The sequence below is a fragment of the Alligator mississippiensis genome, chromosome 5, assembly GCF_030867095.1.
Source record: "Alligator mississippiensis isolate rAllMis1 chromosome 5, rAllMis1, whole genome shotgun sequence".
NCBI lineage: Eukaryota > Metazoa > Chordata > Crocodylia > Alligatoridae > Alligator > Alligator mississippiensis.
Window position 1 is genome coordinate 186,818,456 of NC_081828.1, and position 72,089 is coordinate 186,890,544.

Sequence of the window (72,089 nt, forward strand, 5' to 3'; positions counted from 1 at the left end):
CTTGGTGTGTTGGACAGCCAGTCCTCTGCCTCTCCTTGCTGAGATGTACAGAACGGGAAACAGCAGCAGCCTTGCAGAGGCTGCTCTCCCTCCTGAGCTGTTACCTATAATGCAGAGAGCAAAGTCAGGGAAGAAGAGGAACCTTAAACCCCTCGCTCCCTTTTTGTGTGCATGCACCATGCACTAATTAACCACAGTGTGCATTTTATTGTTCATTTTATTGCTTGCTTTCCCTTCATTTTGAAATTACTCCAAATTACCTTGCTTCTCTCAACTCCTAGAAAGAAAATTATGGAACCTCCTTGTTTCTCACTAGTCCAGTCCATCGAACTAGTTAAAAATAAATTCTTTAAGCTCGCATATTCAGCAGACCTGAAAAGCTGCAACTTCAGCAATCGTTGATGGAAGCTGCTGGCACACTATCTCTGAAAACCAGGGCTTTACTGACTTGGGTGTTGAAAATCCCAGATTCGTCCTCTGTTTTGATTTGCTGTCATTGACATGGCTAACCACCAACTCTTCACTAATTGTTCATTCTGTTTTGAGGTTTCAAACTAGAAATTGGCCTGATTGACATCATCAAGTCTTGCTATCTAGTCATTGCAAAGGTAATGCAACAGAATTTGATACTGAACTTGGGCTAAGTTGAGGGTCCAGTCATTCATTCACCAAGCAACAACCTTTAATAGGGGCAATGCGTAAGGGGTGCATGTGGGTGCATGTGCACCCCCTGAGCATGGCAGTGCACCCCCTACAAAAAGGCAGTGCTTGTGGGTGGTCTGCAATCCCCGCTAGCCACTCTCACCGCTGCCAGCGGCGTCTGCGGGTGGTCACTGACCCCTGATCAGCGCTCGCCAATGCCCCACCCACACACTCCAACCCCTCGCCGCCAACAGCACTGGCAGCATCTGTGGGAGCGCCCTGCTTACCACTGCTGCTCTCCCGCCACTCCTGCTGCTGCTGCCATGCTTCCGCTGCTGCCGTGCCCCACCAGCCACCGGGGGCACACGTTCATGACCTTTAATATTGTATTTACTCAAATCCAAGGTAAAGGTTTTTCATAGAATCATAGAAGTAGGGTCGGAAGGGACCTTGTAGATCTTCAAGTCCGACCCCCTGCCTGGGCAGGCGGAAAACTGGGCTCAAATGACCCCAGCCAGGTAGACATCAAGCCTCTTCTTAAAGACCCCCAGGGTAGGAGCCAGCACCACTTCCCTTGGAAGTTGGTTCCAGATCCTAGCTGCCCTAACTGTGAAGTCGTTCTTATGGATGTCTAATCTAAACCTACTCTCCAACAACTTGTGGCCGTTATTCCTTGTTATCCCAGGGGGTGCTAGGGGAAACAAGGTCTCCCCCAAACCCTTCTGGTCCCCCCTAGTGAGTTTATAGATGGTCACCAGGTCCCCCCTCAGCCTTCTCTTGTGAAGGCTGAACAGGTTCAGGTCCCATAGCCTCTCATTGTAGGGCCTGCCCTGCTGTCCCCGGATCATGTGGGTGGCCCTCCTCTGGACCCTTTCATTGTTGTCCACATCCATCTTGAAGTGGGGTGCCCAGAACTGGACACAGTACTCCAGCTGTGGCCTGACCAGTGTCGCGTAGAGGAGGAGGATCACCTCCTTGCACCTACTTGAGATGCACCTGTGGATGCACGATAAGGTCCAGTTAGCCCTGCCGACCGTGACCTCGCATTGTCGGCCCATGTTCATCTTGGAGTCAATAACGACTCCAAGATCTCTTTCTACCACTGTGCTCTCAAGAAGGGAGTTTCCCATCTTATAAGTGTGCTGCTGGTTACTATGGCCCAAGTGCAGCACCCTGCACTTGTCAGTATTGAAACGCATCCTGTTTTTGTTAGCCCACCCTTGCAACCTATCCAGGTCTTTCTGCAGTCTTTCCCTCCCTACTAGCGTGCCCCCCATACCCCAAATTTTGGTATCATCAGCAAATTTAAACAGGTTGCTTTTCACCTCATCATCCAAATCGCTGATAAAGAAATTGAACAGTGCGGGCCGAAGGACCGAGCCCTGGGGGACTCTGCTGCCCACTTCCTCCCAGGTCAAATATGGCCCGTCCACCACCACCCTCTGAGTATGACCCTTCAGCCAATTTGCAATCCATCTGACTGTGTAGGCATCAATGCCACAGTCACCTAGTTTTTTAATGAGGATGGGGTGGTCGACAGTGTCAAAGGCCTTGCTGAAGTCCAGAAAGACTACATCCATGGCGACACCTGCATCCAATGCTTTTGTGACCTGATCGTAAAAGGCAATCAGGTTGGTCTGACATGACCTGCCCCTAATGAAACTGTGTTGGTTGCCCTTGAGCATCATCCCCGATGCCGGCGCATCACAGATGTGCTCCTTGATGATCTTCTCAAAGAGTTTCCCCAGGATTGAGGTAAGACTGATGGGTCTATAGTTGCCCGGGTCCTCCCTCCTCCCTTTTTTAAAGATGGGGACCACATTGGCTATCTTCCAATCATCTGGCACCTGGCCCGAGCACCACGAACGCTCGTAAAGCCATGCCAAGGGCCCTGCAATAACCCCTGCTAGCTCTCTCAACACCCTGGGGAGGAGAGCATCTGGACCTGCTGCTTTGAACATGTCCAGCCCCTCCAGAAGCACTCTAACCCGGTTCTCCTCAACCTTAGGTCTGGAGGCATTCCCCTTGAGTCCATCTTGAATCACGGTGTGGGAGTCCCGATCCCTGCACAAGAAAACGGAGGTGAAGAATTTGTTAAAGAGGTCTGCTTTCTCCTCTGGCGCAACCTCTAGATTGCTCAGCGTATCTTGCAGGGGCCTCACGTTTCCTGGTGCCTTCTTCATCCTCCCTATATATTTGAAAAAGGACTTTTTATTATTTTTGATCTTGGACACTAGTCCTAGCTCTATGTCCACCTTAGCTTTCCTAACATCCCTGCTACAGGCCTGAGCAGTGGAGGTATACTCCTCTTTGAGATAGCTCCCTCCCCTTCCACCGGGTGTACGCCGCCTTTTTGGCAACCAGGCATTCCCGGACATCCTTGGTGAGCCACGGGGGCTTTTGGGCACTCTTGCCCCCCTTGCTTCTTGTTGGGATTGTCACCCCTTGGGCCCTGAGTATCATCTCCTTAAGGAACGACCACTCATCTTGGGCACTGAGTTCCCTGCTCTCGAGAACCCCAGTGCCTCTCCCACCAATCTCCTCAACTCCTTGAAGTTGGCCCTCTTGAAGTCTAGGGCTACCGCCTTGCTGCAGGCCCTTGACACCCTGTGCTGGATGATGAATTCCAGCAAGCAATGATCGCTGTCACCCAGGTGGTCAAGGACCTGGAGCCCCCTTACCAGATCATTACCTGTGGCCAGGACCAGGTCCAACAGGGCATTTCCTCTGGTGGGACTGTGCAGCTCCTGGGTTAAGTGGAGGTCCTGTATCTCGGCCAGGAACCTCCTGGAACGGTCCGACCTGGCTGACTGCTCCTCCCAGCAGATGTCCAGGTAATTTAGATCACTCATGACAACTACATCCCTTGCCTTAAGTGCCTCTGCAAGCTGGCCAAAAAATTCCCGGTCCAGCTCCTCCCCTTGGTTAGGGGGTCTGTAGTAGACCCCCACCGTTAAATCCCTCTCCCCACAACCCCCTTGTATCTTGACCCAGAGCACTTCAGCTTGCCTCCGACCCCATTTTGCTGGCAGAGGATGTGTATTTTCCTCATCTTAGATTTGATACTTGCCCTAGACAGGCAGTGGATTAGTTCTGGATTTAGTCCTGGGCTCAGAGCCAAAGCTGGAGCTGAGCCACTGCCTGCCCTGCCTTACTTCAGTCCTGGGGAAACTCTTTGAGAAGATCATCAAGGAGCACATCTGTGACTGGCCAGCAGCAGAGATGATGCTCAAGTGCAACCAGCACGGTTTCATTAGGGGCAGGTCCTGTCAGAGCAACCTGATTGCCTTCTATGATCAGGTCACAAAAGCATTGGATGCAGGTGTAGCGGTGGATGTAATCTTTCTGGACTTCACCAAGCCCTTTGACACTGTCTCCCATCCCATTCTCATCGAAAAACTAGGTGACTGTGGCATTGAAGCCTACACAGTCAGATGGATTGCAAATTGGCTGAAGGGTCGTACTCAGAAGGTAGTGGTGGATGGGTCTTTTTCGGCCTGGACGGAAGTGGGCAGTGGAGTCCCCCAGGGCTCGGTCCTTGGACCCACACTCTTCAATTTCTTTATTAGTGACTTGGACGACGGGGTAAAAAGCAGTCTGTTTAAATTTGCTGATGATACCAAGATTTGGGGTGAGGTGGGCACAGTAGTAGGGAAGGACAGATTACAGCAGGACCTAGACAGGTTACAGGGGTGGGCTAACAAAAATAGGATGTCATAGATTCATAGATGTTAGGGTCGGAAGGGACCTCAATAGATCATCGAGTCCGACCCCCTGCATAAGCAGGAAAGAGTGCTGGGTCTAGATGACCCCAGCTAGATGCTCATCTAACCTCCTCTTGAAGACCCCCAGGGTAGGGGAGAGCACCACCTCCTTTGGGAGCCCGTTCCAGACCCTGGCCACTCGAACTGTGAAGAAGTTCTTCCTAATGTCCAATCTAAATCTGCTCTCTGCTAGCTTGTGGCCATTATTTCTTGTAACCCCCGGGGGTGCCTTGGTGAATAAATACTCACCAATTCCCTTCTGTGCCCCCGTGATGAACTTATAGGCAGCCACAAGGTCGCCTCTCAACCTTCTCTTGCGGAGGCTGAAAAGATCCAGTTTCTCTAGTCTCTCCTCATAGGGCTTGGTCTGCAGGCCCTTAACCATATGAGTGGCCCTTCTCTGGACTCTCTCCAGGTTATCCGCATCCCTCTTGAATTGCGGCGCCCAGAATTGCAAGCAGTACTCCAACTGCGGTCTGACCAGCACCCGATAGAGGGGAAGTATCACCTCCTTGGACCTATTCGTCATGCATGGACCTATTCGTCATGCATGTGTTTCAATACTGACAAGTGCAGGGTGCTGCACTTGGGCAGTAGTAACCAGCAGCACACTTATAAGATGGGAAACTCCCTTCTTCAGAGCCCAGTGGTAGAAAGAGATCTTGGAGTTATTATTGACTCCAAGATGAAGGCTAACAGAAACCTGGTGGGATTCGTCCCACAACTGGGCGGTACATATTAAGGGTTATAGGCTGTACAGAAAGGACAGGGTGGGGAAGAAAGGGGGAGGGGTTGCGCTCTATGTCAATGAGCAATATACATCGACCCTCATCAAGACGGAATTGAAGGATGAGGAAGTAGAAGGATTGCGGGTTAGGTTACATGGGGGGCAAGGAGAAAGGGATTTGGTGGTAGGGGTCTGCTACAGACCCCCACATCAAGGGGAGGAACTAGATTTGGGGCTCCTGAGGCAGCTCTCGGAGACCATAAAACCTAAAGAGGCGGTAGTCATGGGGGACCTAAACTACCCAGACATCTGCTGGGAGACGCAGACGGCAAAGTCCCACTGTTCACGCAGGTTCCTATCGTGTGTACAGGACCTCCACCTGACACAGGAGGTACACGGTCCCACTAGAGGGAATGCCTTACTGGATCTGGTACTGGCAACGGGGGATGACATGGTAGGGGACCTACAGATCGGTAGCCATCTGGGGGACAGTGATCACCTAATAATAGAATTCTTCATAAGACGTCGAGTGGGTAAGGTAACTAGTAGGGTGAAAGTGCTAGACTTTAGGAAAGCTGATTTCAATGAACTCAGGAGATTAGTCAAGGACGCACTGCAGAGTAGGAGTTTTGAAGTGATGGGAGCCCAAGAAGGGTGGCTGTGCCTTAAGGAAATGATCCTTCGGGCACAAAGTGAGACGATCCCGATGCGAGGAAAAAGAGGGAAAGGGGCCAGGAGGCTTCTTTGGCTGACCAGAGAAATCCAGGGCAGCCTAAGGGCCATAAAGGGAGCACATAAAAAGTGGAAACAGGGAGAGATCACCAAAGATGAATATACCTCCTCTGCTTGCGCTTGTAGGGAGGCAGTTAGACAGGCCAAAGCTACCATGGAGCTGAGGATGGCAACCCAAGTAAAAGACAACAAGAAATTGTTCTTTCGATATATAGGGAGTAAAAGGAAGGCCCAGGGAGGAATAGGACCCCTGCTAAATGGGCAGAAGCAATTGGTGACGGACAGGGGGGACAAGGCTGAACTCCTCAACGAGTTCTTTGCCTCAGTGTTCCTAAGTGAGGGGCACAACAAGTCTCTCACTGGGGTTGTAGAGAGGCAGCAGCAAGGCACCAGACTACCATGCGTAGACCCTGAGATGGTGCAGAGTCTCTTGGAAGAATTGGATGCCTTTAAGTCGGCAGGCCCGGATGAGCTCCATCTGAGGGTACTGAAGGCACTGGCCGACATCATTGCACAGCCACTGGTGGGAATATTTGAACGCTCGTGGCGCACGGGCAAAGTCCTGGAGGACTGGAAAAGGGCCAATGTGGTCCCCATTTTCAAGAAGGGGAGGAAGGAGGACCCAGGCAACTATAGGCCAGTCAGTCTCACCTCCATCCTTGGCAAAGTCTTTGAAAAAATTATCAAGGCTCACATATGCGAGAGCCCGGCAGGACAAATTATGCTGAGGGGAAACCAGCATGGGTTCATAGCAGGCAGATCGTGCCTGACCAATCTAGTCTCTTTTTATGACCAGGTTATGAAATGCCTGGACACAGGAGGAGGGGTGGATGTCGTATACTTAGACTTCAGGAAGGCCTTCGATACGGTATCCCACCCCATACTGGTGAACAAGTTAAGAGGCTGTGACTTGGATGACTACACAGTCCAGTGGGTGGCGAATTGGCTGGAGGGTCGCACCCAGAGAGTCGTGGTGGATGGATCGGTTTCGACCTGGAAGGGTGTGGGCAGTGGGGTCCCGCAGGGCTCGGTCCTTGGACCAATACTCTTTAATGTCTTCATCAGCGACTTGGACGAGGGAGTGAAGTGTACTCTGTCCAAGTTTGCAGATGACACAAAGCTATGGGGAGAAGTGGACATGCCGGAGGGCAGGGAACAGCTGCAAGCAGACCTGGACAGGTTGGACAAGTGGGCAGAAAACAACAGGATGCAGTTCAACAAGGAGAAATGCAAAGTGCTGCACCGAGGGAGGAAAAATGTCCAGCACACCTACTGCCTAGGAAATGACCTGCTGGGTGGCACGAAAGCAGAAAGGGATCTTGGAGTCCTAGTGGACTCCAAGATGAACATGAGTCGGCAGTGTGATGAAGCCATCAGAAAAGCCAATGGCACTTTATTGTGCATCGGCAGATGCATGACGAATAGATCCAAAGAGGTGATACTTCCCCTCTATCAGGCACTGGTCAGACCACAGTTGGAGTACTGTGTGCAATTCTGGGCACCGCACTTCAAGAGGGATGCGGATAACCTGGAGAGGGTCCAGAGAAGGGCCACTCGTATAGTTAAGCGCCTGCAGACCAAGCCCTACGAGGAGAGACTAGAGAAACTGGACCTTTTCAGCCTCCGCAAGAGAAGGTTGAGAGGCGACTTTGTGGCTGCCTATAAGTTCATCACGGGGGCACAGAAGGGAATTGGTGAGTATTTATTCACCAAGGCGCTCCCGGGGGTTACAAGAAATAATGGGCACAAGCTAGCAGAGAGCAGATTTAGACTGGACATTAGGAAGAACTTCTTCACAGTTCGAGTGGCCAAGGTCTGGAACGGGCTCCCAAGGGAGGTGGTGCTCTCCCCTACCCTGGGGGTCTTCAAGAGGAGGTTAGATATGTATCTAGCTGGGGTCATCTAGACCCAGCACTCTTTCCTGCCTATGCAGGGGGTCGGATTCGATGATCTATTGAGGTCCCTTCTGACCCTAACATCTATGAAAATTTGAATCTATGAACATGGGCCAACAATGCGAGGTCACGATCAGTAGGGCTAACTGTACCTTGTTGTGCATCCACAGATGCATCTCAAGCAGGGCCCAAGACGTGATCCTCCCCCTCTATGCGACACTGGTCAGGCCGCAGCTGGAGTGCTGTGTTCAGTTCTGGGCACTGCACTTCAGGAGGGATATGGACAGCATTGAGAGGGTCCAGAGTATGGCCACCCATGTGATCTGGGGACAGCAGGGCAGACCTTACGAAGAGAGGCTATGGGACCTTAACCTGTTCAGCCTCCACAAGAGACGGCTGAGGGGGGACCTGGTGGCCATCTATAAACTCACCAGGGGGGACCAGCGGGGTTTGGGAGAGACCCTATTCCCCTTAGCGCCCCCCCCGGGGTAACAAGGAATAACGGCCCCAAATTGTTAGAGAGTAGGTTTATACTAGACATCTGAAGGCACTACTTCACAGTCAGGGCAGCTAGGATTTGGAACCAACTTCCAAGGGAAGTGGTGATGGCTCCTATCCTGGGGGTCTTTAAGAGGTGGTTTGATGCCTACCTGGCTGGGGTCATTTGAGCCCAGTTTTCTCTCCTGCCCAGGGCAGGGGGTCAGACTTGATGATCTACAAGGTCCCTTCCAACCCTACTTCTATGAATCTATGGGCTAGAGTGGTTCCCGCAGCTAGTAAACAAACATATGGCAGGGAAACCTTGGGGAAGACTACTGTGGGGAGGCAGGGTTCGAATTTCACTTTGACTGTTGCGGGGAGTATGCAAAATAAATTAAACCAATTCATTGATTAACAAGTCCACCTAAGTGAAGGAGCAATCTGATCAGAGACCGCCCCCCCACCCCCGCGGTTATGATTTTCAAATCTTACAGGGGGTGCTTTCATCTCTCCTGGGGGATCAGCCCCCGAGCTTCCCCATAATTTGCACCCTGGGTGGAGATACATGAAGGAGACCTGCAGTGTGAGGCTTGCAGGGAGTGCAGAGGTGACCAAGCAACCTACCCGCCCTGTCAGTTACCCCTCCCCTCCTGCTGTTTACCTCTGGCTCTAGCTCCAGCTCCAGCCCCAACATGGACAGGTTTAGAGCTGCCATCACTGCTTTTCCCTGGCTGGGCAGGGGCTGGAGCCAGGGTTGGGGCTTCTGCCATTGCTGACCCTCTTGTAGCCAGAGCTGCCAACCAGAAAGTAAGCAGCAGGGGGACAGACATAGATACATGGGGACATGAGGTGGGGGTCTGGTCCCTTGCTCCTGCAACTGCTTTTGATGATGAATTTAAGATGATCCCCCAATAATTAATTTTTGTACATTGAAAATTATAACAAATTTATAATTTTCATATATAGAATCTAATTACTAGGGGGTCCTTTAAAATTCAAAGTTATCTTGCATTGAGTTAAATATGGTAATTGCAGGCTATAGATAACATGAATTTTTCCACATTCAAATAAGCGGCTGTAGTTCAAACTGTAATTGTTGTCACTGAATTTAACTACATTCACACCTCAGCTGGTAGCTAAATCCTCTTCTCTTCAACTTCCATGGAGTCTTTAACATATAATAAAGCTTCCCATCATCTTACACCTATCTTGACTGGCTTGCCAGCACCATGTATTCACACTGTTCAAACTATAAGAACAGGTCTTGCAATTTTCATGAGAAAGGGGGGAGATTGTTTAAACTGCAGCTGGAAAAATGATGTCAATCTCATAGTCCCATGGGATTTCATACTCAGTGCGTTTTATAGCAAGTATTCTCTGTTTACCAGAACAGAAAAAAAGCAACTATTCCTTAGCTGTCAGTCTTGGAAATCAGAGTGGATTGATTTAAATTGGCAAGGAGAGAATCTTGATTTAAATAATCGATTGTAATTTTGATCTGCATCTGTACTTTTTAAGAGTGGCCATAGCTGTGACGGTCCAGGCATATGAGAGAAACAAGACTTGTGAGGTAAGGAAACATTCTTCATTACACCAAGTTGTATCTTTGGAGGGGTAACAGAGAAGCTTTCAGGCTTCAAGCAGTGGGACTAAGAAAGAAGTAGTCATGGTCCAAGCTGACTGTCAAGCCAGAAGAAGGCAGGGCAGTGTGACCCCTTATTGACTAACTTATTCAGAGAAGCATGAGCTTTTGTAGGCTACAACCCACTTCATCAGATCAAGCTAGAACAATACAGTCACACTAAACTGTATGTTCAGATTAGACCACCTGAAAGAGAAGTGGATGGTTACCACTTGTGGAGTGAAAAGAAGTAAAAAGAAATATGGAGAGCTAATTTGCAGTAAGCATCAAACTAGAATTTCTGCTAAGTCTATGGTTTTTGGTGTCCAGTAAACCTATGGATTTGTATCCTCAGATTCCCAAGGAGTTGTATAGTCTTTCTTTGAGGAGAAGAACAGTGAGGTCAGAGATTGAATGGCTGTTTTGTGAAAAAATGTTCCCTCACAAATAATAACAGTTTCTGTCCTTTTAACATTTCTCTTTGTGAGTACATTCTGCAGTATAGTCTTTCTATGGTTTCACTTACATAGTTTCCATAATGAAGTGTATCACATATTAAGACAGTCAAGTGTAGGCACCATAGGGCGTCTATACACATGCTCTGTGGGGGTGGGGGTGGGGTGATTTAATTAGAGTGGCTCTCAAGAGTTGTTCGAATTAAAATGCTCGCAGTATCTCATGTATTCAGTGCTCTGTATTTCAAAATGGCGGTGGGGATGCTGTAACTAAAGCTTGTTCAACGTGCTTTAGTTAAAGTGCTCCCAACACCATTTTGAAATGTGGGGACTCTGAATACACAAGACGCTGCAGCCTGCTGGAGCATTCTGATTAGAACGATTCATGAGTCTGCTCCAAAACAGTCTGATCAGAGCGTGTCGCAGCACCTGTAAAAGTGCCCATAGATTCTGGTTCCACTGTGAGGAATATTGATCATGGTGATGGTGATGGACTTGTGTTTTATATTTTTTATTCCTTTGTACTTTTGTACCATTTTCCTTTAAACCAAAGATGCTGATTTGTAATTAAACCTGATCTTAACTAAATTTGGAAGTACTTTTTGCCATCAAAAAGATGCACTCTTTACAGATTTATTTCAGGAGTTATGTAGCTTAATTTACATTTACTTAGATTCTTATTTTTATTGTATTAGAAAATAGTGAATGACTAGATTTTTATGATTTTTGTCAAGCTGCATTTGAGTGAAATTCAAGTAAAATTCAAAGAAGCCAGTATTTTAATTTATTATCAGTTAAATCAGTATTTTAATTTATTATCAGTTAAACATTAAGTGGTTTAGACATGGTGAACCTCTCTTACTTTATTTCTTCTTGGGCCTTCTGGTAGACAATGAAAACAGGTAGTGTCTCCAAATTTTCAGTTTCTTACCCATTCTTCTGCTTCTTGCCAGTTGACTCCCTAAACTACTTGAATCTTTGTTGTTAACTTGTTACCATAATGTTCTTGGTTTTTCATGATTTCTTTTTCCTATCAGATACCTGTTTAATGTTTTCTTTGGAAACCTGCTGTGCTTCCATTCTTGCTGTGTGTGTGAACAATGTTAACAAACTTTTTCTGTAGTAATCTATTTACTGGTCCATCCAGTTTTCCCCTTGCCCCTATATATTTCTAGATTTATAATCTTGTTTATTAGCTTACCTCTTATTTTTACAGACACTGAGGGCAGAATCCTATGTCACTCTACACACCTAAATGGCACATACACAGCACCAGAACTGTAGATTTTGGTGCTTACCCACAGTTTTGGATTCTTTTTCACCATGTGGTGAAATAGCATCATCCTGTGCATGTACCTGCCGATAGTAAAATGGAGAAAGAAGGCTCACCCACCTTTTCACCCAGGTTAGAGCAATTGCACAAGTTGCAAGCAACTAAGGTTTCAGCTTCCCCCCATCACTCAGCAGGCGTTTGAACCTGCCTGTACATTCTACTTTTCAGCAAAATGCTCTAACTACTAGACCATAGCTTAAGTAATATTCAGTTTCTTTTTCTGCCAATTGACCACTGCACCCTGCATTTAATATTAATTAGTTAAAAAGCAATTAGGAGGTTTCTGTCCCAAGCTAGAATGTAAGGTTCTTCTTCCTTTAAGGGCAGCAGCCACCATCCCATTGAGCTACACACTCTCTGGCTTGTTCTCTTCCTTCAGCCCCTGTACACGTTCCTCTCTAGAATATCGAGTAGGCAGCTGTGTTTGTGCCTGGCTACAGTTTTGGAGTTTGCCTAGCCTTAAACGCATACCTGGGTGAGTGCAAGGCACTGTATACCTGCCTGACCAGAGTGCAGCTGTACTGGCCATGATCTGGGGTGTGTACACACTGCACCCAAAAATTAATCATGAACTGTGCAAATGACAAAAAAAAAAAAGATTAAGCAGCTGCATATTTGATATTTAGATGCAAAAAATAAAATATAATTGAGCCCTAATAGTCAAAAGTATGTAGGGGTATATGTCAGTAGACATATTTCTGATCCATATATCAGTGTCAATATTACAAAAGTGTTTTATAGCTTCATCTTCAAATGTATTAACAGGTTTTTGTCACTCTAGATGTTAACCCCTTCAATTTTGGGTAGTTTTCCTTATTTTTACTTTTATTTTTGCCCCTCTGATTTTTTTCAGCTGGTACAAAACTGCAAAGGTAACTGCATTCTTCAACATTCTCTCTTTGTTCCTGACTATTCATGATCATTCCTGTTGTCAGTACCTTGGTCTTTTTGTTGAAAGTTTGTCTCCTTTATGCCAACTGTTTTGTATTTTTGTCTTAATGCTGTTTATGGAAACAGGGGGCTATGTCATTCATAAAATCTAGGTCTTCAAGTTTCCTATTATCAGTCCAGGAAATGTCAGTTTCCCCCTTCCACTGTTCTTTTCATGAACTCATCACTAGTCATCTGCAAAGTAAGGGCCATAGAACACAATCTTGCTTGACTCCTGTCACTGTCTTAAATCATCCTGTTGTTTTTAACATTTTATACATTCTCTTCCATCATAAACATTTACTATTCTTCTAACTGTCATTTCAATAGAAAGCCATTACCTTCCATGAGCTACCTCTATCAAGACTATCAAAATTTTTTCCAAAATCAATCAAGGTAATGACTATTGGCATTTTGCACTCAAGTACAATTTCTAGGATTTTTTTGCAGTACAAATATTTGCTGAGTATTCAGTCTTCCTTAGGGCTGCGTGAAGCTTTGGTCCCTGATTCAATTCGACAGAGTTTCAGCTCAATTTGGTGGCCAAATCTCCGAATCCAAATTGAATCACAGGACCCTTTAATCTCTCCGAATCGAATTGGAACCCTCCGAATCAATTTGGAGAGATTCAGAAAGATTTGGAGATTTGGACATAGAGACAGTTTTGATTGTTTTGTCTATATACCTCTAGGTAGCAGGGCTCGTGAATTCTGTGAGGCTGGGGCGCGTGGAGTGTTCCACAGAAGCACAAGGGGTTCCTCAGCATGCTCGGCAGCAGGCCCAGATGTGGACCAGAAGCACTTCTAGTCCGCTTCCAGGTCCACCGGGGAGCACGCTGGGAGGCTCCCTGTGCCCCCCCGGGTCAGCAATTGGTGCCTTCTGGGTCTGGGTGGGAACCCAGGGTCCCCCTGTGGCCGATGGCTAAGCCGGGGGGGGCCCCGGCACACTCCCTGGCAGACCCAGAAGTGGATTGGAAGTACTTCCGGTCCACTTCCGGGTTCACTGCTAAGCACATGGAGGGCCTCCCTGCACTCCTGTGGGATGCTCTGTGTGCCCCAGCATCGCAGCGATCACGAGCCATGCCTGCTACCTCATTGTGTGTAGAAAAAAAAATGGTAAAGCTGTGTCTATGTCCAAATCTCTGATTCTCTGAATCAGTATCGAATCTTTAGATTCAGATTCGGCTGAATTGAATAAGGGACAGTGATCCGAATCAACAAATCAAATCACTGTCCCTGATTCAGGCTGAATCCAAATCCGAATTGAATAGGGCTCACTTCGCATACACCTAGTCTCCCTTCCCTAAAACCTACCTGTTCTTCTCTTAGTTGCTTGTCTATGTCACAACCCAAAGTTGTGATTTTTGTTTTGTGTGTGCTTCGGCACTGCTAAATTATTTTCCTGCTAAATTGCAGCTTCTTTGCACGGTGGAGTTTTCTGCTGCAGAAGAGAACCCCGGTGCAATGGAGAATTTCCCTCCAATTTGTAGCTTTCTTTGCATGGTGCATTTCTTTTGCATCTAAGAAATGCTCGGTGCAAAGAGTTCCCGCCATTTGTATTCAAATTCGAACCACATTATTGGTTCACGTGAAATTATGCATACGTGGCAGCTAGCGATTGGCTTGCTAGCCGTATAAAGAGCTTGGGTAGTTTCCGCCCAAATTGGAGAGAAATCGGAGTGAGAGAGAAACCTTCGCCTTGTGTGAAGATCTCTAAGCGCTGCAGATCCTTACGGACCCAACGTATTTCTTAAAAGGCAACAGGGGCCTGACCAGCCTCTGGCCTCTCTCCATCGCCGATAGATTCCTAGACGTATCCCTCCCTGCACGAGAAACAGACGAACCCACGGAGCTTCAACAACTCCGTGGGAGAGAGCAAACTTGTCGTAGTCCTCTAACGATGATTTAAGCGGAGCTGTACCTGGAAAACTGTCCAGCCTACACCACGACCACCTTTGGTGTAAGTAAACAATCTTTAAATCAACCACTACGCGTCCGTGACTAATTCTAGCTCGCCCCAGTCTTCTCCGACCCCACGTGCCCGGGCTGCTGGCCACGGCCCGCGTGCACAAAAGGGCCCGGATCGCTCCCGGCCCGCACAGTCTACTTCTGATTTCACCCACAATAATATCATATTTCTGTAACTTTTTCTGGTACTAACAGTAATATTGCTGCACCTGTTGTTACAATCTGTCAGATCTCTTTTTTTGGCAGTTTGACAATTAAGCCTTGAATTTTTTGTAAATCAATACAAGTTAGGTACCTAATCAACTTAGGCACCCTTGAAAATCCCCAGAGGCACCTATCTACATTTTAAGTTGCCTAAATACATTTGAAAATCTGCCCCTACATCCATCAGGGCTTTATAATTAGTAGATCACCTCCTCTCTCATCTGGTTTTATCAGTGAATTAAGAAAGAAAATAAGTTTTCTGCTTTTTAATTTCCCAGTTTCTCAACTTTGCATGAATTACTGCAAATGAAACATTATTTTCTCTGCTTCTATAAGCTAAAATGAAACAAAAAAAATAAAGCAAATTTTTTTTCTGTTCAACATAAGCTAAAAGTACTGAGATTTGGAAAAATGTAAAGCATTCTCACAATTATAAAGACTGAAAATAATATAAATACTAAAATTAATACACAACATTGTGGCCAATGAGAAGACCTTAAAAGTTAATGTTGGTTTTACCTCATTCAGTTCATAAGAAAAAAAGCAGTGCTATCTGTTGCCTCTTACTGATGTGATATTATTTTGTTTAAATGAGTTTAATAGATTATAGTAAACATAGCCCATTGTATAGGTTGTCATAATTTAAAATAAATAAGTTTAATTTTAAAAAATAAAATAAAATAATTTATATATTAATGCAAATAATACTCGTAAATAATAAATTGTGTATGTCTTTTAATTCATTTTTTTACCCTTGTGCCTCCAAATCAATTCGGAAAAGATTTGGCCGATTCGGAGATTTGGCCATAGACTAAACAGGCAGCAGTCCTCACCACGCTGGACACAGCTGCCTCCAGCTGATGAGTCTGTTGTGGTTGGGGGAGGGAAGAGGTGTGGAGGAGGGAGGGATTGGGGCTGGGACAAGCTGCCCAGCCAGGGTGGAGGTCATGGGACTCGGGGAGGAAGGCAGGGGGGCATGGGATGCATTCGTGGTAGAGCTGGGAGCAAGAGCTATGCCCTGCTGCTGCTTGGCCAGCCGGGGGGGAGCAATGCAGGCGTGGCTCGCTCCTGGCAGAAGGGGGCAAGCGGCAGCAGGGCACAGCTCCTGCTTCCAGCACTGCTGCGCCTGCATCCCACCCCCCCTACCCTGCCCCAGCTGGGCAAACAGTGGCAGGGCAGAGCCCCCGCTCCCAGCACTGGTGTGGGTGCAGCAGTGCTCGGAGCAGGGGCTATACCCTGCTGCCACTTGCCCCCTTCCGCCTGGAGTGAGCCATACCTGCATCCTGACCCCTCCCTTCCCCCCCCCAGCTTTGCCACTTTGCACAGGCCTAGTAGACATGGCCTCTGAGAGTGGAAAGGTGGCTGTGCTCTCTTCAGATCTTTCCAGGCTCATTACATGCAGCATGCCAAAGAAAACAGCAGAAATGATCAAATTATTAATGGTAGATACCTTCCATGACATTAATTCCTGCATTATATATGATACTTGTGAAAGACTATGTCTTTTTATTGCTTATTAGTATTTCAATAGCACTTGGAGGTCCCAGGGAAGACCAGGGTTCCCTTGAGCTGGGTGTTGTACAAATGTAAATGTGTCAGTCCTTGTCCAGTCAACTTACACCCTGTCCTGCCAATGCCTTAAGCTTAAGGCATACATCAGTTTTCAAAACATATTCATGTACACAAATCTGAATTGAATGAAATGGCTTTAAAGCCAAAGGTGGACCTCATTGAAGTCAATGGCAAAACTCCCACTGACTTTAGTAAGGCACCCAGCAGCCTTGGTGGGAAAGTGTGTGCATTCTGTGAATGCTAACCTATTTCAGATTGAAATTCACTTCAGTCCTGCTTACTGATACCACAGGGGTTTGGCCAGAAATGTTAAGTGTTTTAGCCAATGCAAGTTGAAAAGGTCATGCAATCATTAGCTAAGTTTTATATCCCACTGACCTCATTGCCATGCCTCAATCTGCCTGGGTCTGTCGCCCCCAGTAATCTTGTGTTTAGTTCTTTATCAAACATGTTACTTAACAATCAACTTTGACAAGGTAATGTGAGTTCTGAGCTTCTGGAGGGGTGTTGATGAAATATATACATAACCAAGACAAATTATTCTATACCTGTGCAGTCCTAGTGTTTGTGTTAACACAGAGTGTGATAAGAAGATTTTAATTAATTTGTTCAAGATATGCAACTTAAATTCTTCATTTCTAATATCTGATTTTTTTAACTCTAACAGTTAAGAATACCCCAACCTAAACTGAGCACCTCATTTTGATTAATCTTTATAAATGTTTTAATTTTTATGTTTTACAACATGTTAAATGCCTATTAACCATAATGTTATAGATTGATTATTCTTATACCACAGACTACCATACATTTATATGTAGACACAGATAAATTAAGACACTTATACAACAGTAGGTTAAAGGCAGAGACTGCACCTTTATTTAAAACTGGAATAACCACCAAAACTATCCAGCAGGCTAGTTCTACTGACGATCCACCTGTCATCAGTGGTCCTGGTGTATTGTAAACCTGAGGGTGGGTATGAAGACTATGTCCCTTTTACCCTCTCAGGCCTGTCAAGGAGGCTCTGACTGGAAGCTGTGGTCCTTCACCACCTCTGTGTTGGAGGTAGGAGAGCTATAATAAGGGGAATCACCAGACTGTATCAGACACAAAGGCACATACTGTCACCTTGTAAGGCTGTGCCCAGGACCTACATCCAAACAGCTAGAACTGGAACTGCCAGAGTTGTGCCAATTGTGTACAGTAGCGATAGCCTATTTCCCTGAGTAGACAAGCCCTACATTTCTGATAAATAAAACTATTTATTTTTTCTCTTAACCAGTTAAGTACTTATTCACTGCAGTGTTTCTTACCAAATGTCCAAAATAGTTAAATCAAAATACTGTCCACGAATTGGAAAGGAAAGTAGTAGGGTTTGGCTGGCCCAAACTTGAAGATGACTTTTGTGCTTATTACATTTTGGGTGGGGATGATGATGCTTTTGCAAACTTATAATATTTCACAAAATAAATCAAATGAAGGGAGGCCATAATGGCCTCAATAGCATGACAAGAAAAAAGAATTGTTACAGCTACACTTCAGTGCACAGTGAAATAGCTAACAGTTTGTTAAATAACCCAGAAGTGGCTTAAATAGGCATATGATCAGTTATGTGGCTGCCAAACCATTGCAGAAACCAATTAAAATTTACCAAAAAGAATTTCAATGAAAACTGATGAATCTATCAAAACTTAATCAGATTTATGGAAAAAAGCAAACATCTCATTGAGAGATTATATAACCAGCAAATTTCTTTGTAAACATTCTACAAAGGAAGGCTGGTGAATGTAGAACTGTATTATTTTGCACATTGCCAATTTTTTAAACACTTAATAGTCCTTCTGTACTATTTCAGGTCAATTACTTCAGAGGAATTAAATTAGTTAGTTTTAAATGAAAAGACATGGAGTCATAAAACACATTTTAACTTTTGTTAATTTTTTCATTCTCAGTCCTGCATGAAGCATTTGTAAGGGGACTTGTGCTTAAATTTAGAGGATGCAACAGTCAGTCTTAAAATCTTATTTTATAAGATAGACTAGAAATGTTGACAAATATAATGATTGCCTTTGGTTTGTTTAGTGCTGTCAAGAGAAGTTACTTTTCTATAGTCCTGATGCATGATATTGCTATGTAGTTTTCTGTTTTTGAAGTAATGATTTTGATTCTGGGGAAGAAGTGACACAAATAATGAGATATACATGAGGACAAATCTGAAATATCATCAAAACCCCCAAGCAAATAAAAGGCAAGGTGCATCTAAGATGGACTTTTTAGCAACAGTAAAAAGATATACCCCTTTAAGAGCAAAAAACCACAGATCCTACAAGTTTTTATTAAAATAAATCAAGAGATTTGCTTCAAATATTGCTGATTGACCTACTCTGGCACTATCAGGATAAATATTTTTGAAGTGAACCCCTTACTCATCAATATTGTGTCAGACTGGTGGGTTGTTTGTTCTTCCACACAACTCTTCTGTTCCACAAACTGTAACTTGAATTTTGAAGCTATAGTTCACAAGCTTTCACTGTGTACCCATGTTTTTATGCAGCATGTATTTTGTGTAACTGATTAATATACTGAATATGCATTGGAATAATAATACTGCATGTAGGAATTTTTCCCCATTTCAGGCAGAAACAAAATATGGAAACAGATGAGAAGTTAAGAATTAGCTTTTCTTGCTCCCTCTGCTTGTGCCTATTTTGGTGAAAGGCCAACCTGAGGCCATACTAAGACAATTTCTGCCCCATCGCTCTATCAAACTAGCAACCCAATGACTAATTTCCTATTCCTCTATTGTCTTCTTTCAGAATTGAAAACAAGTAAAAACTTTACTCCTCAAAGAGTGTGTCTACACATCGCCATACAGCAACATAGGTACAGTGCCGTGTTGTGCTGTACTGTTACTGTACTATTCTGTGCTGTACTATGTAAGGGTGGTTAATGCGCCATGCACATGGTACACAGTTAGATTTTACTGCTATGCCGTAATGATGCTCTATACTGGGAGAACGAGCCGCTACGGCTACATAGCTGCTGATCATGTGTAGACCCATGTGATTGCTACATCACTGTATGGCAACATGTAGATGCACCCCAAAATAGCAAAGCTATTTTCCTCATACAGGAGATGCAATTATTTTCATATTGAATAGTAAGGCTGAGGCCAGGCAGGGGATGGGGCTGGGCAGGGTAGCCATGGGGGCTTCTCCCACAGCTCCCCGTACCCGGAGAGAGGCAAGCATAGCTGGAGAACCTGTGGGAAAAGCCTCCTGACACTTTAAAAAAAAGAAAAAGTCCCACACTCACCGGCTGCTGCAGTGGCAATTGGGGTCTCTGGAGGCTCATGGCAGAGCTCCCCATGCGGTGCAGGGCAGTGGAGGACAGCAGGGATCACCCCTCCTCCCGCCTGGCACCTGCATGGCAGCTGTCACATTGTGAGGGTGCAGCATGGCTCGGCAGTGTGCTGCGGACTGTCTGGGAGCTGGGGAGGCTCCAGCAGTCAGCCAGAGCCCAGCAGCGCTCAGCCCCAGCAGCCCCAGTTCTCAGACAGCGTGCAGCACCCTGCTGAACTACACTGCATCCATGCCATGGGGCAGCTGCCACGGAGGTTCCAGGCAGGGGGCCGATCCTCGCTGCACCGTGCTGCATGGGGGGATCTGCCATGAGCCCTCATAGGGCCTGATCACCATGGCTACAGCCAGTGACTGCAGGACTTTCCTTTTTTTTTTTTTTTTTTTTTTTAAGTGCTGGGAGGCTGGGGCCGAGTGGGGGATGGGGCTGGGCAGGGCAGCCATGGGGGCTGTTCCTGCCTCTGCCCCGCTGAGGGAAGCTGTGGGAGAAGCCCCGTGGGATTGGAAGGGACCTCAGGGACAGATTGCAGACACTGGCCAGCTACAGATGTCAATATCAGAGCAGTCCTTTCCCCCTCCCTCTTCTGAGTTTCTGTTTCCCTACAAGCCCACCTCCAAAACATTCCAAAACATCTGAAACATTTCTGAAACGTTTTGGATGGTTTTGTTTCATTTCGGATATGTTTCAGAGCCTTCCATTTCATTTCGGATTCAGTGTTTCAGGCACCAAAACGGGCCAAAACATCTCTGAAACAAAATGGCTGCCAAAGTTTTGCACAGCTGTAATTAGAATATTCTATTTTCCTTTAAAGTGCCTCTTTTTAAGTACTGAAAATCCCTTTAAGGTTTTTTTTCAATTGCAAACTGTATTAATCTAACATATGTATCCTACTGGTTATTTTAAAATTTCATGTGTATTGTTATTGGGCCATATTAACCATTATCAGAATTGTTTGTGAAAAATTAATTCCTTCAAAGAAAGAATGCCAATAAGCACAGTTCCTGATGGCATCAAAATGTGCTGACTTGGATTTACCAAGCAAGGTTTTGTTTAGTCAGAGGCTATGTAGCAATACTAATTGCAAAGGCTAGTTTCGAGCCACAGGTCCATCCACACAAGTTGCAGATCTTTCCACAGGGGAAAGTAGGCCATAGACCAGGATTTCTTTCCTTTTACTTCCTCTGCACTCTCTTCTCTGTTTCGAGGGCAAGTCTTGAAGTGGGCTTCTGCTTGATTGAGGTTGCGATGTCATTAGAGTGGGTTAGCAGCCAGCTCCTCCCAGCTCTTGATGTCAGTATCTATTTTCTTGAGGTCTGCCTTTAATGTGTCCTTGGAGTGTGTTGTCTGGCCACTGTGAAATTGCAGGCTGGAAATAAACTGGGAGTAGAGCACTTGTTTTGCAGGGCAGGAGTTGGGCATCTGCTAACACTGTCCAGACCAACAACGTTGGTGCTGGAGGACCACTGTTGCCAGGTTTGGCCTTTTCAAGAGCCCAAGACAAGCTGCAGATGTATGGCTAAGCAGAAGGCCCCAAAGCCTGTTTCTGAGTGACCATAACATGGACCTTTGCAGATGTGACAACTAGCCTGGTCAGCAAAATAAAGGAAGCCATAAACATGTCTAAACCAGTAATGAGATACAATTAGACAAAGCACAAGGCCTGAAAGGAGACTTTATAAGTGAAAACCATACATTAAATAATTCAAATATACTATATCATAGCTTTAGCTTAAAATATTAGTAGTAGTGATTGATGTAACCAAATGTATCAGGTCCTAGTTTGCTATAATAGATATATTTTTGTTAAGATACTTAGATAAGTTGTAAAAACAAAACAGCCTAGTCATGGAATAAACTAAGGTAAAGAAGAAACAGGGCAATGTTCAACAGTATTCCACAATGGGGAAGGAAAGGAGATAAGAAATCCTTCCTTTTACTTTCCCAAGGATATAAAACCCAACTAATAGATACCATCCAAGTCCACAAGAGATCGGGTTTAGTCCAGTCCCCAAAGACTCAGCGAAACAAAAACATTTAAATAAAACCAATCAGAGAATATTTGTTAGAATATTTAGAACCAGCCACCTATAAATGTGAGGTGTAGACTGGAGGGATATTTGGAAAACTCAGCAAATTCAAGTAGACCTGCTGCCAATCTGCGTACCTCCCTCCTCCAACCTCTTGAGTCTCCCCAGTTGGTTTAGATGAGAATATATGTTGTGCTGTCATGGGTAGCTGACAGACTTTGGGACACATGTTTGTTTTTATATTTTGAAGTGCAAGCAAATAAAAGGTTGGGCTATACATTTCTGCCTCTTTTATCAGTAGCCAACCTGCAAGGCTACCCATGTTCTGGGTAACATCACCGACTCAATGTTGGTAGTATTGGCTTCGGTAAAGATGCAGCGACATTCCCAGTTGATGCAAAGGATTTTCTGAAGGTATTATTGGAGATACCTCTTGAGGCTTTTAAGATGATGATGGTAGGTCGCTGTGTGGTGGGGATGCCGCCACGAAAGCAGACTTACTGTCGCCACAAGAATGACGGGAGAAGTGGCAGCAACAAAATGCCACCACGGATCAAAGGAGCCTTCTGATGTGAGCCTGGATGTGCTTTATAAATGCACTCTGCCAGAGATTCACTGGCTGGCACTCCGGAAAAGAGTTAAAAATCACCATGACCGACATCTGGGGAGGACCAGAAGTGGATCCTCCAGGCAGCCCAGAGAGGTATGGAAAGACTGTGTGCCATGGCAGGGGCAACTGGTGGGAACCTAGAGAGTTCAGCTACTGAACCAAAACTGGATCAGAGGAGCCAGGATACTTACTTTCCCAACAGCTGTGAATCCTGGATGGCGAGGGTAGAGACTGGGATGGCAGTGAGCCTGTGGAGGAAAAAGAAATAGAAAAGCGGTGAATTCTGTGAGTACCCTTGGGGAATGGTGCCTGAGGTAAGGTACCACACTCCAGAGAGGCAGAAGAGGTGATTTGGGCAAACTTTGAAGACTAAGAAGGAATAAGGTCTCTTGAAAGACACTGTATATGAACTTTAACTTTGTCTGTTGATAAACTGAAAGTCAAACTTGGCTGAGCCTTAACATTTTCTTGGTTGGCGTTCCACAGGGTGTAGGGGAGGCGCAGCCCTGGGACCAAGGCAGGCTCATGAGGACCGAGAGGGAACCAAGAGAGACAGGATTTAAGAACTTTCTCCCATTAATAAGTTTCTAACAAAGTCATGGTAGGTGAGACTCCTTGGGTACCTTAAGCACTCCCGCTGGCAGGCAAGTTGTCGACTCACAAGGGGACAGGAGTGCCTGACCAGTTTGAGAGGTCTATATGCTCGAACGAGTGCCACAGTAAATTACATTCTGTAACCAGGTTCATGCTCCAGGGATAGGTGGCGTGTCCCTGGTGGCCACGCAACTGGTTCCCTGCTCAATTTCCCCCTGCTCCAGCTCTAGGGTGACTTCCCCTTCTCACTCACCCACCATGCCTTTGATGTAATATTTTGGATGGAAGAGAAGCTTCCTAATGGGTCCTAGACAGCCCCAGTTTCTCTAACACCCAGCAGGTCCCTCCTGGACTCTTCTAGTCTCAATCCTGCTCTTGCTGAGTGAGCATCTATGGCCTATCCATGCTGCAGGGGACTTGTAAGTCTTAAGGGCTAATTACATGGCTCTGACTTTCCCATATACCATGTCCATGCCTCACAGGTATCACTGTACCATCACTCTGGTGGAACACTAGTCCTCCAAGAGCACCAGGCCACCTCAGGCCTTTACTCCCTTGTTGGGACTTTGGCCTTCCCTGCTTCCACCATTTTACTTCAGCCAGTCCTGTAATCAAGGTCCAGTGTTCTGGATCTGGCTTCTGGGCTCCAACCCTAGTCTTGCACTATTGGGCTGTGGCTTAGCTCCTCTTGGGCTTCAGGCCCCTGGCCCTGGTTCTTACCCTTGTTAGGCACTAGTTCTGCCCTTCACAGGCTTCAGGCTCCTGGCCCTGTCTGGTCCTTCTCAAGCACTGAGCCTGCTTTGGATCTTGCTGGGCCCCAGTCCCTGTCTCCACACTTCCTGGGCACTGGGCCCCTGGTCCCTGTCTTCACCCTTCCTGGGCACTGGGAAGGGGTTTGTTTTATCTTCATTGACTTTGAAAATGGCTGGTATATACAACCGTAAATTGAAAGGAAAATAATCCATGAGAAAGTCCCCAAAATAAAATTTGGTATACATTGAAAAATAGTGAGTACCATGGATCTCGATGTTTTTATCTTTAGCATATCTTCACCCCAGGGTACTCAAGGAGCTGGCGAGCATCATAGCCCGGCCTCTAGCACGGATCTTTGAAAACTCTTGGCGCTCTGGTGTAGTGCCCGAAGACTGGAAGAAGGCCAATGTGGTGCCTATCTTCAAGAAAGGGAGGAAAGTGGATCCGGCTAACTATAGGCCCATTAGCCTGACTTCTATCCCGAGGAAGATCTTAGAAAAGTTTATCAAAGAGGCCATCCTTAATGGACTGGCCGACACCAACATCTTAAGGGATAGCCAGCACGGGTTTGTTGCGGGTAAGTCTTGCTTGACCAATCTCATTTCCTTCTATGACCAGGTGACCTATCACCTGGACAAGGGAGAAGAGATTGATGTCATATATCTTGACTTCAAAAAAGCCTTCGATCTGGTTTCCCATGATCACCTCTTGGAGAAACTGGCCAATTGTCGCCTTGGGTCCTCCACGATTCACTGGCTGGAAAATTGGCTCCGTGGTAGGACCCAGAGGATAGTAATTGATGGAAGTCACTCATCATGGTGTCCTGTGACCAGTGGGGTCCCCCAAGGCTCTGTCCTTGGACCCATACTGTTCAACATCTTCATTAATTATGTGGACACTGGAGTCAGAAGCAGACTGGCCAAGTTCGCCGATGACACCAAACTTTGGGGCAAAGCATCCACACCAGAAGACAGGCGGGTGATCCAGGCTGACCTGGACAGGCTCAGCAAGTGGGCGGACGAGAATCTGATGGTGTTCAACGCCGATAAATGCAAGGTTCTCCTCCTTCGGAAGAAAAACCCGTAGCATTCTTATAGGCTTGGCAGTGCTATGTTGGCTAGCACTAAGGAAGAAAGAGACTTGGGGGTCATCATTGACCACAAGATGAACATGAGCCTGCAATGCGATGCTGCGGCTAGTAAAGCGACCGAAACGCTGGCTTGCATCCATAGATGCTTCTCAAGCAAATCCCGGGACGTCATTCTCCCCTTGTACTCGGCCTTGGTGAGGCCGCAGCTGGAGTACTGCGTCCAGTTTTGGGCTCCACAATTCAAAAAGGATGTGGAGAAGCTTGAGAGAGTCCAGAGAAGAGCCACGCGCATGATCAGAGGTCAGGGAAGCAGAACCTACGATGACAGGCTGAGAGCCCTGGGGCTCTTTAGCCTGGAAAAGCGCAGGCTCAGGGGTGATCTGATGGCCACCTATAAGTTTATTGGGGTGACCACCAGTATCTGGGGGAACGTTTGTTCACCAGAGCGCCCAAGGGATGACGACTAGGTCAAATGGTCATAAACTACTACAAGACCGTTTCAGGCTGGACACAAGGAAGAATTTCTCTACTGTCCGAGCCCCCAAGGTCTGGAACATCCTGCCACCGGAGGTGGTTCAAGCGCCTACATTGAACACCTTCAAGAGCAAACTGGATGCTTATCTTGCTGGGATCCTATGACCCCAGCTGACTTCCTGCCCTTGGGCAGGGGGCTGGACTCGATGATCTTCCGAGGTCCCTTCCAGCCCTAATGTCTATGAAATCTATGAAATATCTTATTAAATAACCAGTTTTAATTCTTGTGAGGCTGTCTTTCCCATCATCCAGTTTATCATCATTAGGATGTTTGAGATTTTGCTGATGCTTCTTAATTACTTACACCTATCAAGGTTTTTGTCCTTTATTCTTTTCCTTGGATGCACAATGATCTTCTTTTCCTTAAGTAATGACTGATAGAGAATGACTCCTGTATCTGTAATTTCAAACAGAATCCTAGTAAGATATTTTTCACAAGATATGAAATGGGAACCTCCAGCCACTGACCACTCTTAGTTTGCTACATCCCTCACAAAAACAGGCAAAGATTTTTTTCTTAAATAAAAATATGCCATAATTTGATTGTATGCACCTGTCATAGCCAAACAAATAATATTGGGGCTATCACTCCAGAAATATACTCTTTAATCCACCCCACATGAGCATTTCACCCAGCAGCTCAATTTAATCTGTCTAGCTTGATAGACTAGCTAGGTACATATATGAGGACATGCTGCACACTATCTCAATCTCTCAAACACTTATTTATTTTTACAGCATCTTTGGATGGAAGGGTGGTATTATCCTTATTTTGCAGATAGGTGATTTAGTTCATTAATTTATTACAATATAATAATTAAAGTTGTCCAGAAGTTGGTTTTCTTGCCTCTAAAATCTGCCAAAAAGTCATTAGATTTGGAGAAAAGTTTTGTAAAAAAATGGAAGCAATTCATAACATTTAGTAAAGAAAAATACAATGCAACACAGTAACATAAAGCAAAGAAAAAACAAAAACTGCCCCTTCCAAAAACATGTCACCCCCTAGCAGAGAGAGAAAATAATCTATTTACTTAATAGGTTATCTTATAGATAAAAGCATCTGAATTGGAGTTCTCAATATTTTTCAATATCACATTTTAGTAGACATTTTCTTTAGGATCATCTTCCCTTCCATTTATATGTTCATAGACCACCTTCTTCCTCAATTATTGAAAAAGGTGTCTGTAAAACTAAGGGTATTCAACAAGTATTGGAAGCCAAATATTAGATTTACTTTTCCACTCTGAACTTTACAGTACCTATACATAATTTTTAGGCATCCAGCCAAGTGCTGGAATTCATAACCCTGAGGCACCTGGCTTCCTCTCTACTCATACAGCGCATGATATGACTTCAGTGCCTTGAAATAGGAGTCACAGAAGCCAGCATTAATGAGTATGAGAACTAGACAGCAGGAACTTTGGAAAAATTGTTGTATTTTTAGCCTCTCAAGGACTTAGGCTTCTGACTCGGATCAGTGACAAACACCTATTGCAAATCCGCACAAACCCTGTTCTGGAATTGCCCACTTGAACCTTTCTTTCAACATCAAAAAGAAATCCGTCCTCTCAAAATGGAGCCATTGGCAGTACTCCTGCCTCCATTTATCCAATAGCCAAGTAGTTGGATGAAGACGACCCAGATTCAAATCTCTTCCCTGTCAAAGGGCATTTGAATCCCACAACTTCCATCTCCTGAGTGCCCTAATCACCAGGGCATTCTGGAAGGAGCTCATTTAATCCCTTTGTTAGGGGCATGGGGTTCATTCTCTTTTACTTTCTTACTGGTCCAGTGATTATTTAAACAAGACAGAATGAGAGAGTACCCAATTCTGGCTACATGGTCACCCCAGTTGGATGGTGGACCTGTTTTGAAGGTCTCTCCTGATAGTAGCTCTTGCTCATATTGGAGACAGAGGTCTCAGACCATAGAGGATGCTCCTGTAGCAGCATCACCACAGTTTCTGGGTTTGGCAAGTGCTAGGGTGGGCAGACATGCTTAGGATCATACCTTTCTGGACATGCTGGGGATATGGTATAGACATAACCTGCAAGGAGTTTCCCTGAGATTGACTGGTTACAGCTGTGTGTGAGAGAAACAGAACTCAGGAGGACCAATCATAAATATTGGCCTGGAAGAAACCACGAGATGGAGGTTTTCTAGGCATAGTACTTACCAGAAAGGTACACTTGGGCTGTAGAGCAAAGCTGCTGCTGGTTGCTGTGTGATTGTACTGTCATCAAGGAATGAGGCTTTTGTGGACATCCTTTGTAAATAAATAAGATAGCATCAAAGAAACACCTAATACAATCAATTTCTCCTCTGAATAGAAACTAGAAATACTAACAGCTAGGGTCAAAAGGGCAACAGCAAGTCACCTCAGTTCTTCCTAGTCTCTAATTGTTCCATGTTTGCTTGCTTTCAGTTGTACCCCACTGATATAAAGAGTTTATTATTATCTTATGTTGAACCAGCATAATGAACTTTCCAGTCACAGCATTCTCAGCTAACTTATTGATTTAATTATTTCTGGACAGCTTAGAGGAAACTTACTAGTGAAACAAGAAGAGACAGCATTCACTTAAATTGCTAGTGTCCAAACTGTAGCCAGGGATCACTTGTAAGCCCTGAGGCTTTAGGCCATGGCCCTCAGGGATGACTGTGTTAAGAACATTTCTATCTGGAGAGGAGTTCTCTGAACCATGTCCTGCCATTTGTAAATGGAAATGTGTGAAGAAGCCCCATAACAACACCACCTTCACAACAGCCCCAGGTACAGTTCTGCTGCTAGCCTGGGTGCCCTGCGCAGCAGTTGTCCTCTCCCTGTTGCATATTTTCAGCACTGAGCCTGCTTGATTATATGCCACATAGTGGAGGAAGATGGAGAGATTAGCTCTGGCTAGTCTCTCCAGTGCCTGTCTCCCAAACGATTTGTGGAAGTCCCAGGGAGAGAGAGAGAGAAACTTGACTGGCTGAGCCCAAGCACATGGGAGCACCTAACAGCTCCCTGGGGATAACTAAAAAGGCTCTCTCCTCATACTGCAACTCAGGTCAACCCAACAGGGGGGTGAGGAGTGGAGAAACTGGGAACCAGCTACTAATTACACCTTCCTGATTCTCAAACCTCAAGTTACCTGCAGGGAGACTTGGCTTCCTGAGCCACTGCACTAGAAATAGGGGAGCAGGAAGTACAGGAGTCAGTGCTATCAGCCTTATGTCCACTGGGAACTCCCCAGCCAAGGGACTTACTGGACAGAGAATCTGCTTCTGCATATTGATTATGGTCTCTTGACCTTTCTGAAATATGTTCAGGGCTCAGCTTGAAAAGGTCAGACACTATGAACTTCAGTAATTTACAAGCTTTTATCATCTGAGTACATATTTTCAGCTTGTGTTATTCAGCTCATCACTTGGATGATGAGAAACACATGAACTTTCAATGCTACATGTACTTCTGCCTACATCCCATCAAATCTTTGTCATCCATGTGATGAACCCCACCCTTCCCAGCATAGATGCTCTCTTGTTGGATGCTACTGCATTAATAATATACCAGAGCATACAAAATGCTCATTTATGATGCAGCTGCTCACCACGTCTATATAGAAGTGAGAGTGCTTCCTGTGGAATCTAAGTGGCAGACAGGCTGCAAACATGTAGCATTTTTCTTAACCATATTAGCCACGCATCACCTCAAAGCTAGTAGCACAAATGAAAACTGTTGCCATCTGTTTCTTCATCCCACCCAATACGCTGCCACAACTAAACAAACTATACAGTTGCTCTGCACCAACATAAATGAGCCACAGTGCTTGAAGGACCAGATCAAGTAAGCTTTTGTTCAAAAAAAATAAAAACTAGAACAACCCAATCTCTGACTAATTAGGTCCTAGTACTTGATTTTTCAGAGAGGTTAAATAGCCTCAGCTCCCATTGATTTTTGGGGGCTTATCTCCCCAGAAAATGAGGTCAGTTGTTACTGCAGACATGTCAGTTTTGTTCAGTCTCATCTTGAGCAATCACGATATTTATGTCACAATGACAAGACTATTACATTAAAGGAAAATATACATATCTGCAAGAACAACCATTTCCAAGAGAATTTTAGGTTCAGGTTAGTGTGACTTCTATTTCCCTAAAGTAATTGGTAAGTTCATTTTTTGCTTCATTTAAAGCTGATGAATAGGAAGTAGAACATTTTCACTATAAAGAATAAAACTGCTTTTTCAAGATGATTTTCATACAATCGTAAATCTGCTGTCTAAGAACTTATCTCATTGAACAAGCTGCAAATTAATAAGCTATGGCACACTCTCAAAAGTGATACTCATAGAAATAGTGTGGAAGTTTATTTTTCATAATAGAGAAGTTCTTGATTCAGGTGGGTTCTAGATTGGAGAAAAGATATATACGTATTTGCCTACAAGCCCAAATATAAAATATATGGTCTAGAACGTGAATACACTTTGATAACGTGATCATAGAAGAGACAGTATGGTTAAAATAATAGGTAATGATATTCAGTGCCTTCTATTTTACAAATTTTCTGCTGGTTCAAAATCAGTTCAGACAGGTAGTGTCAAAAGAGTTTGCCATCTGACAATTGTGGTAATACATATGAAATAAATTGCTGCTCTCAATCATGTTATAGGATGCTGTCCACCACAGAAAAAATACCAGCACCTGTACTGTTAACTGGTACTCTCCATAAAATCAGAAAAGGTTTATGCTGAAGACAGTGTGCAGTAAATAATGTTTCCCAGGGAAGAATTGGTAGTGGATGGCAATGTGGGCAGCAGTGACCACACTATGATTGAGTTCAGGATCCTGAGGAAAGAAAGGAAGGACAGCTGCAGAGTAAGGACCCTGGACTTCAGAAAAACAGATTTTGACTCATTCAGGGAATTAATGGGCAAGATCTCTTGAGAGGCCCACCTGAGGGGGAAAGGAGTCCAGGAGAGCTGGTTGTATTCTAAAGAAACCTCACGGAGGGTGCAGGAACAAATCATCCTGATATACAGGAAGACTAGCAAGTACAGCATAATAAGATTAAGCAGTCACCTCCAAGAGGCCACGTGGGTGGAAAGCAGCCAGGAGCTGGAGCCAGAGCCCCACATGCTGGGGCAGGAGCCACCCAGCTGAAGTTTCCTCCCTTCCCAGAGTGGCACAGCAGGGACAGGAGCAGGAGAAGGAGTAGCTGCTGGAGGTAGGGGAGCTGAGCAGCACCCAGGGAGCTGCAGCCACACTAGGACCAGCCTGGTCAGTAAGCTCTGTGCGCTGGGGCCAGGCTGGCGGGTGGAAGCAGCCAGGGCTCGGTCCCATGCAGAGCACAATGGAAGCAGCCGTGGACCACGCTGTCTGGGTGAGCTCTCCCTGCTCTCTGCCTAGGGAATGAACCTGCACACAGGGGTGTGCAGGGAGCAGATAATGGCTCTGCCCCAGCCCTACAAAACTGGAGCTCTACCCTTGCCCCAGCCCCATCCCTGTCCCCATGCTGTCTCCACCCCAGGATCCTGCAATCTGCATGTAGACCAGCCAGGAGATGCAAGGGCAGGGCTCCCAGCTGGGGAGGTGGGGAGCTATGTCCAGGGCCAGGGCTGGGATCTTGGGGTGGTCACAGCATGGGGCTAGGGTCTAGAGCAGAGCTGTGATCTGCTCCCTGCACACCCCTGCCTGTGGAACCTACATCCATCACAGGGGAGTGTGGGCAGCAGATCATGGCTCTGACCCAGGCCCTGGTCATAGATTCATAGATTCATAGATGCTAGGGTCAGAAGGGACCTCAATAGATTTCATAGATTTCATAGACATTAGGGCTGGAAGGGACCTCAGAAGATCATCGAGTCCAGCCCCCCGCCCAAAGGGCAGGACGTCAGCTGGGGTCATAGGATCCCAGCAAGATAAGCATCCAGTTTCATCTTGAAGGTGTTCAATGAAGGCGCTTGAATGACCTCTGGTGGCAGGCTGTTCCAGGCCTTGGGGGCTCGGACAGTAAAGAAATTCTTCCTTATGTCCAGCCTGAAACGATCTTGTAGTAGTTTGTGACCATTCGTCCTCGTCATCCCTTGGGGCGCTCTGGTGAACAAACGTTCCCCTAGATACTGGTGGTCACCCCTGATAAACTTGTAGGTGGCCATCAGATCACCCCTGAGCCTGCGCTTTTCCAGGCTAAAGAGCCCCAGGGCTCTCAGCCTGTCATCGTAGGGTCTGCTTCCCTGACCTCTGAGCATGCGTGTGGCTCTTCTCTGGACTCTCTCAAGCTTCTCCACATCCTTTTTGAATTGTGGAGCCCAAAACTGGACGCAGTACTCCAGCTGCGGCCTCACTAAGGCCGAGTACAAGGGGAGAATGACGTCCCGGGATTTGCTTGAGAAGCATCTATGGATGCAAGCCAGCGTTTCGGTCGCTTTACTAGCCGCAGCATCGCATTGCAGGCTCATGTTCATCTTGTGGTCAATGATGACCCCCAAGTCTCTTTCTTCCATAGTGCTAACCAACATAGCACTGCCGAGCCTATAAGGATGCTGCGGGTTTTTTTTCCCAAGGTGGAGAACCTTGCATTTATCGGCGTTGAACACCATCAGATTCTCATCCGCCCACTTGCTGAGCCTGTCCAGGTCAGCCTGGATCATCTGCCTGTCTTCTGGTGTGGATGCTTTGCCCCAAAGTTTGGTGTCATCGGCGAACTTGGCCAGTCTGCTTCTGACTCCAGAGTCCACATCATTAATGAAGATGTTGAACAGTATGGGTCCAAGGACAGAGCCCTGAGGGACCCCACTGGTCACAGGACACCACGATGAGTGACTTCCATCAATTACTACCCTCTGGGTCCGACCCCGGAGCCAATTTTCCAGCCAGTGGATTGTGGAGGACCCAAGGCGACAATTGGCCAGTTTCTCCAAGAGACGATCATGGGACACCAGATCGAAGGCTTTTTTGAAGTCAAGATATATGACATCAATCTCTTCTCCCTTGTCCAGGTGATAGGTCACCTGGTCGTAGAAGGAAATGAGATTGGTCAAGCAAGACCTACCCGCAACAAACCCGTGCTGGCTATCCCTTAAGATGTTGGTGTTGGCCAGTCCATTAAGGATGGCCTCCTTAATAAACTTTTCTAAGATCTTCCCCGGGATAGAAGTCAGGCTGATGGGCCTATAGTTAGCCGGATCCACTTTCCTCCCTTTCTTGAAGATAGGCACCACGTTGGCCTTCTTTCAGTCTTCGGGCACTACACCAGAGCGCCAAGAGTTTTCAAAGATCCGCTCTAGAGGCTGGGCTATGATGCTCGCCAGCTCCTTGAGTACCCTGGGGTGAAGATTGTCAGGGCCGGCTGACTTGAAGGTATCCAGCTTCTCAAGATGTTCCTTCACAAAGTCAGCATTAATGGAGGGCAGGGGATCACCCTCACCCGGACTTCCCGGCCCTGTAGCGGGCACGGGCGTCCCATGGGGCTGATCCTGGGCGTCAGTTGTCAGTTGCCCCATCTGGTTCAGCAGGGGTCCAACGTTGCCCCTGCTTTTCCTCCGGCTCCCCACATATCTGAAAAAGGACTTTTTATTGTCCTTGATGCTCAAAGCTAGCTGGAGTTCAGTTGCAGCCTTGGCTTTCCTGGTCTGCTCCCTACAGGACCGGACCAGTGCAGAATAATCCTCCTTGAAGGTGACTCCCATCCTCCATCCTTTGTAGGCTTTTCTTTTTAGCCTCAGGAGGTCTGCTAGGTCCCTGGAGAGCCAGGGGGGCTGCTGTGCCCTCTTGCTGCCTTTCCTCCGAGATGGAATAGACTTAGTTTGTGCATTGAGGATCGCTCCCTTGAGGAGCAACCACTCTTCTTGAACTCCCCTCTCCCTGTGGTCACAGTCCCTTAGGGCCTCACTGACAAGCCTCCTGAGCTTGTCAAAGTCGGCTTTCCTGAAGTCAAGGACTTGCATGTTGCTGACTGACTTGCCAGCTTTTCGGCGGATGGTGAAGGTGATCAGCTCGTGGTCGCTGTCACCCAGCTTCCCATCGATCACTAGGTCGCCGACTAGGTCCTCCCCAGTAGCCAGCACCAGGTCGAGCAGCGCTTTGCCTCTCGTTGGCCCATAGACTTCTTGAGTCAGGTAGAGGTCATCCACGCACGAGAGGAAGCTCTGCGACCGCTCAGATTTTGCTGAGCGATCCTCCCACGAGATGTTCGGGTAATTGAAGTCACCCATGACAACCATGGTCCTGGAGCAAGCTGTCTCAGCCAGTTCCTGGGCAAACTCCTGGTCTAGCTCAGGACTTTGGGTGGGAGGTCTGTAATAGACTCCCACCATTGTGTCCCCTGTGCCGTGTTCCCCACGGATTTTAACCCAGAGGGTCTCCAGCCGTCCACCCTGGTCGCCAATATCGGCTTGCAGGGACGCGTAGCTTTCCTTAACATAGAGAGCTACACCCCCGCCCCTTTTCTCTACATGATCCCTCCTGTACAGGGTATAGCCATCTATCCCCGTGGTCCAGTCATGGGTGGAGTCCCACCAGGTCTCCGTGATCCCTATGACATCATAATTGTTTGCACTGAGCAGGAGGATGAGCTCCTCCTGCTTATTCCCCAAGCTCCTGGCATTTGTGTACAGGCAGGCAAGTGCCCCCTGGGGGGCTCCTTCCTTGCCCACAGATTTTACCAGGGCTGGGGCTGGGGTGGGCTTCCTTGAGTCATCGAGTCTGACCCCCTGCATAGGCAGGAAAGAGTGCTGGGTCTACATGACCCCAGCTAGATGCATATCCAACCTCCTCTTGAAGACCCCCAGGGTAGGGGAGAGCACCACCTCCCTTGGGAGCCCATTCCAGACCTTTGCCACTCTAACTGTGAAGAAGCTCTTCCTAATGTCCAGCCTAAATCTGCTCTCTGCTAGCTTGTGGCCATTATTTCTTGTAACCCCCGGGGGCGCCTTGCTGAATAAAAACTCACCAATTCCCTTCTGTGCCCCCGTGATGAACTTATAGGCAGCCACAAAGTCGCCTCTCAACCTTCTCTTGCGGAGGCTGAAAAGGTCCAGTTTCTCTAGTCTCTCCTCATAGGGCTTGGTCTGCAGGCCCTTAACCATACGAGTGGCCCTTCTCTGGACCCTCTCCAGGTTATCCGCATCCCTCTTGAAGTGCGGCGCTCAGAATTGCACACAGTATTCCAACTGCGGTCTGACCAGTGCTCGATAGAGGGGAAGTATCACCTCCTTGGATCTATTCATCATGCATCTGCTGATGCACGATAAAGTGCCATTGGCTTTTCTGATGGCTTCATCACACTGCTGACTCATGTTCATCTTGGAGTCCACTAGGATTCCAAGATCCCTTTCGACTTCCGTGCCACCCAGCAGGTTATTCCGTAGGCTGTAGGTGTGCTGGACATTTTTCCTCCCTAGGTGCAGCACTTTGCATTTCTCCTTGTTGAATTGCATTCTGTTGTTTTCTGCCCACTTGTCCAACCTGTCCAGGTCTGCTTACAGCTGTTCCCTGACCTCTGGCGTGTCCACTTCTCCCCATAGCTTTGTGTCATCTGCAAACTTGGACAGAGTATATTTGACTCCCTCGTCCAAGTCACTGATGAAGACATTGAAGAGTATCGGTCCAAGGACTGAGCCCTGCGGGACCCCACTGCCCACATCCTTCCAGGTCGAAACCGATCCATCCACCACGACTCTCTGGGTGTGACACTCCAGCCAATTCGCCACCCACTGGACTGTGTAGTCATCCAAGTCACAGCCTCTTAACTTGTTCACCAGTATGGTGTGGGATACCATATCGAAGGCCTTCCTGAAGTCTAAGTATATGACGTCAACCCCTACTCCTGCGTCCAGACATTTTGTAACCTGGTCATAAAAAGAGACTAGATTAGTCAGGCATGATCTACCTGCTACAAACCCACGCTGGTTTCCCCTCAGCATAATTTTTCCTGCTGGGCTCTCGCAAATGTGAGCCTTGATAATTTTTTCAAAGATTTTGCCAAGGATGGAGGTGAGACTGACTGGCCTATAGTTGCCTGGGTCCTCCTTCCTCCCCTTCTTGAAAATGGGGACCACGTTGGCCCTTTTCCAGTCCTCCAGGACTTGGCCCATGCGCCACGAGCATTCAAATGGTTCTGCGCTATCACCACCCCATGACACCACCCTGTGACCCCAGCTCTGCCTGCCTGTCTCATTCCTGAATACTACTTCCCACCCACCCATGGCCGCATACCACGTAGTGGGTTTTGGTGAGTTGTTGCAGGGGAGGAGAGGAGGGCTGACCTAGCCCACAACAGATCATGAAAACTCCCTATGTAGCCTGCAGGCTCAAATACTTGCCCACCCCTGAATTAGACTGTTCTCAATGGTGGCAGATGACAGAACAACGAGCAATAGTCTCAAGGTGCAACAAGGGAAGTTTAGGTTACATAACAGGAAAAACTTTCTCACAATTACAGTAGTAGAGCACTGAAACAGGCTGCCCAGAAAGACTGTGAAATCTTAATTCCTGGGGTTTTTTAAGACCTGACTAGACAAAGCCTTGGCTGAGATGATCTAGTTGGCTTGATTGCTACTAGCACTGAGCACAATTGGCTCCTCGTCTGCTGACCTGTGAATGGTGGAAGAAATTCAAAAGGTGTCCTGGCTCCAGGATATCATGGAATGTTCTGAGAGAGGGCTGTGTCTGTCCAGTCTCATTTTGGCTATGGTTAATGAGGATCAGTATGGCTTCTTGTTGCAGTAGGGTACCTTTAGTTTATTGCCCTTTGAGGTTGGGAAGAAACACAGAATGACTATTCTTTCTTGCCTTTCATTTCCCCTAAAGTACTTGAGAGACTCAGCCTGGGAGCTTGAAGCATTGTTCGTTATAACTTCTAACTATCCCAGTTGTTATGGAGATGCATGGCTGTGGAAAAGTGAGCCACTTTGTGGTCCCAACACCCATCCTCAAAGACCTGGGAGGCTGGGTCCTTCTTTGTAAGGTGGGACAGAGAGTCTACATCAGTTTCTTGGAGTAAGTTTATTGGACCCTCTGTTTATTATTGGACCCTTAGTTCCTGTGACAAAACTTGAAAGGCCTGGGATTTTGGCTTCTGCTAATTTCTGTGATAATGGTAGGGAAACCTATAGTTATCCTTTCTCCCCTTTGATATCAATTCCTTGCTTTTAGGCTTTTCTACCACATACCAGTCCAGTTTACTCCTGGAATATTTTTACATTCACATTGTTATAATTTTAATAAAAGTGGGAGCATTGGCAAGAGAGTGACTACCACCCTCTTTGCATTCTTATCTGCCTCCTGTCCACATCAAATGCATCAACTAATGTAATTACCAAATAAAAGTTTGTGTTTCCTTGTGCCCTATAATTAATGACTAAGAACCTGAGTCTACCAGAGCTCTGCTTTTGGAACTCCTGTTGACTTCGCTGGGAGTTGTGCACATGGGGTTGGTACAGGATCAAAGCAGAGTGTTTGTTTTTAAGAACCTCAGTATATGTTTGTCTCAGTGCTAGAACAAATAATTTTAGAGAGAAATCCACTCTGTTGGAATCAGGACATTTAATAGATTGTAAAATGCTAATGGAGTGAGGAGTTTAAATGATGTTCAGTATCCCTTTAAAGATATTGACTGCTTTAACAGTGTGTGGTATGGTAATGAGATTTTCAATCTGCATCTAAAGAGAATGTAAAAGAAGTAGCATGGTACTTTAGATAATGGGTAGGTGAGTTTGTAATCAGTATAGCGTGCAAGGGTGCAGCAAAGTGAATGTTATCCTTAGAAATTTTATAAACCAACAATATATAAGCAAGTAGATAGAAGAGTTTATACAGCTCTCACTTTTCCTTTATATTTAAGATAAGTACTGACTCTTGGATGCCCCTGTAGCAAATTGTGATTGTTGTATGCAAACAATGTAACCCTATGAAGCACCACGAGAACACAAGACTACTCTACTGAGCTCTTTACTTCTGCTTTTCAGGTCCTTGGGTGTAGTGATAATAGTTCATCCTGCTTATAAGCCTCAAGGAAAACAGACAATTTAGAAAACATTTTAGTAGTTTTTCCTTTGTTCTTTTTTTGTTGTTGATCAGCCTCTGTTTTTCTTGCCTAGGCATCCAACCAGCCAGGATCTTTAGAGGAGGGCTGTACAAAGAAAACAAATCCAGTGCAACTATAACCTGTATGTAATGGAGAATGCTGCACACTATGACTGAAATGTATACTTGAATAGAAAATGTGGCTTTACAAATTCTTTCCTTTGCCCATAATGAAATATTTCTAGACATTGTCAATAGCTATTCTTATGCCCTTGTATGCAATACTCTCTCAGCCAATTCTGGCATACTCCAGTAACTTTACAGACCTAAGGACAAACAAGTTTCTGAAAATCTTTTTTCTGACAGACTAAAAAGCATACAATTCAATCAGCTTCAGACCACAGCCTTAAAATGCCTGTTTATTAAAAATGTTATTTGCTTTTTCAGATGTTTTTAACTCTCTTGATTTTCCAGCTCAGCTTGCCCCTCTACAGAAGAATGGTCTGAGTGAAGCCAAAGTCTTTCATTCTTTGGGAACTCTCCCAGAATTGCAAAGCATCAAAACATCTTCATGGCTTGTAGCAACGATGGGAGCATGGGTGTTATCAGGGTACCAGCATTTTGCCAAGTTGTCTAGACTTCAGGATTATTATTAATAAAAATTGTTTGTGTGAAAGACAAGCAAGTCAAGATCTAAAAAGATGGGCAGGGAAAGGGGGTGCAGAAACCAGCTGAAAGGTCTTCAATCAGTGAATGTCTTCTAAATCAATTATACTCCTCTTGAAAAGAACTCTTGGTAATCTAACCTGAAAAGAACAACTATTGAGCATATGTGCAACAATCTTCATGGCACCGCAGGTGCACAGTGGGTTGTCCTGGATATACCAGACATGAGCCATGGTACAACCAGCCATGCCACACTGGTAGCGTGGGAACCCACATGCAGGTAAACATTCATCCAGCCTGGTGATGCTGGCATCCCAATTTGGATGAGTGGCAATGCTGACTTTGAGGGAAAGATGCTGCAGATGACCAATAAATGAAAAGGTCTCTCACAAAGGTTGTCTAACTGAGTCATTCAGTTTCTATCAAATATAGTGAAAAGTTGCTGGTTGCTTAGAGTTGGAAAGAAAGTATAGTTCATTGAGGGGTGTGCAGTTTGGCTGGTCTGTCAGCTTTGAGCAGATCCTTTTATAGCCCTAGGTTATGGATGGCTATTAACATTACTGCTGCAGATGGTGGAATGCTGGAATGATGTTAGAGTTGGAGTGAACCATAACTGATTAGGGGACTTGTAGATATTAGCAAACTAACAGATCCTTATGTTATCAGTGTTGTCAGATATAATGGTAACTTCTCCATGTCAGCTAAACCAGATCATATGTAAGTGGCTTGACCTATTTCTCATGTGGGTTTATGCTGAAAATAGTTAAAGACACAATTGTCCTGTCTACATCAGTGCTAGTGCCACTGATACTATCGGAGGAAGTGAAGTCATGGGAAGTTTTCCACAAATGGACAGAGTAGACAAGGCTACAATGTACATGTTATTGATTCTCTAATGAATCCCTTAAGGTCAGATGAGCTCTTGGAATGGAACTGGTGCTGGTATAACCTGGTATAATAATGGGGGGCTAGTATACTGTATTCAAAAACCTGACTCTCCAGGTATTTAGATGGATCAGGGTTGGGACAGGAATGACCAAAATAAATCTAGTTCAGGTCAATAGAAGCCAAAGATATTGCAATCTGGATACCAGTCAGTGGTCTTTCTAAGATGAGCTGGTATTAGCTGTATAATTCTCTAAATCAGCCAAGAGTTATGGGTTTGAAGCATAAATTATTGGGGTGGGTCTATGGCCTGTGTTATGATCATAAAAAAGTAATGTTAGATTTAAAATGTATGACAAAGGGTTTACATTACCAAACAACCACACACCAAATTACACTAGCTGAACTGGAATTCATTGGACATTAAAAGATAAAACATAGCCATGATAATTGGACTACCTACAGGTAATCCCTCCAATTTAGTGTTGGGCTAAATCTGAAAATATTTTACTGCTTCAAATGTGCCATATTTTTTGTGTGAATTGATAGAGGGTTTTATTTAATGTATGCATTTTTTACCTTCTCCTGTAGTGGGGGGGGGGGGGAGGGAGGTAAGGGGAGGTATGGTTTCTTGAGTGCATTTCAACAAACTACTTCCTGTCCTTGCAGTGGCAAAACATTGTTAACATCCTCACCCCTCTGCTTTACCTATGCTGTGAGAGTGTTTGTTGATTGTTTCATTATTATTGGGCCCTGTGCTCTGTAGTTGTGGATGAGGGTTGCTCATTAGGGCTGTGCAAAGCTTCAGACGCTGATTCAATTCAGAGGAGATTCAGCCTGATTCAGTGGCCGAATCTCCGAATCTGAATTGAATCAAGGGACCAGTTAAAAGGTCCAAATTAATTTGAAGCTCTCTGAATTGATTCGTAAAAGATTCAGAGCGCTTCGGTGATTTGGGCAGTCCCCGCCCACTACAGCAGGGAGCTGGACCTGGACACCATGCTGGTAAGTAGGGGGCGGGGGAAGGGGGGCTGAAGGAGGGGTGAGTGGACCATGGGGGGTACCCCTGCCAGGCCCCATTCTCCGCCCACTCCCCCATCCCCTCCATGATTGCCCCGCCAGCCCCAGCTCCCAGTTGTTTAAACAAAGCCCCCACTCACTGGGTGCTGCCAGGTGAGGGGGGGGATGATCCTTGCTGCCTCCCACTGCCCCATGCTGCATGGGGGGGGGGCTCTGCATGAGCCCCCTGGCCCCCCCGCCATGGCTGCCTTGCTTGCCCCAGCTCCTGGCCCTTTAAGAAAAAAAACACAAAATAAAAACCCTGGACTCACTGGCTCCTGCAGTGGTGTTGGGACTTTGGGGGCTCATGCAGAGCCCCCCACATGATGTAGGGCAGTGAGGGACAGTGGGATTGCCCCCTGCCAGGCAGTACCCGATGAGCTCATTTAAAAAAAAAAATTTTTAAGGGCTGGAGCTGGGGTGGACGGGCAGCCATGGGTGGGCTGGGAGAGCGGGGGAGGGGGGTGGTGGTGGTCAGGGAGCTCGTGACATAGCCCCCCCACGTGGTGTGGGGCAGTGGGGGGCAGTGTGGATCACCTCCCTGCCTGGCAGCACCTGGTGAGTTGGGGCTTTTTTTTTCCAAAGAGCCGAGAGCTGGGGCAGGTGGGGCAGCCATTGATAGTGAGCGAGAGATAGGGCCTGTGTGTTCAGAGATTCAACCAATTCAGCAGCAGCCGAATCTCCAAATCAGATTCAGTCAAATTGATTCGGGACAGTGATTCAAATCAACAAATCAAATCAAATCACTGTCCCCCTAATCAGCTGAATCCGAATCCAAAGCGAATACTAGCCACTTCGCACAGGCCTACTGTTCATGTAGTTTTAAGACGAGGTTAGATAAGTGCTTGGCGACACCCTATACTGCATTCTGCCTAATTTCTATAGGATACCATAAATACAGATGATCCTGCTTGAGCAGGACTAGATCAGTGATTCTGACGGTGTGCTGCAAAAGCAATAGAAGTGTACTGCAAGATCCCCTTGTGTGAGGAAGCGAATGCTCTCCTCCCCTGCCTGGTACCCTGCACCTGCCCAAGCTACTTCAGCAGCACCTGCAGCTGCTCCTCTGGGGACTGCACTGCTGCCTTCTCCGACCCTTTCCTGCCCCCAGGACCAGATGAGTGGGGTGGAACTGGCCGAATCAGACCCATGGACCCCACCCCTTTCCTATCCTCCTATCCCCATATACCTTATCCAGCAGCTGCTCTTGCCAGTATGGGATGCATGCTGTGTGCAGTGTGGATCCAAGACCAATGGGAATAGACACCACGTGTTGCAGACTGGCCAGAGCATCAGCTACATTCCATGCGGTGACCATCCCAGCTGGACTGTCCCTCATGTGGTGCCTGCTTCAGCCAGTCTAGGACCCTGCTGCTGCACTCAGTGTCTGGGAGCGTTATGTGCAGTGAAGGTCCCAGACTCATGGGAGTGGACACTGCATGTGGTGTGTGTCCTAGAGCTTGTGCTGTGTGTAGCACAGTCTAGTCAGGATGACCAGTGCATGAAGTGCAGCTGTCATTCCAGCCAGACTGTGCTGCATGTGGTGCCCATTTTTGCCACTCTGGGATCCACACCACATGCAAATGTGGGTCCCAAAACAGCTGGAGCAGCTACTGGATCAGGTATGGTGCGGGATGGGGAGGCTGAAAGGGAAGGGGTCCATGGGCCCAATCTGGACCAGGTCTGCACCATGGGCATGTGCCCTACCTCACATGATCATTGGCTGGATCTGGCTTGAAGGTCATATGTTTGACACTCCTGCTGTAAAATATAGTCAATACATTTTCATATTTAAAAAATGAAACAACTTTAAAAGTGTCAAGGTTTCCCTGAAATATTTGAAAACTGAGTCCAGCAGTTTCATGATAATGTGTGAAAAAAATCACATTAAATAAATACAACCAAATAAATAAAATAAAGTGCAACCAAATTTTCAGGTGTAGCAGGGAATGGGGTTGTGCCCTGTTTTACTACTTTGATGTGTAAAGAAGGTACTTTTGATCAAAATGAACAAACAACAACAAAACTTCTTTTTAGTTGAATCAATAAAGTTCACCATTAGTTGAAAGAAACATGTCATTCAATGTGAAATAAAATACAGTTCCCACCACTTAAAATGTCAATGGCTAACATGGGCAACCATTTACATCTGGCAAATAGCCGTAGTCATATTCTGTCTCATCTGGTAGATCTCAATAATAATGGGATTGCTTACAGCCTTACACTATGTTAAATGCACTGGCTATTTCATGTAAACTTGATTCTTTTGCCCAGTTTCACCCCGAGCTGTAATCTTACCACCCACCAACCTGTGAGATCAATGAGCCTGCAATAAGCAGTGAGGGCAATGTTTCATTTGGGTTTTTAAAATAAAAACAAGGGGCACCTATACATGAATGTGGAGGCTGCTTGCGTGTTGGAGCAGACTCATTTAATTGATTAATCGTGTCTGCTGGAGCGTGGCAATTACCATACTCCAGCACAGTGGTGATACATAGGAGGTGCATGCGAGTGCACGTGCACCACCTGAGTGTGGCGGTGCACCCCTACAAAAAAGCACCGCCAACAATGTCAGTGGCACCTGCAGGCAGTCGCCATTCACCACTCCCCACCCTCACCACCGACACTGCCAGTGGCATTTCTGGGCAGTCAGTGATCGCTGCTGGTCACCGCCGATGCTGCTGGCAGCGTCTACAGGGGGTCGCCGACTCCTGGTTGGCAATCACCCCCCCTTCAACAGCACGGCCAGCATCTGTGGGAGCTCACCACTTACTACCACTGCGCTCCTGCCGCTGCTGCCATGCTCCTGCTGCCACTGCTGCCAGCTCCAGCGCCGCTGTGTCAGCCTCCGGTAGCATGCGTCGTTCATGCTCTAGCAGCCTCCTGCATCTCATGTATCAGTGTTCCTGCACTGAAAAATGCCAGTGGGGGCGCTGGAACTAAAGCTCATTGAACAAGCTTAATTCAAGAACCCCCAATGCCATTTTTAAGTGCAGGGACACTGATACACAAGATTCAGCGGTGCTTTAATTAGAGTGGGCGTATGTAGACGAAATGGGGGCCCTAAATTGAAGCGGTGGGTTTTAAAGAACGCCGCTTCAGTTTTGGGCTGATTGAACCCCCATGTTGTGCGCACACCCCACTGGCTTACCTGCCTTTCTGGTGGGGAGGGGAGGGCGAGCTGCTGGTGGGTGGAGAGGTCCCTGGGCTGTGGGGGGGGGGCCCTGGTGCTTCCCTTTGTGGCAGCAGCAGCAGCCCCCGCCCAGGCAGTCCTGAGGGCATCAGGCTCGGGCAGTCCTGAGGGGCACTGCAGCCGTGGAGGAAAGCACTAGCCCTCCGTGCAGCTCAGGCAGGCAGGCTCTGGGGGCGGGGGTAGGGGGGAAGATCAGCCTCGCCACTTTTCTTGGGCAGAGCCTGCTTTCCCAGACTGCTGCCAGGCTGCCTGCAGGGCTACCTGTAGAGCCACAGAGCTCCACAGAGCCCTGTGCTTCGCTCCACGGCTGTAGGGGCAGCAAAATAAAACTCCTCAAAGGAGTTTTAGTTTGCTGCGCCCCAAGTCATTTAAGGCACATTACACCAATGACTTCCCTACAGCAGCTGGAATTAATGCACAATATGCTGCTGAGGCATGCAGATACCAACACTGTTAAAGTAGTGCAAAAGCATTTAGCTCGCTTTAAAGTGTCGTGCACACACACCTCTCGTTTTGTCTACACATGGCCCAAGGCTCTCAGAGCCACTGTAATTAAAGAGCCACCCCACTCCCACTGCAGAGCATGTGTAAATGCGCCCAAAGATAATTTGAGAAAAAAGGGAAGAATGAAGGGAGGGGCCTAGGCACACTTACGAAAGAAAGGAGAAGTAGGTGATGTTGACATGGCTATGTACCTTCTCACTCCAGTGGTCCAGGCAGTCACAGTGGGATGTGGGAGACACAGGATCAAATCCCTGTAATGCCTGATGTAGAAAGGACTTGAAATTGAGTTCTCAAATGACTGCCTACAGAGTAATTCTACTTTATATAAAATGGAACATGTTAAATGGACGAGGCTGATAGATGTACCTCCTACAGCTCTATGGTTAGGACTCTCACCTCAAAGGTGGGAGACGCCATTTCCTATCCTTATCCAGATTTAGCAGGGGAGGATTTTGAAGGCTGGTCTTACATGTAGTAAGCCCCCAAATCAGTAAATTACAGGCTAATGAAGGATGGCTCCTCCTGTTCAGTTTTGTGAATGGTGCCTACATTGTTTGGTGAACCTAGACTGAAAAATCAGAGTGAAGAATTATAAAAATGTCTTTGTAGTTTATTTTAACTTTCTCAAGATTTAATTTTCAACTGAGATTGTTCACCAAACTGAGCCAGCTTTAGCTAGCAGCTTTTTGGGGAAGTCATTGCTTTTCCTGTGTGCAGCACTTGGGTGCCCTGCTCTTGGTTAGGTCCCCTGAACAAACAACAACAATCTGCTTGGAGGTTTTAAATGAGAAAACCAGACCTTGTTTCTCTAGACTATATTAAACAGCCACTACAATGTGGAATTCAGTTGTTAAAGTAATTTTTCATGTTTTTGAAAATGAGTTTTGTCAACACCTATTTAATTGAGATGTTTGATAAACAGAAAAACCTCTGTTCCCCTCCTATCGATTAAGAGCAGGAAAAAATAATCTACTTTTCTGAATCCTCTAGGGTAACTACCAACAAAGTGGAGAAAGTAACAGTTCTATTTGTGTCCCTTGTGTATATCAACATTAAAAGGTAACTAATTTCACTGTTCAGGCACAATAAAATAGAACAAGGAAAATCAAGTTAGATTATTTGAAATATTAAAATGATGGTTCTATAATAAGCATATTTTATTATTAAAATGTATGGCAGCATTTTTTCAAATTAATTGTGAAATACCTTTATATTCGTGTGGCGTTAAGCCTGTCAGTACTTGGATGGGTGTTGTTAGAAACTCCTGAGACAAATATGCATTAAGTATTTGCATAATGCATATTTTATACTTGGTTTATTAAATATTTTTTCCTGCTGATAGTAGTGTTAATGAAGTGTTGTGTTCTGAAAGGGGAGAGAAGATTGCCAAGTCTGATGAAATACAGTTTGTTGGGATACTCCTTTCTTATTCCTATAATTACAGACCTTTTTGAAATCAGGAACATTTCTGGATGACAGTTTTTCTGCAGTCCTTGCTGTGTGGAGATCTGAAGTTAAGTCCAACAAAATGTAAATAAAGAAATATGTAAGGAGAGTTTCAAAAGGAAGAAACAGAGCGTCCCTCCCCCAGTTCCTATTATGGCCAGAGAAGGCTACATTAATTTTCTGTTGACTGCAACATGAGGATGAGTTATGCTAGGGATGAATTTGGCATAGTCTGAACTGCAAGCTCCAAAGCCTCCCTAGGGTTTTTGTTATGTTGCAGTGGCTCTGCGTTGCTGTGGATGGTGTTTTCTGGGAACTGCGCTTTTGCTAAGTAATTCTGCAGCAGTGCAATACTATATTTAATCAATTCAGGTGACTTAAAATACTTCATTGCACAGAATGAACACCACTGCATTGTTACAGAAACAGCAAATGTTTGTTTAGTCCCCATTCACAAAAGATAAAACAGTATTGTAACAGGGCGAGACCTTCAGGGACATCTGGAAGGGAGAAGGCTGGGGGAAGTCCCTATCATGTTATTACTGACTTTTATAGAATGATAAAACCATGTCAAGATTTTAATTTTTTGTACTGTTCCCCACTGCTCATATTATACAGACTGGAATGCAGTCAGGGTTGCTTCAGTATGTTCTCCAAATGCTGAATGATTTAAATTGAGGTAATAACTTAAAGCAAACTGCAAGTTTGTTTCACAAAGACAACTGAGCAATAAAATCAATATTCCATAAAACTTCTGTTATATAAACTTCAGATATAGAATAGTTCCTTCATTTTCCACAGGAAAAGTGAAAAGCAAAAATTGTTCATAAATAGAAAGCTTTCTGTAGTATGTCATCCACAAAAAGCAGGTCATATTACAATATATTTTTTTAAAACTTTGATGTTTATCTTAGGATGGAGTATCTGTTTCCAATCCACTTAACTTCTTGCTTACTGTGCTCTCTTTGTGAAAAACTGTATATCAATATCTTGTTGTCCATATTAGCTGTAGAAATTATATGCAGTCTCTCTTTCCAACAGAGGAAGGTTTTAAATACTTGCCATCCTGAGCATGAAGAAAATGCTGAGAAGGGGATTCCTTAGGAAGAATTCCCTTCAACAGAGAAGAAATACCAAATTTACTAGAATATAAGAGAACCCTGAATATAAGCTGACCCCTCAATAATTAGATTCTATATGTAGAAAATTTATAAATTTGTTACAATTTTCTAGTTATAGAATTAAATTATTGGAGAATTGCCTTGCATGTGCTTCCCTCCCACTATTGCATCAGGGAAAGTAAATCTGTGGGGATCAGGTAGCCCCCTTGTCCTCTGGCCCCCCCAGCTTCTTGCCCCTGCAACACTTTCCCACACTCTACTGTCAGACCCTGCTCTCCCTGAGCACATGGAAGTGAGAAGCATATTGGTAAACAGTGGAAAATAAGTTGATGCATTTTATTCTTTTTTTTTTTTAACTGACACAATTTTAGCACAGGTTCTCCACAAACAAACTTTTAAGCAGTACTTTTGTACCTCCTTGTATAGAGTACAAACTATGTGTGATATTAGTCCAAAGCCAAAAGGCTCATGATTTATCATATATTAATTGGACTGGGCCCTAGCAGAGTCAACAGTGTTTTAAGCCATGGTGACCCCACAGCTCAGCACTGCTCAGTATGTGTGTGTACTCCAGATACCCCCACAAAGGATCCATGTTAATTAGCCACCCACTCATGGCTAGAGCCAGGTGTTCTTGTCATGAGTCTCGGATCCTCCAAAAATCTATATGCAGATGAGGTGCAGACCAACCTGGTCTGACTTCACCTCATGGAGGGTGGGGCCACACTAATGTTGTGACTGGCTGAGATATGGGGGACAGAGGGGTTCTGGGTGAATGATTTGGGACATGTTTGGTGAGGTTTGCCAGACATATAAGGCCTGTGAAGAAACAAGAATAATTGGAAATAGGAAAGAAAGGCATAGCTCAGCTGAAGGGGTGAAAAAGAAATCAAAATGTTTTTGAGGTAATGGATCACTATAACTTGAAAAAATTGCTGCTGAGGGGGACTGAACATAGTGGGCACTACCATATATTTTATTCAAATAAGCTGTACTAATCTGGTGGGTTCCCAAGGGAGACACTGTGATCACCCAATCAGATTTCCCAGATATAGAAAAGAAATTGTGAGCTCCCCACCTCCACACAGACACTCATATGAGGCAGGGCAGGTGGAGCGAAGACCCTGAGACCAGATGTCACTCTCCTGGAAACATCCACAAACAAGATGGGAGTACATGAAAGATACTTCCCTGGGAAGTTCCAGGTGAAAAAGGAATGTGTTGAGGTACCAGGAAAGCTGTGGGATGGGAAGGAAGAACCAAAATCTTTCAAGACCTTCAAGGTAAAGCTTCTAAATTTGCATTGGCTCATTGATATGCTGGGAGGGTCAGAGTGGGAGATCTGCTTCAAAGATCCCAAGAGCAGAGTGGATTTCTGGGAGCAACTGCAGGCAGCCGTGGGGAATCCACAGCTGAAGTTCTTTGTATTTGCTCTCGAAGGCTCGAGAAAATTGTGTCACAATCACAATGCGTTCCAGCCTAATAAAGTAAGAGGACTTGGGTTTTTCATTAGACACTGAGAAAGTGGGAAAGGTCGAGAAGGTTCCGGATGGGACAGAACTGTGGGTTGGAGCCTGGAAAGCCAAGGCAGTACTAAAAAGAAAATTTGGGAATCCAGGAGAGGTGTGGCATGGTCTTCTGCCCCCTCCCCTCTGCACCCCAATTTCCCTGGGACTCCATAGTGGTTTCATCTTCTACCAGGGACAATTCAAGCTCTGCCAGAAATGTGGGGAGGAGGGACATGTAATTGCACAGTGCACAAAAAAATCTGTGCCATGTACAAAGGAAAAGGACATGAAGCTGAAGACTATAAGCAGGAATGGTGGTATAATTTGTGTGAAGAAGAGGGACATGTCTTTAAAGATTGCCCTCAGTTGTATGCTAATGTAGGGAAAAGCCAAAAGAAAGAGAGGATCACGGAAAACAAAATCCTCCCCCAGTGCCTGACCACAGCCCACCCAGCAGTAACAGAGAGGAAGGGGGTGGAAAAGATACCAGAAAGGGTGGAAACAGAAGGAGAGAACTCCTCCAAAAAGGAGAGCCTAATCCGCTCACAAGAAAATATGAGAACCTTAAAAAGGATGGTTGAGGACCTCGAAAAAAAGGAGCAGGAGAAAGATTTGACTGGGGGAATGGGAAGAAGAGATAAACAAGAGAGGGAAAGGGAAAACCTGAACCTCAAAAAAGGGAACCAGGAAAGAATCCCAAAAGTTGAAGAAAGCACTAATTCAAACATGGACTTCAAGGAGGGAAAAGGGGAGATCCTGGGGAGCCCAGAAGCAAATTAGAACTGCTGGGTAACTCTCTCCTTGCAGAAGAGAAGCAGGTCACCCTGAGCATGCAGAAGGAAAAAAGGGACACAACTAAACAGACTCTTGGGCAATTGCAAACAGACATCCTTTGTCTTCAGGAATGTGGCCTGTCCAGTCCTAGAAACTATGCTTTGTTCAGGAAATGTTGCAGGACCCTCATTCTGGTCTGGACCCAATGATCAGGCAGCAGGGGTTGCAGTCCTCCTGAGAGGAGACACAATGTGCCCCTTGAAGCACAGAGAAATTATGGCAGGCAGGTTACTGCAAGTCATCCTGGAAACAGAGGAAGGGAGATGCACCAGCTAACTGTGTATATGCACCAGCTAACTGAACAGCGAAATATGCCTTCCTTAAAATCATAACGGTAGTGGCGACCAGTGCCCAGCTAGTGGTGATTGCAGGAGATCTCAATTGCATCATCAAGGTAGGAGACAGAATAAGCAGAGGACAGATCCTCCAGGATGTTGAAACAGCTTATCTGTGAACACAGACTGGTGGATATGGGCAAAGAATCCCAAGGACTGGGTGTCACAGGCCAGCTGGGCACTGCGAATGTATCGATTTTATCACAGGCCAACTGGGCTGTTTGATTCAGTTTCGGATTGAGGAGGCAAAGTTGGGAGTGAAATAAAGGCAAATTTATTATAGCTTACACACACACAACAGTTAACAGAAAGATAAATGCGATAAGCAGATAATGCAGTATAAAGGCGCTAATAGTAAATAATAACAACAGATAATAACAACAGATAGATAGATTAATCTGTCGCAGGCCAACTGGGCACTGCAAGGGTATTAGCCACACTGGGCTGTTCAAAACAACGAATAGACAGACATGGGTTGGCAACTTATCAATAGGCCCTCAATGCCAGGTGCGCACCAAGTGATTCCAGCAAAGTCAGGTGTCCCTGATGATTGACGCTGTCACAGGGATTACCAGGGAAGGTCCCTTGATCAGGATCTGATCCTCACTCACACTGGGAGTTCGGGGTCCGGGCATGGAACAGAAATGACCGTTCTGTTCCCTCCTTCCTGCTGGTTACCTGATGCACGTGCTTTTTGTACCTAGTCTTATGTTAATCTGTTGGCCTCAGGGCCACTCACAATGTTGCCCTATAGCTTGTTACCCTATGGGATTGAAAGGTGTTAAATTATCATAAAAGGTTACTACCCAGACTTGGGTTTATCCAATAAGCAAATTATGATGCAGCACCTTTAGGTTTGAAATTGACATCGCTCCGCCAAAATCCCAACCCCTTTTAGGCTTCATTTGAATATGCTTTCTTGGGATATGCTTTCTTGGAATGTGTTGGGTGTGCCAAGCATTTAGATCCAGTTTTTATCGCTAAGGCTGAACCCTGAGCAAAAAACCGTTAGGCCAGCTAATCTCACAGCTACAGCTTTGCCTATGGGACCCAGTCAGTTCCATGAACAGTTAATTTATCATTTTGGTTAAACCTATGAAAGACAAGTTACATTTGCAGTTTACAAACTTACAAACTTTATATGAACTAATATTACTCGTTTAGGCAAAATACCAAATGCCTCCAAGAAGCACATATTATTGCTTATTAATCCCTCTGGTTCTGGCTGTCACACTGGGGGGAAATTTCATCCAGGTTCAGTGGTGACACATAAGAGGTGCACAGGGGCACACATGCACCCCCTGAGAGTGCTGGTGCACCCCCTGACTGACTGTGCTGGCTGCTTAGGCAATGGGGGGGGTGGGTGGGTGGGCAGGCAGAAGCGCCAGTGCCCCCTGCAAGTGTCGGCTGGGGAGTGGAGCACAGGATCGGCTGTGGAGGGACACCCCACAGTCACTGATTGGTTCCTGGGGGGGCATGTGCCCCCCCCCGACTAAGGCGGCACCAGTCACCCATGCCCAGGTAGACCCCTCGGCTCAGTCATTCTATACATAGAAAGGGCTTTGTCTATCTGTGTGTCTGTCTGTCCGTAATGCTTTTGGCCAACTGTGCATACACTGCCAAGAGGGCAGGCAGCGATTGGCTGCACGGGCCCGGGCTGTGTGGGCCCAAGTTTGAGTTGCTGCTGGGGAAGTTTGTGGTGGTAGCAAACACACCCTAGCTGCCTGAGCAGCAGGGCTTCCCCACGCCTCCCTGCCTGAGGGCAAACTGGGTGGTGACAGTGGCAGTGCCCCCCTGCTGCTGCCTGTCCCTGACACCCCCTGAACAGCCATAAGGGAGGGGGAGGCAGTGGGCAGGGAGAGAGGGCAGGGAGTGGGGAAGGGGGAGGTGAAGGTGGGGGTCACAGTGGCAGTTGTTGGGGCTGGGTGGCAAGGAAGGAGGAGGGAGGGAGGGAGGGGAGTGGGAAGGGGGCCCTGACAACAGCTGGCAGGGAGGGAGGGAGGGTAGTGGGGCAAGGGAAGGCAAAGGGCAGGGAAGTGAAAGGGGAGTCATGGTTGCAGCTGTTGGGGCTGGGAGGTAGGGAACAAAGGAAGGGAGGGAAGCAGGAAGGGGAGTGGGGGGGGGGTCATGATAGTGGCACCCCCCTCCTGCCCAGCCTCAAGAACAGCTGGCAGGGAGGGGGAGGCAGTGGGGAGGGAGGGAAGGAAGCAGGGAGGGGAGGGGAGGGGAGGTTGGGGGAAGCCCCACTGTTAGGTGGTGGCGGGCAGAGGGCCCGAGCCCCTGCACTGGAGGCCGGAGGAGGAGGAGGCGGCAGTGGGGGAGTCTTTACATGGCCGGCCCCAAAGGGTGAGCGGGAGGCGAGGAGGGGGTATATAAACACTCCCTGAAATCCATCATTCTTGATGGGCAGTTAGCTAGTGTATATATATATATATATATATATATATATATATATATATATATATATAGTGGGATGCACTCACTAAAAATCAGTGAAAGTTCTGCTATTGGCTTAAATGGGAGCAGGAGTGGGCCCAAATTTAGGGAATGTCAATGCACAGAATTGCACCAGTTTGTTTTAAACAACTTTGGTTAAATTGTTGCAAAGGCTGAGTAGATACTTCAGTTCAGCTTAAGTTGGTTAGAAAGGTGGGCACTTGACAGTCCATATGTCTACTAACCTCTCTTGTGACTGCTATGGTTCATTTGACAGTCTAAAACCTACCTTTACAGTTACACCATTCTCATTCCTATTATAAAGCTGCACTGTACATCTGTGCACCTGCATGCCCCTCACCATCACCTTTAACTGTCACAATTACGTAAAGAGCCACCTCAGTACCTCTACCCCCTACCTTTCCTTCAACACCCTCCCAACTCTACGGCCTGTTTCCCCAATACATTCACTTGTAACTGTATTTGTCATTGTCTTTGACTGATCTACATCTATATCTATATCTATAGATATAGGGGGGAAAAATCAGCATTTTTGGCACCAGTGGAGAGTGTTAGAGCTTGCCCCAGCCTCTCTGTGTGCTGGCCTGGTATTGCAGTACCTCCAGGCCCAGTATTACAGTACCTCCAGGCCTGGTGCTTGTTCCTTTCCCCATGGGAAAGCAATTGTCTGTTTTTTTTAAGGCCCCTCCCCACACACACACACACATACAAGATTCCCATCAGTAGGCTTGCCCAATATGGGCCATTTGGTTTATAGGCATGCTCAGTGTTGGTTTTATTTTGATCAGCTTCATAGTTGGTTTCCATTACTGAGCACATGCTGCTTTTGGCACCAGTTTAACAATAAACAATATATATTTAGTGAAGTTTCCTTGTATGCAATTGTAAGGTAAGAAGCTTTTTTCCCCATGTTGCTTGGGGGGAGGGGAGGGGGAACCTTGTCTTATATTTGGGTAAATATGGTACTGCTTAATTACTTTAAACGGTCCAATCCTGTTCTCAGTGTCTGTATGTCTACACGTGCAATTAATGTGTAATAAGGTAACTGCACAGTAAAATAAGATGTAGTAAACTGTGCGCAGGAATGTGTCTACATGTCAAGTACAGATTTGCTCCCAATGGGAGCAGCCCAGTCCAGGACTGCTTCTGCCTTGTTCTTCCCCCCAAACCACCCAGGGGGAGCTCCAGGCTTCCCTGGGGTGTAGTGGGCACAGGGACTGGTCCCAATGTCCACAGGGCTGGGATAGCTGTGTGGCTGCAGGAGCAGCTGTCACTAGCCCTGACTCATTCCCCATGTGCATGGGGCTGGAAGAGCTGTGCAGCTGCAGGGGCAGCTGTCTCCCAGATGTCTGGGTTGAATGGAAGCAAAATTGCTTCCAGTCAACATCTTTTATCTACTACCTGCATCTATAGGTAGTGTCGCAGGGCACTAAGGTGTGCCTGCTCCTCTAAGGGCAGAAGCAGACTAGCAAAAGAGCCAGGCAGGCTAGGCAGAGCTCCACAGCTGCAGGTTGCTTGAGTAATAGGCAAACAAGGCAATTAACCAGCACCTGCAGGTGATCAGCTGACCAGAAGGAGGAAGAGCCCAGGACGCACATCAGCTCAGGGCTAGAGCTGGCTAGGTTTATTCTCTCTGGTAACTGGCAGGAGAAGAAGCTGCTATGCAAGAAAGCTGCCTGATACAGTTGGCTGCCTGGTTTGCTATTTCCAAATGCCGTAAGGCTCCAGGAGCCCATAAGGTACCCAGGGCTAGGAGGCATGTGGTACAAGGGGAGAAGTTTGGCTTCTTAAAGAGGCAGAGCATAATCTCTTTTTGGTTATGGTTATGTTATTGCCCAGGGGCTTATGGTTGTGTTATTGTTTGCACTGGTGGTTTTGGGATGAGGCTATAAGGGGAGGAGGAGGCCTCATTAGTGCCCAGAGGGTTACAGCTTCAGAGGCCTGCAGAGCCCCAGTGCCAGGGAGGACCGGGGCCTGGTGATAGGAGGAGCTTGCAATAGTTTAACAAAACTAGAGCAATTGTGTATGTTTACAGAGCTGTAGGCCCCAAGCCTGCATATTAATCCATATGGACAAACTCCTGTGCCCTGTTAATTTCAGTGGGATTCTTCTGCAAATGGAAGTATTCTGCCCAGCACAGATTATTTTGCAGGATTGTGGCTGTAAGTATAGATTGCTTCCTGCAAGAGGTGAGGGGACCTTCTGAAGTCAGTGAGTAGAGACCACGCAGTATCTCAGTGGCTAGATGCTGGACTGCTTGCCCATTAGATTACTGTAGTCCTGAGAAGATGTTCTATTACAGTTTGCTCTTCTTACATCTAACTTCTTTGTTTTCTTTCTAGTAAAGAATATCCAATGCTTATTTTCAGCCCAACTAAACATCTTCTTTCTAAAAGGCTTGACACAGCTTCTCTTCAGCTGCTTTCATGTGTAGAGTTCTAATAAAAAACCCCAAAACAACACCCTTCCCCCCCCCCCAATATCTCATTAAATATGAAGTCCAGACATTGTTCTGGGTTTATTTTAACTTTAGTGTTAATTTGTCATGTGTTATTTCTTTGTACAAATCCCTTACCAGGTTACATCTGTTCAGATTTATTGCTCTCTTGATCCTGTGATAAAAGCACTCAATGGTGTGGAAAGCTATATCCTTGGGGCATTACAAATAAAAATAATTGCAGAGTTTTTTATTAGGTAAAAAATTCAAAGTTGGAAAAATATAATTAAGTATACTGTCACAAATTGAGCATTTTAAATTAGCGTAGCTGTTTTAGTTTTCTAAGCATATTTTATACAAAGATAAGTAAAGAATGTTATTTCCTATGTTATCTGGCATGTAAGGTAACTCGTCACGCACCTATTATTCCATTTCTGCAGTGGAAGATCAGTAACTTGCACCAATGTCTAGAGGGGCATTTGTGAATCTTTGTAAATGAGAAAATAAGAAGCAAGTCTTGGGACAACTGAAATTGGCGACCAGACTCCATTGACTTAGTTGGGACTGCAATTTGGCCTTGTGGTCACGTTATGGAATGGTACCGACCAGACATCCTTGACTTCTACTAATTTCAGTGGGAGTTGAAAGAGCCTCCTGGGAAGAGAGGAAACCATGACAAATAAATTAATGTACTAGAAAAAGTATTGGATCACAAGCTGTACTTTATACATTTTGCTTTCACAACTGGATTTAGTTCATTATTTGAGATACTGCTTAAAAACAGGAGAGCCTCTTGAATAGGATACTGGATTTGGAGCCAGAAGGTGGTTCTGTTCTCAGTGCTGGCATTGATTTGCTATGTGATCTTGCAGGTTATCTCACACCTTTGGGTAGATCCAGACATGCAGGCATGTGTGGTTTGTGGTGCTGTAAACCTCTTTGCAGTGCCACAAACCATACATTAATCAGTGCATGGTGTTGCTAATTTGCAGTGCTGGGGCAAAATTTGCGACTAGTATTTCTCAGTAGCAAAAAAAATAAATCCCAGAAAATAAGTGGCACAACCCACACCAAAATGGAGCCCCCGTGCTGAGGCACCCTGCCACCCAGCCAGTCACTCCCTCAAGAAGGGGGAGCAGGCAGCCCTGGGCTGCTACTATTTGTGGGCATGCCCCTGCTCATGTGGACTCAGCCCTGTGTTTTTGCTTTATCTACTATCCTTTGCCCATCTTATTTCTTCAGACAAGATGGTAACTCTTTGGGACAGGAGTTCTCCTTGGAGTATCTGTACATATTCTATGCCCAGCAAAACGGAGTCTCAATTTTTAGCTGCAATCTCTAGGCATTGCTTTAATACAAATAACGATATATCTGAACAGAGTACAAAATGCAATGTATCAAAATGAAGTGTTAGTAATGAGATCTCACACTGCAGCATCTGTTGTTACATCTCTGAGTGATAGACAAAGACCACCATTTTTTTTTATTCCCATTACAAAGTGTGTAGTTAAGGAAATTGCAGATTAAGAATATTCTCGAGCAGCATTAATTCACACTTAAACATCATTATTCATTTTCACAGAGTTCACTTGTTTATTGTAAAGCTGTATAGAAAAATTAGCTGCACACTGTAAAAGATTAGCCTTCCACCATTACCTGACCTATTTGCTAGTAGAGAACATAGGGTATATATTAAAATGGTTCATTGTATGCCTTTCTGCCAACATTTTAGCATATGAGCTTTCCTGTAAACTAGTTCCCCCCACATTCCACACCGCTAGCCACAGAGTAACTATGGATTTTAAATAGCTCTTGTCCCCAGCTCCTCCCCTACAGTTATTTTTTCAGCCCTCAACAAAAATATTTACAAGAGTGGTAGCAGGTTTTAAATATTCATTTTTAGTGTGGTACTACGTGGCCCAAAGGGCATGTCAAGAAGCCTCTATAAAATAAAAAAATAAAAGAAGCAGTGAGATTAATTTATTGTACTTCTTAATATTCTGTTTCACCCACTAAGAATAGAGGGAGGTAGTTAGTCAAGAATAAATACAGAATTTTTAACAGAGTAAATAAGTTTATTTGCTGTATTATTCATTGCCCTAATTTTCTAGAGGATCATGCAATTTAAATGAGTCCAGGGCTCCCTCTTTATTTAGTACAAGTGATTCTTGCTTAAGATATTTTTTGGAACTTTGATTTACTCATAGAAGCCCTAATCCTACAAAGCTGTACAGAAAGGATAGAGTGGGGAAGAGAGGGGGAGGGGTTGCGCTCTGTCAATGAGCAATATACATCGACCCTTATCAAAACGGAATCGGAGGAGGAGAAAGTAGGATTGTGGGTTAGGTTACATGGAGGTCAAGGAGAAAGGGATTTGGTGGTAGGGGTCTGCTACAGACCCCCACACCAAGGGGAAGAACTAGATTTGGGGCTCCTGAGGCAGCTCTCGGAGACCATAAAAACTAGGGAGGCGGGACCTAAACTACCCAGATATCTGCTGGGAGATGCAGACAGCAAAGTTCCACCATTCACGCAGGTTCCTATCCTGTGTTCAGGACCTCCATTTGACGCAGGAGGTAAATGGTCCCACTAGGGGGAATGCCTTACTGGATCTGGTATTGGCAACGGGGGATGACATGGTAGGGGACCTACAGATCGGTGGTCACCTGTGGGACAGTGATCACCAAATAATGGAATTCACCATAAGATGTCGAGTGGGTAAGGTAACTAGTAGGGTGAAAGTGCTAGACTTTAGGAAAGCTGATTTCAATGAACTCAGGCGTTTAGTCAAGGACGCACTGCAGAGTAAGAGTTTTGAAGACATGGGAGCCCAGGAAGGGTGGCTATGCCTTAAGGAAATGATCCTTTGGGCACAGAGGGAGACAATCCTGATGCGGGGAAAAAGGGGGAAAGGGGCCAAGAGGCTTCCTTGGCTGACCAGAGAAATCCAGAGCAGCCTACAGGCTAAAAGGGGGGCATATAAAAAGTGGAAACGGGGAGAGATTACTAAAGAGGAGTATACCTCTTCTGCTCGCGCTTGTAGGGAGGCAGTTAGACAGGCCAAAGCTACCATGGAGCTGAGGATGGCATCCCAAGTTAAGGATAACAAAAAATTGTTCTTTAGATATATAGGGAGTAAAAGGAAGGCCCAGGGTAGAATAGAACCCCTACTAAATGGGCAGAAGCAATTGGTGACGGACAGGGGGGACAAGGCTGAACTCCTCAATGAGTTCTTTGCCTTAGTGCTCCTAAGTGAGGGGCAAGACAGGTCTCTCACTGGGATTGTACGGAGGCAGCAGCAGGGCACCAGACTACCAAGCATAGACCCTGAGATGGTACAGAGGCACTTGGAGGAACTGGATGCGTTTAAGTTGGCAGGCCCGAATGAGCTCCCTCCGAGGGTACTGAAGGCACTGGCTGATGTCATTGCGCAGCCACTGGCAGGAATATTTGAACACTCGTGGCGCACGGACTAGGTCCCGGAGGACTGGAAAAGGGCCAATGTGGTCCCCATTTTCAAGAAGGGGAGGAAGGAGGACCCAGGCAACTATAGGCCAGTCAGACTCACCTCCATCCTTGGCAAAGTCTTTGAAAAAATTATCAAGGCTCACATTTGCGAGAGCCCAGCAGGAAAAATTATGCTGAGGGGAAACCAGCACGGGTTCATAGCAGGTAGATCATGCCTGACTAATCTAGTCTCTTTTTATGACCAGGTTACAAAACACCTGGATGCAGGAGCAGGGGTTGACGTTGTTTAGTTAGACTTCAGGAAGGCCTTCAATACGGTATCCCACCCCATACTGGTGAACAAGTTAAGAGGCTGTGACTTGGATGACTACACAGTCCGGTGGGTGGCGAATTGGCTAGAGGGTTGTACCCAGAGAGTCGTGGTGGATGGGTCGGTATTGACCTGGAAGGGTGTGGGCAGTGGGGTCCCGCAGGGCTCGGTCCTAGGACCGATACTCTTCAATGTCTTCATCAGCGACTTGGACGAGGGACTGAAGTGTACTCTGTCCAAATTTGCGGATGACACAAAAATGTGGGGAGAAGTGGACATGCCGGTGGGCAGGGAACAACTACAAGCAGACCTGGACAGTTTGGACATATGAGCAGAAAACAACAGAATGCAGTTCAACAAGGAGAAATGCAAAGTGCTGCACTGAGGGAGGAAAAATGTCCAGCACACCTACTGCCTAGGAAATTACCTGCTGGGCGGCACGGAAGCAGAAAGGGATCTTGGAATCCTAGTGGACTCCAAGATGAACATGAGTCGTCAGTGTGACGAAGTCATCAGAAAAGCTAATGGCACTCTATTATGCATCAGCAGATGCATTTGAAACAGATCCAAGGAGGTGATACTTCCCCTCTATCGAGCACTGGTCAGACTGCAGTTGGAATACTGCATGCAATTTTTTGGGTGCTGCACTTCAAGAGGGATGCGGATAACCTGGAGAGGGTCCAGAGAAGAGCCACCCGTATGGTTAAGGGCTTGCAGGCCAAGCCCTATGAGGAGAGACTAGGGCACCTGGACCTCTTCAGCCTCCGCAAGAGAAGGTTGAGAGGCAACCTTGTGGCTGCCTGTAAGTTCATCATGGGGGCACAGAAGGGAATTGATGAGGTTTTACTCACCAAGGCGCCCTTGGGGGTTACAAGAAATAATGGGCATAAGCTAGCAGAGAGCAGATTTAGACTGGACATTAGGAAGAGCTTCTTCACAGTTCGAGTGGCCAAGGTCTGGAACGGGCTCCCAAGGGAGGTGGTGCTCTCCCCTACCCTGGGGGTCTTCAAGAGGAGGTTAGATAGGCATCTAGCTGGGGTCATCTAAACCCAGCACTCTTTCCTGCCTATGCAGGGGGTCGGACTCGATGATCTATTGAGGCCCCTTCCGACCCTAACATCTATGAATCTATGAAAGCAGGAAGTGTACGTTTGTGAGAGTCCCACTAAAGAAAACAGCTACATCTGCGTTGGAAAGCACGTACCGTTAGAAGCCACATTCACTATCATCATAAACGTTATTGTCTCTTTTGTGTAGGGTAGGGCAGCAAGATTTAATAAAAGTGTTACTAATACAAGTGTGGTCAGGAACAAGTTGTGCCTGCTTATACCTGGGGATTTGTCGGCAAAAATGTGCAAGTGCACATGGTTCGAAGAGATGCACCTCACTAGCAGAGTTGACACTGGTCAAGTGTGAAATTAAGCATCTGCAGATTGTTGGAGGGCACTGAGTCACAGGGAGAGTAGCAGGCAGGGTAGATTTGTACTTTTATAGACTGTCATTGGTGGCAATCCCTCGATTCAAGGATGATCTCTACCATGGCTCATTGATGAGACTCTACCAAAATATTACATATATGCAGATACATCACTGGATGGTTATATGTGTATCTCAGAACATTCAATAGGTTCACGGTTGTTTTCTCACTCTTGCTGTACTTACTCAGTATTGATGCTCTTGCTAGCAGAAGAGTAGTGGGAATAGTAGTCAAAATATTACATGACTTGAAGTATCAAACCGTTGCACAAAAATCTGTTGGCATATATGGATGTTAGTCAGAAAGATACAATGCAGTCTCCTCTAAGGCTGTAAAATTTGTGTGACCTACCGTCATCATCTCAAGAGCCTGGAGAAGTATCACTAATGATACCTGTGGAAAATCAAATGAGAAGATTGCTGCACAAACACCAACATCCTTGCTGAAGCCAAAGTGAGCAGTGCTGAGTCAGTGAACCTCAAGCACCAACTTTGCTGGGCTGGGCACTGTGTGGATGCCTGAACCTTGACTCCCAGAATCACAGGTGACTCCGGGGGGGGGGGGGGGCATGTGCCCCCCCTTGAGATTGGCCACTGCCAGCTTCTGCAGGTTGTCACTGATCGCTGCTCCCCACCCTCCCCCTGCCCCCCGCTGGCTTCTGCGTGTGATTGCTGCTTGCCACCCTGCCACCACTGCTGCCCCCCCAGTCTCCGGAGAACACCAGTTGTTCATGCCCAGAACAATTGCTCTACTCCCAGGTTAGTGACAACCTGAGATCTTGTGGTGGCCAGAGGAAACACTACAAGGACACACGGAAGGCACACCGCAAGAAAATGGATGCTGACACCTTGAGTTGGGACTAGCTGGTTGCTGACTGACTCCAATGGTGCTGCAATCGCAGTGAACCAGCAGCCAGTTTCCAGGTAAAGCACCTTACCCTTAAAGCAGAGAAGGGAGGAAGGAGGAGGAGAGAAATCTCAGTCTACTGCCTACTTTCCCCTGTGGAAAGATCTACAACTTCTGTGGACAGATTCGTGGCTTAGGGGTTGGACTCTTAAGTCCCGTCAAGATCCATCCATGCACCCTGATACAGATCATGGGAAGGAGGGATTGTACCTTAGCAGGTGTGTAATGAGAGAGAGCCCCACATGTTTTCCTCAGCTGAAGTTGACTTCATCAGGTCCTGTCACAGGACCCGCGCACCCCCAGGCATTTCAAAGTTCCTGGAGCCCCCAACCCGGGCGGCTTGTGCCCCGGCGGCAGCAGCGCCCACGTCTGAGGGGCGCTGAAAGCGGGCGCTCGGCTGCGGGAGCCGCTCAGGGAAGAGCCGGCCGGCAGGGACCAGGGGAGCGCGGCGCGGCAGTGCCGGAGCCCTGCGAGCACGGGGAGGCGGCGGCCGCCCTCAGCCCGGCCAGGACCTGCGCTCTCACGTAGGCAGCGCGGGGCCGGGGCCGCCGGCGGCGCTCACTGCTCGGCAGGGCACTCCCGGCTGTCAAATACCGACGCAGCGGCCGCTCAGCCCGGGGCGGGAAGCAGCTCCCCGCGGCCCCCGCTGCGCCCTGCCCCGAGCTGGGCTCGGCGGACCTGGGCAGAGCGAGCGGCTCCGGGCTCCCGGCCTCCCTGCCCTCGGCGGCCGGACCCCCCGCCCCCCAGCGCAGCCCCCGGCTCCTGCAGCGGCGGGGGCGGGGGCGGGGCGGGCTGGGGGATGGAGGTGACGCAATGACTGCAGTCCCGGGGAGAGCTGCGGAGCTGCCCGCGCCGAGCCGAGCCGAGCCGAGCCGCCGCCAGAGGAGCAGCGCGCAGCCGGCGCTCCCCGCCCCGGCCGGCCCGGCCCGCCCCCTGCAGCGGCCGCCGCGGCTCCGGCCCGAGCCGCCTGCAGGTGACTTGAAAGTCGTCGGCGGGGAGGGAGGACGCGGCCCGGCCGGCGCCGGGGCATGTCCGCAGCGCCGCCGCCCGCCGGCCCGGGCTCCCGGGGAGCGGCGCCAGGCAGCCCGCGCCCGCGCTCTCCGGCCGGGTCAGTGGCGGAGGAGCGCGGGGGGACGCGGGGCCGGGAGCGAGCTGCCCCCGGGGCTGGTGACCTTGGCGCTGCCGCGGCTCCGCCTGGGCGAAGGCTTCGCCGGAGTTGGGCAAAGTCGCGGAGGGAAAAACTTCCCCGCTGCTGCCGTCGGGGACGGCTCCGGCCGCTACTGCTCGCCCCGCGGGGCGCGCACGGGTCCCGGCAGCCGCAGGGGCCGCCCCGCGCGGAGCGGGACAGGAGGCTGGGCACTCGCGGCCGAGGCGGGGCGGGCGGCCGCGTGCGGGGCTTTCCCCGCGCCAGCCCCGAGACCTCCCGGGCTTCCCAGCCCAGCGGCGCTGCCTCCCCTCCGCGGGAGCGGGTCGGCCCCGCAGCTGGGGGAGGAGGTCATCCCCCGAGTCCGGCTCGGCTGAGCGGGAGTTGGGTCCTGGCGAGGAGCTTGCCGGAGCAGCCCCGCGGGGGACGCCCGTGCGCGGCGGGAGGTTTGTGCGCGCGTCGGTGCTCGGCGGCTCCGTGGGCAGGGATGGCAAAACCCGCCTTCCCCTGGGGCAGGGGGACCTGGGTCGGTTCAGCTGTTGGACTCGTGACGCCGGGGGGGAACGTGTTTTTTCACATTGCTTAATTCTGCTTTCTTCTCTGCCCCTCCGGCCCCTGCGTTTTTCTCATCTGAGCCCACTATTTTTTTTAAATCCTTTCCCATCATAGTCAAACCCGTGCGTTCAAAGTACCACTTGCTTTGAAGCTACTGGAGCATTGCAAAGAGGCAGATAAACCCCTGGATGGTGACTTGTGCACCTTAGCACTTTCAGTCCTTTCCTTGTTCTCACTTTTGCTGGACTTATTCAGTCTTGATGCTCTTATTAGCAGAAGCGTAGCGGGAGTGGTAGTCAAAAGACTACATGGCATGGAGCATCAGTCTGTTGTCCAAAAAATTATTAGCATATAGCAAAAAGTCAAACATATATAATCCAGGGACAAGAATTGGGCCCGCGTTTATTGGGGTTTTTTTACATCTCATATTGTACAAAAGCATAGTTCACGTATATGTGATTATGTTAACTGGAAGGCTTGCTAGAGCAATCGATCATATCTTTGGGGTTTATATTTTGTACGAAGTGACCGAGCCATGAGGACTTTGGCTAAATCTGTATAGATTTAGTTCACCATCATCTGGTCTTTAAGTTGTATGGTCCATTCAAGAGCATTCCTATTATAAGCCCTGATTCTGCAGTTTACACAGTTGTACAACTTTATTCATGTGACTGCGTATTGAAGCTTACACGGGTAAGGTTAAGCACATGCAGAAGTCCATGTCAGGGGTGTCAAACTCATCCACCCCTGTGCTGGACCCGGTACTCACTGTGCATGTGTTATGCAGGACTTGCAAAGGGTGTGTGCTGCCCAAGGCATCCAGCCTGAACCTGGCACTGCAGGCAGCATGGGGCTAGCCGCAGCCTGGGCTCCGTGTGCCACATGCAGCACCAGGTCCAACCTGCTCATCGTGGGCAGCACCTGCCTGGTGCTGGCCTCATGTGCTCTGTGCACAGCAAGGGGCCAGAGCATGCCAAACACAGCACACAGGGCTGAACCCAGCACTGTGAACATTGTATGCATTGGCCCCAGGCTTGCTGCTCTTGCTGCATGCAGAGCTTCCTTGTAGTCTCATTGGTGCTGGCCTTGGAGCCAGCATGCAGGATCAATCCGGGAAGCATGTGGTCTGGACTGGCTCCCTGCATTGTGTGCAGGGTGCACGCTCAAGGTCTAACCCGCATGCCACATGCAGCAGACAGGGCCAGGGCTGGCAAGTGGGGTCAGTTCAGTGATCCAATAGGTCCATGGGCCAGACCAATGGGATCAATAGGATCTCAAGTCAATGGGATCAAGGACATGGGTCTAATCATATGTTTTTGGCACACCCAAAACACTTATTTGAATAATGGAGCTCAAATTTTTACGTTCCATATTAGCACACTATTTAAGTATCTGGTCTTTAGCCAAAATCTACCAGCAACTAATTTTCAAATCACAGGAGAAGGGTCACCTTTGAGGTTTTTAATGCTACTATGCCTAGAATTATGTACTGATTTTGCATTGAAGACAAATAAATCATTTAAAGTTGTTTTCTTAATTTGCTGTACTTCAAACTGGCGTTATATTCTAGAGCAGTAGTTTGCAACCATGTTAGACTTGATACACCTCTTGTTAGACTCAGAGCACCTCTCAAAATATGCCAGCTCCTAGCTTTCACTGATTTTTTGAGTATGGAAAAATACTAGAGCAATTTTGTTGAAAAGAACTCAGGCCACAACAGGTCAGAATGTTTTTGACACTATGGATTCTTATTTGCAATCTCTGGTTGCGTCCAGATGAGTGTGGATGTTTGGTTCCCCGTTTTTGGGCAGTGCATGCTGCCACTGCATGCACCGCCCTGCTTATCTTCTGCGTGGGTTTTTTGGACCCCCAGATCTCCCAGGGTTAACCCCACTTTCTTCCCCCCTGCTAGGTAGCAGCATGGGAAACACTTGAATCTTCAGTGTGTGGCACTGGCGCCAAATACCAGACAGCTGCACTCATCCGAACATGGGTTCTGGGTGTATCTTGTGAACCATGTGGAGGTATTTACACACTTAACAGTGCTGTGCTGCACTCTGCACCACCCTTAAAAGGATCTCATGGCATCCTGCTTGGAAATCACTGTTCTAAAGGAATACAATCCAAAGACTGCTTTTATTTAAAAGTATATTTCTTCCCTTCATTAGGAATATTTGGCTCTAAAGACCAACTGATATTTTCTGGAAAGTTTTTTAAAGACTTTGAAGTCTACTATTTGTCCCTATGTTTTCCAGGAAATATTAATTGGTCTTTAGAGCCATTGTGTTTGTGTATATCGTGCATTTTATGTCTTGTTCTTAATTTTTTCTTTACAAATAGGTCTTTGCTTTGAAGAACTAGCCTCTTGTGCCTTTCTCACCTGAAATCATAATTTTCATGTTTATAATAAATTTCTGTGCTGTAATGTCACAAAAACACAATCTATTATGGCTTCAGGTTTAAGCAGTAGGACAAGACCACTTCTGAGGGAAAAATATCTTTAACACAAATATTTTAAGCAAGTGAAGAAACATTAAGTATGGCAGAATTTTTTATATAAAATAATTTATTGTAATACAAATTTAGTGCTTATGGAAAGTTGCAGCTTGACAGCCCTGGAAACGGACATCTTCAAACTAACAGGTACAGCATGGGCTGTAGCATTTTCGGGGAACTAGCAGACAACTGAGCAGCAAATGGGGGCTCTAGCTGCAATAAAAAGGGGATATTTAACTGTTGTGATGATGGTTCAGCAGACTAAGCAAGGAACTGAGAGCAAGGAACTCTTCCTGTTCTAGCCCTAGTTCTGACCTTGACTTCATGTTAGTCTTGGTTAAGACACCACATTTTATTTACATTGTATTGAGGACTTGGTGCACTGCAAACAAACTGAAGGACATGATGCTTGTCCTGAAGAGTTTATGATCTAGATAGATTTTTTTGAATTTGTAAAAGGGGAATATACCTTGCTTACATTATAGATATTATGCTGACTAAGTAATGTTCACAAAAAATAAATATATCTTAAGTTATTAGTGATGGAGAATACAATGGGGGAAAACAAAATAAAAATGGGAGAAAATGGGACAAAGAGAGGACACTGCAGTGAACAACAGACAGAGGGCATAGACAAAGAGGGGAAGAAAGGAAGGGCATGTGTGTAATGGGAGAAGAAGCAAACAGTAGAAAACATGACGGGATTAATGTTAAAAGAAAAAAGAGGCTGCTTGTTAAAGAAAGAAGTGGAGACAAAGTAAAGGTTAAATTTTGGGAAACAGAAAATAATGCATGGAGATAGATGGAATGGATTAGATGGAGAAGGGAATAAAAAAACTGGATAAAGAGAATAAACAAGAAATCAAAAATGTTTTTAGGTTAATTCATTTATTTTTTCTGCTAGTATATTATGTCCTTCTCTAGCTGATGTCTTTTATCTTTGTAAATGTTAAGGACTGGGAAGTTATGCCTAATTTGAGTATTTCTTTAATTTTTCTTCATTCTCTGAATTCTTTGGATAAATAATTGGAGGAAACAGACAGAAAATTTACCAGAACTAGTGAGAAAGTTAAGGCAGAGTTTTGTGCAGATTCCAGGTTCTAGCTGCCAGCTCTACTTCAGCATCTGTGGTATGTGACATCTCTCCTTTATAGTATATACAACTATATACAGTATATAAAATTGAGTTAATCTATTTGTTCCTATCTAATACTGGTCCTACAGATAGTGTGGTGATGATGGTGAATGAGAGTTCAAAGTAAATTCACCTTCAATTTCCAACTCCTATTCTGGTGGAAAGGTGGCTGCTTCACTGCTGGCAGAGTGGTGGTAGTTTTACAATGCGCATACCTGTTACCTGGAAACTGTAATGAGATTGCCAGCACAGGCAATCAGACAGCCATCAGACAGTAACTACTTTCACCCATTAACAGCCTAGGCTGAATCTGAATCCCTGACCTAGAGATGAAAACCTCTTTAGCCCATTCTCTGAGCCATCCGGTCTCCTCAGACAGATGCAATATTTTAAAGTTTTCAAGAGGCAGCAGTGGATCTTTAATTATGCAGAAAATAAATTGCCTTTTCTTAAATGTGCTGTACTGTGATGCAAGAAAATGATGCCCTGATGTTTCAGCAGCTGTGCAAATCCTTCCATCTGAAAAAAAAAACATTAGAATGTCATGGCTTGGTTGTGTAAAGCCTCATATGTGCTTAACTTGAAGCCTCTGGGTAGTTTTTTGTAGTGTCAGGTCTCAATTCACTAGAGGAGTTGCCATTTTTTGGAGAAATTATATGAGATTTAGCATATGTTTGCTCCTGAAACAGCAAATTCAACCAGGGTAGATTAGATTTAAATCAAATTGATTTAAATCACTATTTAAATCACTGGTCAGGATGCTTCAACTTAATGATTGCTTTCTACAAAAAGTGCATTCTTGTTGCTTGATATACATTTAATATATATTATTCACAACTCAGAGATAGATGTAGGTTTCATTTTTATAAGGTACACACTACACATTTTAAAGCAGTAATTTATTTTGATATTTTTAAGATTAATATTGCAGCTACATCAGAAACATGAACTATGATTTGGTTATTTTATTTACCTAAGCAGATTGAAGCAGATATTTGTGAAGTCATTGGGAGGTGAATTACCTCCAATTCACTAGATTAATCATGGATATTTGGGAAATATTTTTGCCACACTGTATCATGAAGACATCAAATGAACGCTGCAGCCATATGTTATTAGCTTGGGGCTTTCTTCACTTCTCTAGATTTCCCCTCATCTTTGATTTCTTCTCTCTTTTATGGCCTGGCAAGCCTGCTGCCATGATAGAATTTCCCTTCTACCACACTATTGCCTCACTAGATATCAAATCTATGGAGAGGCTATACTCAGAAACTTATTCCTCAAGACTTCTGGAATAGTCTGCTCAAAATGTTTCTGTTTTGCTTCTACTGCCTCTCCCTCCTTGCATTTATCTCCAGACTCTTCCTCCTTGCCCAGATCTACTCCACTCTCAACAGTCCTCTATTCATTTAACTTCTTGAAGCTTTGCACTTTTAGAGAGAGGTAAGGGCTTGACTCTGTATAGGTAATCAGGTCTGTTATCTCTCATCTCCATATACTGTTGTTAATAAGGATGTTATCTCTGGAGACACAAATACACAGTTTGAGAACTGAAGCTAAGTGTCACAGAGATGCTTAATGGGATCTTCAAATCTAGACTGAACACTGAGTCTCATTGGGTAGAGTGGTTTTCTTTAATCTTTACTAATCTATAGAGGAGCCTCTGGGAACCCCATAAGATTGGGCCCTTAATATAGTCTGTGGTCTGTTGTGACCTATTTATAAATCTTTTCTAAAAAGGTTGCATGAAAACTAGTATATAATTAGAAGTTATAATCCTTATTCCATGATGATCTCTTTGAGCTTTAACATATCTTAAATTAAAACTATCTTTATATAGGTTTAAAAAAAAAATCTTACCAAAAATGTAAAAAATATGATTAAATAAAAAAAATCAGATTTAAATAAAAAATCTGATTTTTTTATTTAAAAAAACATTGATTTTTATCCCCCTGAGTACAACCAATATATCAGTATCCTCTTGTCTCAGACCTATTATTATAAATTGTGTAACTCCATGTTCTAATTAATGCAAGTTAGAATTGGTGCTAACTGAGTCTTTTAAACATTTTGTCTGAAAAATTACTATTTAATTTTTCTGTATTTAAGGTAATTTCCATGTAATGAAACGATTCCAAACAAGTGTATGAAGATACAAGATATTTGCCATTGACTTTGAGCTATGTTCAGAGATGTTCTTTGGATAGCAGTTCTATAGCACGAGCATTACGGATAATACCAGGAGAGGAATCGCTGAGATTCTGTGGGATGGGGAGAGGGCAGGGGGACCAAAATAGGTGAGGAAGAAAATTCCTTTAAGGTAGAGAGAGCTCTACTGCCACTCTCCTCTGTAAGAATGGGACAGGAGAAGGACCTGCAGGTAGAAACACATTTTGTTTTTAATTATTTTCTATTGGATATTATTCTAATTTTGTGAGTAATGCAATATGGGGGGGGGGAGGGAAGAAATTTAAAAGATAACATTTTCCCTCAAAAATGTTGGATTATTTGTTATTTCATTCAGTTAACTATTGGGGTTGGTTGGGAAAGGTCATTAAGGCTTTCTATTCTTTGGTCCTAGACAGAAAATAATGAAGCATTTTTAGGTCTCTAGTGAAAACCTGGAATGTAACTAACTACTCAGGATGAGAAGAATTGAGCTACTGGAATTATTAGGCTGACTAATGCTACAAGCACGCGTTCAGTTTCTACTGGGAGAATTGCTGTTCTCTCTCTCAATTGAGAGAATTCTGGTCCAGAAGAAAGATAACCTAGGAACAACTAGAGTTAAATTGCTCCTGGGGGAGTTTCTCCCAGGAGACTGAATGTTTGCCTACTTTCCTCTGGCTCGACTCTTCTTGGGGACCAGGAGGAGTGGAGCTGAGGAAAAGGCTCCTGTGCCTTCCCAAGGCTAAGATCACCTCAGTCTAGAGCAGGGGTTGTCAACCGTGGGTACACATACCTCCCCGGGGATACCTGAGAATGCTCTATGCACAGGCGGGCAGGGACAGAGTGCCATCACACACCATCCTGCACTGCTGCGCAGGTGCTGCCCACCCAGCTGGATGCAGGGGGCAGGGGAAGCTCACAGATGGTGCCTGTCGCCACTCGACATTCAGCCACGCACCACATGGCCTCCCTCCCCCCCCAAACTCCGTGTCTAGCCAGTGGGGATACACTCATCCACATCCAGGGCTACACTGATCCAAAAAGGCTGAAAAACTCTGGTCTAGATAAACTGGTAGGGGCAGCTTCTTCTGCCCTCCCACAGACAGGAGGGAACAGAGAAGTGGCCTCAGCTGTTTCCTACCTGCTTCTTGCACTAAAGTTCCTGGTATGAGAAGCGGGCAGGGGCTCCTGAGAACTGGGCACTGGGAATGGTGCCCCATATGCTTTCCCTTGCTCTTCCCAGCTCAGCTGAGTGCTGGGGATGGTGGTATTCAAAGCCCAGCTCTTGTCTGCTCCAGTTTCCTCTTGCATCCCCATGTCACTTAGCTGAGTGGCCGGGGTTGTTGTCTTCCTACCAAACTTATGGAGAATGTGCTTAAAAGTCAAGGCAACTTGAATTTGAAGCATTTTGTGAGTGGATCCCCCTCAGCCTGCAGAACTTTACACCTTGAGAGATCCTAGGGGACAAGTAAAGGTGGGTTATGTCAGCTCTGTTAGCTTGGCTTAGTTGGAACCAGGTTCCTAGGGAATGGGAGCCATCCAGAGGTGTAGAAACACAGTCAGGAGCCCAGGGTAGCGTCACACACAGGGGGAGTGGCAACGTCTGGTTGCTGTTACAATTGTGTGGCTTCAGCAGCAGCCTTTTTTCCCTGCCACACCCTCCCCCAGACTGAGGCCTAGTGTGGCAGCCCTAATTGCCTTGCCATGGTTATGCCACTGGAATGATCTGATCACCCAGCGCTATCCCAGATTTAGAGAGCCTGCATTAGAGATGAGTACTTGTTTGATATCAAACTGAAAATATGAACAAAACAGAAATCCACCTGGAAGTTAAGGTTGTATTGTTGAAATGCTAACTCTTGGATGGAAGAACTGGGATTGATAGTACTGTAAACTTAAGCAAGCATGTTAAAAAATATGTTGCTGTGTTGGTTTGACTGAGTAGCATGGTGGTAATTGGCTAAGGTTTAGGTGATGTGTCTAAACACTTTGTTTCAGTGGTGTACTGTGGGTCTCTGGCGCCCGGGGGCCAGTGCTTGCATTTGCCCCCCCCGCCCCTCGGGGACCATCTGAACAGGGTGCGAGGCCCAAGGCAAATCAGCCTGTGTGGGGCCCCTGCTGTGGGGGGAGGTGGCTGGAATGGCCAAAGAAAGCTACAACCTGCTGGGCTGGTAGGCAGGCCACACACCAAACATGGGAGGTGCCTCGGCCTCTCCAGCTGGCGCCCCCTCCACCCCCCAGGCCAGTGCCCAGGGGCCATGGTCCCCTCCTGCTCCCCGCCATCAGTATGCCACTGCTTTGCTTTTTAGTGTTTGCTGTGATGAAATAAACTTGAGCATCTTAAAAAGTTAAAAAGGTTTGGGTTTCTAAAAGGTAGGAATTTAGAGGAGCTAATACAGACTTTATGACTGGGGCCTGTATAAGATGAAGTTACATAGCTTCATAAATGGCGACATAATTTACCTTTTCGCTAAGATGCCACATACATTTCTGCTGCATAAATCTGCAAAAGTTGACATTTTTCTGGCATTTGCATCTTCTCAGCTTGCTTTCCCACAAGTTTGCCTTTTTCATTTTTATTCTAGCCCAACAAAAGGGCGTTCATTGTTTCTTGTGCCAGCTTCCATTATGTGCCTCTGTCCTTTAAAAGGGCAGGGGAAGAGGCAGCTAGAGAGGGACTGTTTGTGCTTTAGGGCAGTGAAGATAAGAATGAGTGGTTTTCAAAATTGAAAGCAAGCTGAAGGAACTGAAGCACTCTTGTGAGGCTTTGGAGCTCTGCACAGTAACCATTATTCCTTGCTGTGTATCACTTAGCCCCACAGGAGTGAAGTCTTGCTCTTAACATGGAATGCAGCATGGGACCTCCAAGCCCAGTAAAGACAGAACTCTTATTGTGGTGACTCAGGATCCCTGGATTGTGGTGCTCAGGATCCTTCATGCTGATGCATACCTTACCTTTCTAGTCCATGCTTGATTCTTCCTCTATGAAATTCTTGAGCCAGGAAGGAGAACTATTTCTCTGCTACTGTGCAAATAAATAATATGCATTTAAAAAATGTGTTGCGTTTTTAGCATTTCAATGGCAGTAAGGGTTATTGAAAGAGTTTGTGCTTGATTAACTTTGCTACATAATTCCTCCTTTGCCCCAGAATTCATTGGAGCTGTGCTGCATAAATCAAGAGCCTTGCTGCATAATTTAGGTCTAATGTATGTGAGACCTTGTTTCTAATTATGCACTTATTAATTGCTCTAGAAACTAATGAATTGTGCACAGCATCTTGGTCTATAGAATGCTCTTAAAAGTGAAATGCAGCAGGATGGGTTTTTATCTTTGATACAGTAGTTGCTTACTAATTTAAACTTTTGCTAGCACATTGCACAAAATGGCAAAAGCAGAGAAATAAATTGGAAGACAGTTCAGTTCTATTTTATTTTTATATTATGCTTTTGGCATGTTGCATGGAAAAAATATATACATGATTTTCTTAAGACTAAATAAAACTAAACAAGCACACTGTCAAGCCAAGGTAGAGTGGTGCAGTACCACTTCAGTAAGTGACACATCCTCTGCTGAAGGGCTTACATTCTTTTCAGCAAGATGCTAGACCCTATGAATTAGTAGGTTTCTTCCATCTCAGACTCTTGAGGACTCTGTATAGATACTACTTTGTCACTTTATATTGTAAGATGTTATGTACAATTATCCATGACATTTGCTTCACAATGTATGGAGCTAGAATATATTTCTGATTCATTTAGTGTGTAATTACAATCTTAGCTCTATCCATATTTTGTATGGATTGGGGTGGGGGGTGAAGATTGACTTATTTATAATAAAACAAAACCCCTTTGTTGTTTAATAAGGCCAACTCAATTATTAAAAACGCATTAATTATAATGGATAGATATCTATTGGGTATTAAACATCTGATTTCTTTGAAGGAGATCATTTTGCTAGAACAGTTGTAATATGTTATTACAAAAAACACTGAAATAAAAATTGGAGAGAGAATCTAAGAGTTATGAATTATTGACAACAGTTGTAACATAGAACTTACCACGACTGATGCCATCATGACAGCGAGGCATACTTGGTTAAGAGCTGTATGCCCTTGTCACCAAATTTTGCCAAGCATGGTAAAATCTCAGCCAAACATTTCAAAAGGATACAAAAAACAGCAGTTGGCTGAAAACAGAAGATGTGAGTAGATGATATAGAACCTAATTACAATTGATTATTGACATTTAGCTATTATGTAATAGATATACATATGAAGGCAATGTTGTTTCCATACTTTTAGATTTCCAAAGTTCAGGCTTTTTCATTCAGCTGTAATATTATTTTGATAATTTCACATCCTATGAAAGGATTTACTATACTATTTACTATGCTATACTATTTACTATACTACATCTAGTGTTTTAAGACATTTCATATGATTTAATGAATGTGTCACTGCCCATTTTTATGTATGTAAATTTAGTTCAAAATATAGACAGTACCAACTTGTTTCTTCTATTTGATCAGAGAACACTGCAGTTGTTTTCTGGCTGCTTATGTTACTGGCAATTCCAGTTCTTTGTTTTCAAGACTTCTGGTTGGGGAGTCTCACACTACAATTTATACTAAACATGCCTTTCTCTACTATGTGAAGAATATCTCCATGTTTCCACTAATATTTTTC

General features: G+C 46.0%; 1 long non-coding RNA gene across 1 annotated transcript; it reads right to left on the reverse strand.

Moving 5' to 3' along the window:
• Positions 1-53,814: 53,814 nt before the first annotated feature.
• Positions 53,815-60,649, reverse strand: LOC106740213 (uncharacterized). The gene is made up of 4 exons (XR_001373656.3): positions 60,116-60,649; positions 59,351-59,392; positions 59,185-59,274; positions 53,815-54,398 (listed from the first exon to the last, which is right to left on the reverse strand). It is a non-coding gene; the product is annotated as an uncharacterized LOC106740213 (long non-coding RNA).
• Positions 60,650-72,089: the final 11,440 nt, after the last annotated feature.